Genomic DNA, 60,948 nt, shown 5'->3' on the forward strand with positions numbered 1-60,948 from the left:
CAGGGATACTGGGGAGATGAAAGCCCCAACCCTGTCTGGGAGGTAGAGGAGAGAGCAGCAGTCTGTGCCAGCATGCTGACAGGAAAAATTCACTTAAGCCCCCCAAGATGAATGGTTTTTGCATGTTTATGTTATTTATCTTTTCTTCTGGAATTGAACTGAATTAAGACTGTGAGCACAATTAAGCAGGTGAGGTCAATGGTGCAGTGGCTGATTGGAGAAGTGGGAGAGCTAAGGACTTGTGGAAGGAGGCTCTCCAGTAAGGTGAGTCCAACCCAGCCTCCTGTCTCTACACCCGTGGCAGAGAGTACACAGCAGGGGTGTGATGTTCTGGGAGAGGGGGGAGAGTTTAAATTCCCACTTCTGCTGGGGAAATTTGAAGAACAGCTGGACACCTCAACACAGAAAGGACACTGAGGTGCTGAAGCAGGTCCAAAGAAGGGCAACAAGGCTTATGAAGGACTTGGAGAATATGTCCTATGAGGAGTGACTAAAGTAACTGAGGAGGCTGAGGGGAGACCTTACTGCTCTCTTCAAATTCCTGAAAGGTGACTGCAGCCAGAGCGGGCTTGGTCTCTTCTCACTGGTGATGGGTGACAGGATGAGGGGAAATGGCCTCAAGTTGCGGCAGGGTAAGTTTAGGCTGGATATCAGGAAAAACTTCTTTACAGAGAAAGGGTTGTTAAGCATTGGAATAGGCTCCCCAGGGAAGTGATTGAGTCACCATCCCTGGATGTGTTTAAAAACAGTTTGGATGTGGTGTTCAGGGACATGATTTAGCAGAGAGTTGTTAGAGTTAGGGTAGTATGGCTAGGTTGTGGTTGGCCTCGATGATCTTTAAGGTCTTTTCCAACTTGAGCAATTCTGTAATTCTGCGATTCTATGATTTTTGTGCAGCCAGATACAAGCTCTCTTTTCAAGAGCACTGTGAAGTTCTCTCTCAGCAGTGTGCCTAGCCATTCTCCAAGTAGCATTGGTAACAAGAAGGAAACAAGGTCAAATCTGTTAAAGCCAGCTCCTGTGATGCTGAGAATTGATGGTAGGAGACTTCCCTGTAGTTTCACGGAAATAACTACGGTTGCACAAATATTCTTGTATAAACAATGTGCCGTAGCCATTTGATAAAGAAAGAAATGGTTGGATATGTTCTATTAATAGAAATCAGTTGACTATGTTGATCCTATTGGTATCTAGGAGTTAGTGTCAGACTGACCTCTCTGGTGCAGAAAAATGTTCTAAAAGACACCAGAATGTTTTACAAGTCCACCTAAGTTCCAATTCTGGAACTTACTGTCCAGGAGAACTTGGAAAAACTGATTTTATAGCACATATAGTTTTGTAGCCTAGACTTTCTCATGGATTATAAGGATAGAAAGTAAGACAATCTAGGTTGAGCGTGCAGAAAACATGCGTTAGGATTTTGCTGGTTTTGTCTTTTTTAAATACACTCCTACAGAAAGATAAGAATGAAAAAAAAGTCGATGTAACTTTAAAAAAAAAATACTGTGTGGTGAAATTTCACCCAAAAAATTGTTTCAGAAGGTGCAAACTATGTAGGACTATTTTATTTTTCCCTCTGCTCTTCTCTGTCACATTCTCCTTCCTGTTGCAGCCTCCTTCTTCCTCCATCCCTGTGTGAAACTCCTGTTGACTTTTATGCTGTCCTCACAGTTGACCCATAAAAGCACTGAGCCAAGAAAAACCTTGTAATTTCTTTCTATCAAGAGCTAGAATTGCAGTCTCTAGAAAAGCTTTCTTTTGTACATGAATATGCTTTAATTAGTCTTAATATACTCTTCAATTTTTTAAAAGTTTTCAAATACATTTTGCCCTAGTTTTACAACTGATTTGTGTTACACATATAACTCTACTTCTAATGAATATCAAAGGGAGTATTATAAGGCTACATGCTAACATGCTCCTTGAATGTCTTCTCGGAAAGGCTTTTATCTCTGTCATTTGTAGCACGTACACTTTGTAAATAAACTGGAGTTTTCACTTCCCTGCTTTGTTATTGAAAGCTATGATTTGGAACTGGAGCCGTTCTGTCCCTCTGTAAAAAGACACTTGTTTATGTGTTGTCTAGAATATTGGGCCTGCTTGCCAGAGATGTACAGTAGATGTGTCATCTCCGTGCGGCATATTTTGTCTGGTGTTGCACTCTTCTAAACAGTTGGGTTGAGAAATATTTTTTTTCCCACAGTAGCTTTATGCTTACAGAAAGAATAACATGACTTTATGCTGCTACTCCAACCTATTGGAGTGAGCTTTTTCGTTTCATTCCTGAATTTTCTCCAGAAAACAGCCTCAACTGGTATTATGTCTTTCAAGAACAAAATTATTATCCAAATGAAATTTCTGCTTATTAAGTATGCAAGATCCAATATCTGAAATATACCATGTTTTGAAGTACTGCTACATAGTATTAGTTACTGGAAAGTAGCAGTAACTTGAAAGTATTTTGTTTTGGTGCAAACATGTATTGCTTACCAAATGACTTATAGAAATATGACAATTTATCCCTGTAGTGATGTGTGGTCGCTATCTCCTCCCTACTAGAACCTTGGAACCTACTTTTGTTCTGTTAATTAAATTATGTAATAATACAGGGGAAAGCCTCTGCAACTACAGTGCTAAAATAACAAAATAAGTGAGAGACAGCTATTTGTGGTGTAATCAGTTGTGTTTAATTTGCCTACCTCTCTAGGCCTAACATTGATAATGTTAGTGAAGGTGAGAATGAAAGGTAGGAATCTTTCTCTTTCAGCTCAGGCCTCGTGAGAGCCTCAGGTTGAGCCTTTAGAGGTCTCAGCATCCTAGAGCATCAACATCCCAGTTCACGAGTCTTCAGAAGAAGGGCTGTTTGAAAATGGCATACTACTAGCATGGTGATTGCAGCAATACAAATCTGTGTTAGATACCACATGCTCTTCACAGCACTTAGGAATCTGAACTTGGAAAACAACTGTGTATTTTTGTAAATATTGAAAAATGTATAGAGAGATGCAAAGTTAGTAAGTCTCCTTCATATATATTTTGTCAACCACAATTATCCTTCAGTAGAGTCTGCAGGACAACTGCAAAACTGTATGGAATCATAGAATCATTAAAGTTGGAGAAGACCTCTAAGATATGTAGTCCGATTATCCACCTACCACCAATATTGCCCACTAAACCTTGTCCCTAAGTACTACATCTACCCTTTCCTTAAGCACCTCAAGGAGCAATGACTCCACGACTTCCCCAGGCAGTCTGTTCCAATGTCTAACCATTTTTTACAGAGTGTTTCTGAATCTTCATATCTTCAGAATAAGGAAAACAGCTATATGATAGGGTTCACAAAAAAGCCCGAGCATAAAACAAACAGCTTAATAAATAAATATATGTATATATTGCTATGAAGTGATTAGGACTTGCTAAAGTATAAACTTTTTGGAACAAATATTCTTTATTTTATACTCATACTAGTTCTTTTACTTGGCCTCTCACTAGATCTTCTCTGTGCTGCTACTTTATGCCTAATAAAATCCTTGTGCTGTCAAAATTTTTCAATTTTTTTCTACTTCACTAGAAGATAATTTTCACATTAAGGTGCTTGTTTTCCTTTTCTTTTCCAGGAGGAAAAGAAAAATCCCTGTAACACCTTTTCTTTATATGTAAGTAACATCAGGCTTTTATGACAGTTACAAATAACTCTCTTTCACTGAAATCACTCAGGTTCAGTTGACCTGTCATTTAAAAAGCACTGCTTTCATTCTGACTTAATTTTAAAACTGGGTCTTGTGCCATGAATCGGTGTTAAATCAGGAGGAGGCATATTTTAAAGTGACAGGTATAATTTCCAAACACAACTTCATTGTTCTAAATTAAATAATTATCTGAGGACGTAACCTAGCACTCTTTAATGTGACCTTGCTTGATAAACTCTCCCAAGCTGCAAAGCCAACACCTAAGAAAAAAGCCTTTTCTTAGAGCCTCAAAATGTTTCAGCTCAAGTAAGTATTGAAAAGCACACCAAAAATTAAAGGAAGACTAACTGTTTCCTTAGAGAGACTGTGCAGCAGCATTCTAAAACTGAAGTGGGTGAAGGCTGTGGTTCTCTGTAGTTGAAAGGCAAATAGCCATGAGAGAAGTGACAAGTTGCTTTTCATGGCAATTTTGTAGTTCCTCGTATGAGGAGCCTGTGAGATTATTTTTCTGACATAATTGAATTAAATGGTACAGAATGAAGTATTTTCCTCTAAAGTGAAAATCTTTCTATTATTATTTCTTTTTTTAAAAAAAAAAGATGAAGAATCCACTCTTTGAAAATAAGTATTGTCCAAGTATTTCTAAATCAGTTTTATTGATATTCATAGTTGAGGTTTTTTTGTTTTTTTGGTTTTTTTTGTTTTTTTGTTTTTTTTTTTTAGTTTTTATTTATTTGGTACATTGATTACTATGGCAACACCAATCATGGCTGCTATTGGCAGTCATTAGCAGTCCTTAATCAATAGAGCTAGGAGGGATTTTCTTCACTGTAGAGCAGATTTGCTCTCTCTTAAAGTATTCTCATAATTTTTCTGAAGTTCCTTCCTAGGTTATCAGTACATGTTGGCCTTTTTATTGAGATTTGACCTGAGAATGCTTGGGAAACAAAAAGCCAAAAAAAATAAGAGAAAAACCAAATCAAATGAGTAAAAAACCACACATTAAGGAAGAATTTTGTCTTTTTGGCAGTTTTCTAAATGGAAATAGAATTGCATTCTATTATAATAGAATCTAATTGCATTGAGAGAACTGTGGAGTATTGCAGATCTTCCTCATTTGCAGTAGGTAGGGCAATGTATTGTGTCCTGCAGTAGGTAAATTTGCATACAGTTAGGTTAGGAGATGCATAATTTTTAATTGCCATACTTCTTTAAGTAAATCTGGCAACGAGGTAAACTCTATAGAAACAAGAACCTCATTCCTAAACTCAATGATAACTAAAATCAATGTTTACACAAGGGAAAAAAAGATCACTGTAAACTTGGTAGGTCCCTACTTAATCTATTTTGCTCTCTTTGCTATGGCTGGGACTGGTCTGCAGAGTGTTAATAGATGAAGGAGTACTTCAAGCCAATGTCCTGTGCTCCTGGGAGAGAAAAGAGGCATCTTCAGATCCTGAAGGTATAGGTCTGGAAAAGGAAAGGGTTATCCTTAGCTAAATGATATGCACAAGAGAAAGTAGACATAATTAATTTTTTGCTGTGTGTGAACTTCACAAAAAGGAGCAAATATTAATGTCGGTATCTTCTTCCCACATAGATACATTTATATTGCCAGTCTACAGCAACAGCTGTATTTGCAAATATAAGATAATCTCCAAATGGGAAACAGAATTCTTGCCAAAACTCTTCTCTTCAAACCCGTGCAAAGTAAAGGTACAGTAAAATTATCTCATCTCTGCTGATATCCAAAGGCTGTAATATTAAATATAAATACATGTATATGTTGAAATAATATTTATCATTTATCCTTTATCATTCTGGTGAACAACAGCTGATTATTTCACTGAGAGCCAGGGCTGCTGACAGCAACTTGTGATCGCCAGACATAACCTGTCCAAGTTGGCTTTTTACTAAAGCAAGATCAGAAGATTCTAGAAAGCAAATAAATTGGTTTTCTTAAGTCTGACTAAATGGTACAACCTGTGGGCCTAAGTGGTGTTTTTTCATATTTATTCAGAGCACTGTTTGTGGTTTTGCATAATATAAACTCTAAGTCCTGCTGACTTTCAGTGAAATTACAGTTCTCCAGTGACTAGGACACAGCTGAAAATGTAAAGCAGATTTTGGAATAGCAGATAGTTTTGAAAGTAAGGTCACCCGAAATATTACATGTGGAACTCCATTATATTTCACATTGCTCATGCTGTCTGAGGCTCAAGAATTAGGTTCTGGCATCAGAGTATCAGCTGGTCAGTGCCAATCAAAGGCTCTGTGGAGCAGCAATGTATTATTAGTCGATCATGTAATAACCAAGAGCCTTTTTTCTTCACATAACGTGATAATGGATAAAATGGAGTTGTGCTCTATTTTTTTGAATGTGAGTTGCTCACATGTTTTAAAAATATTGCAAAGGATTTTGTGTGACTCCAGGTCAGTAATAGAAAATATATATCATATCACAAATGAGAAGAATGCAGCATTGTTTTTATTGCTTTCCAATAAAAAAAGAAACTAATGTGGTGTAGACCTTTTCATGCTGCTCCAAAGTACAAAACTTTGCAAGCCCTTCTTAAAAAGAGTTGTGGTTAAGATACCTTCCCAAACTGGCAGTTATTGAAAATTTGCTGCATTTATTTTTTAAGCTACTATTCTTTTTGATTTGGCTCAGTACCGAAGGTGTAGTAAGTCTGTAGAAAGTCTCTTAGAAGTTCTGCTTAATTTGAGAAGCTTTTTCTTGATCATGCAAGCAGAATCAATATATTAGATGTTTCTAAGATCCTGGAATGTAGCTTTAAGAAATTACAACAGTTACAAATCGTGAGCCAAATCCCTGCCTTACACAAAGTGTACCGGTGATAAATTAAGGTCTTACTGACCTAATAAAATGCTACAGATTGATATTCCTTTTGTTGAGCAGCCTGTAATTTCATTAATTTTATTGACAGTAATTATAACAAGTTGAATTTATGGTAGCCATAAAGAAAAGTTAGTCAACCACATGAAAATGTCAGCATGCTCACTTTGGTGTGAGCAGCCTGAAGGTTTGGGGGTGGCTGCTGATCTGTTGTCTCCCCACGGTTCTGTTTGAAGGCAGTTTATAAAGGGTAGGGAGGGGGGCTTTCAGCATGTACATTGCAGTTTTAGCTGTAAGAATGAAGGTAGCTTCTTATTGCCTTGTGATTTCAGGCCCACGTTCTCAGTTTTTTCTTAAAATTGTTAAGGCAGTAGTTGATAGAGATGCTTCACATAACAAGAAACCTGTCCAGCTGGATGAAAACACTGAGAATATAAGGTCTACACTTTGAGGGAGGATTTTTTGTTCTTCTTTCTGTGCGTATTGAAGTAAGAATGTAATGAAATCATGCATTTATTTAACCAGGGAAGTAAGTGGTTCAGTGAGTTGCTGGAGACTTGCCTATGTTAGGCATACAAGACCAGGCCTGCTTACATTAAACATGTGCCAAAATTTCTGTGTGTAGCTGTAGAAAAATTAGCACAGGTTACTACTGTTGAAGGATTGTACAAACAAGCAGGGCTAATGCTACTATGAGTGCCCTTGCCTGGACAGAACAGAATCTCCTGTAAGGAGTTCCTGAGAATATGTGCCTCCTACAGGAGCTTGTGACTACTTCTTCAAAACAAGCATCCATGTGAAGTAAACTTACGACTTTGTTTAGTGTAAACTGAGAGGAAGTGGGCATGCATGAACCTGTGTGCAAGACTAGTATCTAAGCTGACATTAAGAAATTAGAGTTCTGTGCCTCTTAACTAGGAATTAACTAAGTAAATAAATGCAAAAATAGAAAGTTAAGATTAACCTTCAGCAGTCCTATGAAATCAATGCAATACTTACTTTCCGTAAGAAAAATACTTTCAAGAATAAAATGTTTACAATGCCTTGTCTTAAGAAAGAAAAAAGGATGATTACTAGCATGCTTGTGGTTAGTTGTATGATAAAGAGGCATGAGAAGAATCATGTGAGTACAAATAGGATTCCAAATTTCTGGAAACTTAAGTTTCACAGAACTTTTGTTCAATTTCCATACTTTTACCTCAAATAAAAGACAAATCCAATTCAGTCATTTTCTGTTCTTGAAAGTTCCATGTTATAGCACTTCATACTATTCTAATATGAATGTTGAAGAGGCACAAGAACTATCTAAACTTCAGGAAACTGTCCCTACAGCTCCCTGACTAGCAGCATGGAAGTAGATATAGTTTTTAATTTCCTAACTGATAACAAAGTGAATCCAGCAGTGATTGCAACTGATTTTATTCTGTCCTATTCTCTTAACATTGTGCTCTATAGAAGTAGTTGGGCAAAACAACAGAGGTTAGACTTGGATCTTTCAGGGGAAAACAAATGAAAACACAAAAACTTTTAATTTGTATTTAACTTGATAAGCAGGAAAATAATTGTTTAATGTCTTATTACAGTAACCATTCCAGCTTCACTTCTCCAGACCAGTATGTATTAATGGGTTGGACCAAATACACCAGCCTTGCACCTTTCTTTGTAAAGAAAGCTGCAGCAGGGGAAGCAGTAGTATAAGCAAGTGGAATTTAATAGCTGTTGTTTTTTAAGCTTGGCATCATCAGATCTTCATAGGCAAACTTATTCCTGGTGGCATGTCTTCACTACTTCAGCATTTTAAGAAAATTAAATGGAAGTAGTACTAATTTAAGGTTTGATGATACAAGTAGTATGCAAGAAGTATGAAGATGTAAGAAGGAAGGAAAATTGGTTTTGTGCATGCATTTTAAAGTTTTGGATGTCATAAGATGGCCCTCTTTATTCAATTAGATATCTCTTAACTCTCAATCATATGCTTATGATTATAGCTACACTGAAAAAAATTTAAATGATGGGTCCATTCTGTTCCATTTTGAACTGCAAATAACATCCTAAGAAGAAAACTTGCTTTCTATAAATTTATGAAAAAAGAGAAACAAAACATTAGCCATAACAATAACATTGTATATGGTAAGCGTGGCCTCCATGTTGCATTTATATCTGACAATAGCATTTCTAGTCATCAACTGCAGTAAACTGTGACCTGTTCAAACATTTTGTGAAATGTGTTTGTTCACACGAAACTGCAACGTACTATTTTTTGTTGTTGTTGTTGCCTTGTTCCCTGTGCAACTGAAAACAGGCTTAAGAACGATATGTCATTTATATCTGGTAAATTAGTTAATGCATACAATTCTAAATGTGAATGCTGTGAAAAAATCAAGTAGTTGCCCTGGAATCTTGTAGATTTGGTGTGCGGGAAGAGTGAGTTGTCACTGCTACTTTATAGATGCTGTTTAAAGCAAGAAAAAGTTTGGAGTAGTGCCTCTGAAAAGACTTTGGTTAATTCTGCATTACTTTATTTCCTTACATTGTAATGCTGCAACGTCTGTCAACAAGCATGTGAGTCAGCCTCCCCCTCGCCTGATTTCATAGTACAGATAAGGTATCTGAAAACTGGTTATTTTTCAGTAGGAAGCAAGTGCATGTATCATGGCTTCGTATCTAGAGAGAGAACACAAAAATATATAGTACATGGAAATTTCATAATCTGTTATAAAATTGATATAGTTTATTTCAATTTACACTGAGCAAGGGCATGGTAAGTAGAGAGGGCTGACTTTGTACGTAGGAACAATGTTGAAAAGTAGAAAATATCTGTCCTCCATGAGATTATTTTTGCCTTTAAGTATGCAGATCACTTTAATGTGTGTTTTTTTTCTTGCCTAAACCATAATTTATACTTGATGATAATTTATATTATATTTTGCGTTTTTTCAGGCACCAGCTCAGATGCCAGTACCTCCCATTTTAAGGTCTTAATGTTGTCAAACAGAAGTAGTTTGAATGGAAAATTTTCTCTATGAGTTTCTGGCTCAGTTTTGTGTTCTGATTTAACTGGAATATAATGAATCGTCTGAAGATGAGAGTTGGAAAAATGCATTCTTCAGCTGTGTTGTTTTGTTGTTTAATTATTTACAATAGATCTGTATGGGAAGAGAGGCAGGGAATTACTGTGGCTCTAGAACAGTACCCCCTTTGCTTTTCCTGAGGGAAAAAAATTGGGAATTTTATATGGTTTTAATTTTCACTAAATTTTGAGCTAATGTGTACTGAGAGTCTCTGCCACTACAAAGCTTGTCATGGAATGCAGCAGTAGAGGTTAAGGTAGGCCTTTTCTGTAGCTAGTCTTGAGCTATGGAAGTTGAATGGAGGGAGTTCCAATGTTTTCCCTTCCTCCTTCTGTTACCCTGTAGAAAGGAAGACAACTTGAAATGCAAACAGTTGGAAATAAGAGAAGGGATCTGATGAGGGAGACAGTAATATTGGGGGATGAGCAAAGATGAGGGAGAGAATAAGTAATGTATGAAATTACTTAAGAGTAAAAAGGGAACACAGTTGGAATTGTATGTTGTGTTTGAAGGAGCAGAAAAGTCTACAGTTGTAATAACATTCTACTTTTCAGAGCCTGGAAATAAATCAGTGTTGATATGGAATATCAGTTACTTTTCCATTATCCTGATGTCCTTGCTTCCATCATAACAGTCCACAAGAAGATGTAATAATTCGGGTTTTCTGCTGGTGTTGCTGAATCTACTGGTGGGCAAATGTGGAAGAGGCAATGGTTCTTGAGAAGAATATGGGGCAGAGACCACAGAAGTGTGTGGGGGTTAGTGAAAGGGAAGGAGAGACTTTGGGGATGGGTCAGCAGAGGTAAGTGCTCATGGGTAGAGGCAGGGAACTTGTAAAACAGGTGAAGATCTATTTTTTACATATCTGGTAGTGACAGAGTGAGGCAGGACAGTTTTAAACTACAAGAAGGGAGATTTAGATGAGATGTTTGGAGGAATTTCTAAAGAATTTCAAAAGGATGAAACAGGCTGCCTTGAGAATCTGTGGAAGCCCCCATTCCTGGAGAGGCCGGGTTGGATGGGGCTCTGGATGGCATGATCTGGTAGGTGGCAGCCCTGCCCATGGTAGAACATTGCAACTGGATGGACTTCAGTGTTCCTTCCAACCCAAACTATTCTATGGTTCCTTGAAACCATGAAAAGAAGGTAAAGAAAATACAGTTGCGGCACTGATGTCCAGATACAAAGAACTTGAGAAATATTTTACAAAGTTTATTTGATAAACTGTGCAGAAAACATTGAAGCTTTGGCTCCCTAACTTTGCTCTACTCCCGTTCTATCACGTGCTCTCTGTGGAATTTTGTTCCTGGTAAAGTGCCATGCAATCTTTGTTACTTGCAGATCTGAAAATTGATTTCTACTCCATAGCGTGTTACTTACTGACAGTCTTGAAGCCACCAACCACTACAAGACATTGATCATAAAATTCCTTGCCACCACTTTGGTTTAAAATTATCACTTAGGCTGTCACACCTGAACTCTGTAATGCTCTAACTGAAACTTTTATGGGTGAAAGGACAAAGATGAAAGAATTCCAAGTACTTATTGTTCTAATCTTTCCTCAGTTCATTATAAACACTTATTTTTATACCTGTTCTCTGGTTTGACTACGAGTCATTTTCATTAAAGAACGTTTCTTCTTTCATCATATAAATCTTTATCTGTTGAAAAACTATTTTGCTGAGGATTTTTTGTTCTTTTTGCATGTTTTGGCAGCTTCTCTTAAAATAAAAAGTATATAGAAAACAATAAAACAAAATCTGGCTCTCATATTCCTTGCACTCTATGCTAATGTATAGTCTGCATCATAATTAGGATTGTGCAATGTGTTGTCATAAATTGGCTTTTTGGTGTTGCTAAAGTGGGGATCCAAAATCTGCCAAAAACTATAATGGGATTTTACTGAAGTTTTACAAACCTGGGATGTCTTAGCACAGCATAGACTATATTGTGTTGTTTTTTGTCAGTCTATGAAAATCTTCATTTTATGTAACTGAAACAGATTGGGAAAGGAAAACGACAGTACTTTCTGAGCTTTCTCTGATAATTCAGTTGCAATTAACTTTTACTCCAAGTCAAAGCTGATAGTATGAAGACCTTGATATTATGATATTTGGTAAAGTCGTTTATTGCTGAAAACTTTTAGTATATCAATATGAAACTGCAGCCCAAAATGCTTTATGCAGGAAGCTGCAGAAAAAAATAACAACTAATAAAAATAACACATCAAATCTTAGTTAAGGATTTTGCAAGACCCTTGTTCAATTCTTTTGGGCTCAGATTAGATTCTTAACTCTATGAATCCCACAGTTTAAGTTCTTATTCAGCAAGTTCCCTTCAGCAAAGCATTTTTAATTATTTGGCTAACATATAATTTACTAGGACACAAGGTATCCTGTATTTGTTCAGAATGAATAATTTGCTCGTTCTTCACTAAGTGGAAAAGAATAGGTAGTAGATCTCCAAGACAAACTAGGATCTTGAGCTCAGTTTAAAAAAAACAAACAAAGAACAACAACAAAAAACAACTGTGACAGTATTTAAATAGGTTTTTTGCTGGACAGAAAAGCAGATGTGGTGAAATGCTGTATTCAGCATTTTCATGAAATTGGGCTATATTTCAACCTATTCAGTGCTGAAGCTTATAGTGCTTCTTGCAGCTTAACTCTTCATTCATAGCCTAATTCCTACCACTAATGTGTGTGATGTATGTGATTGCACTTGGGTTGCAGGCATGTGCTTTCGATACCAACGATTCCACAGATACCTCTCTCTTCCATCACAGAGTTTGGAACAGATTAGGAAGAAACACAGAGAGGAGAATCAATGAGCTTGTTTTAGGGCCAAAGAGCCTACACAGGTTGCACTGTAGGCAGCCACTGAGGTAGATTCTGCCTTCACAATGCAGATCGAAATGCGATAAGGCGTGTAGGTCATGGTCATGAGTAGCTGAGTGCTGGCTGTTATATGAAAGTTGACGTTCTCCACTAGCAGCCACTGTTTGTTTTTCAGTGTTGACTCAGAGCTGAGATGTTGTGTCTTGTTAACAGCTCTACACTGAAAGTGCCACTTCCTCACTGGGTGCATGCAAATATTTACTGGATCTTTGGACAACCAGGTGGATCTGTCCAGAGGAGACAATCACAGAAGTGAATGTAGCTGGGTCACTCCAAGGTCATGTCTAAGCTGCCAACAGGTTTTCTGTGTTGTCACTGAATAATGATACATGTGTGACAAGGAAGAGGTTAACCCTTTGACATGTCATATCTACTACAACTTTTAGAGAAACTGAGAAATTTGAATATGAATTTCTGGATCCTAATTGTTCAAAAGTAAGCAATGGTTTGTTTTGTTTTGGTGTTTGTATTGTTTTTTTGTTTTTTTTTTTAAATGAGCAATCTCCAAAAATGAGAGTTGTAGGATGTGTCACGTTAATGTCTAGATTTACTCATCACATTTTTAACATACATCACTCTCTTAAGTACTTTATGTTGATACAACATGAACATAATTCATATTAAACATTTTAAATTTTAAATAGGTTTGTATTGAGTCACTTTTTGATACCTATATGAATTTTATTTGGCTAGAAATGTAAGTCGTTTTATTGCTGTTACATTCTTCTGGAATATAACAATACTTCTTTAATCAAACAAAGCTTTAAATAAGTTATTTGGTTTTCCTTTGAAACTTTTCTCCTGTGTGTAGTGTCACTTGAAAAATAGGAAAGTTGTCATAATAAAATACTCTTCTTGATTATAGTGAACCTTGGAGATGCATATCATAGAGATTCATAATTCAAAAAGCAAGTTTAAAGGTATTTTAAAAATATTTTAAGCATTGAATTTAAAGTCAGTGCCATTACTTATTTTTGAGATCTTTCTCTCAAAACAAGCTGTTATTTACTCAGTCATAACTGTTTGAATTTTCTGTGCTGTACTCCTGTGTGTCTGGATTATACCTCTCATGGAACAGATCTTATTCTACCTTTGTAGAATCAGGTTAAATATAGTATCTTAAATGCAAGTCCGCCTTTGCATGTGCAGTTTAAGAATGGAAATGTTGCTGCTGTAGTAATTTTACTTGTTAAATACATAATAAATTGGTATAACTTTATAAAAATATTTTACAGAAGCCTATTATTAAGTGTATGCAGGAATGTAGCTCACCTGTTGAAACTCTTGCTATGATAAGGTGAAGTACTCCATACTGAGGTTGTTTAATGTGAAAACAGGAATAGATTCATTTATTATTGATATAAAAATTATTCCTAGTCTTACACCAGTATCCACAGATTTTAATAAATATCTCACACTTTTGAAAAGGAAAATGTTGTCATTGTCTCTAATTTGTTTTATTTCCTGTTGTTCCATTTGTTGGTATTTCCACACATTGCTTCAGGAGAACCTTAAATCCAGCATGATGAGCACTTAAGTTTGTATGTAATTGTACGTATGAAAGGCATACAAGCACTGCTTTTGGGGAAACTACTTAGATTGTAAGATATTGCTTTTCAGGAGCAAAGGCAGCTGATTCTGGCAGTCCTGTATTGTATTTGTGGGGAGGTTTTGTTGTTGTTGTTGTTTTCCCCCACACAAATTTTGTAAAGGGACAGCTTTTTTTCACATTTGAATCTTTGTTTCAGCATTATGAAAGCCCATAATTTAAAAATATCCTCAGTACAGTGTGCTGGGACAAACGTGATATTTTCTGGGAATCTAAGACCACTAGAACTCATGGTGAATGGAAACACACTGATGCCACATCCTTGAACTCCTTTGTGTGTTAAGAACAATGTCTCGTTTAAACAGAACATATATCTTAAACGCGGGAGAATTAAAGGGAGTAAGCGACAAAAAGATTGGGGAATTTTCCTCCTGAAATGAATCTTTTATTTAGCATAATGGTGACAGTGAAGAGCACTGTTTAAAACGTGAGAGGAGTGTAACGTGCATTTTGGAGTAGCAAAGTATGACTTTTTGACTAATCCTGTCACTTAGCTCTTTATTGCTTGCAACTTTAAATAGTTCCCCGAGAGCCCGGTGTGAATGCCACCAGAATGAAGTGGGGGGGGGGGGGGGGGGGAGAGAAAAAAAAAAAAAAGAGGGGACTCGTAAAAAAGAAGTCATAAAGTCTGGAGCTGTGGCCAGATTTCCTCTGCGAGGCGAGGTGTGGCCGGAGGGCCAGCCGTCCTCCCTGCAGCGCCCAGAGCCCAGCCTGGCCCGCATCCAGGCCGCCAGACGCCAGGCCTGGGGCTCCCAGCGCTGGGAGAGGCCGCTGGCCGGCTCGCACAATGGTGTTATCTCAGGCCAAGCATCGCCACAGAAACTCTCAATGCTTCCTGTCCTCAGAGCAGCGGCACAGAGTGTCCGCCTTCCAACTGCTCGCTGACACACTCACCAGCACTCGGTCGCCGCCAGACTTGCTGTATAAATGTCTAAAGCAACTTCTTTCCTGGGATTTACAGGCGCTGTGTGCAGTAATGTATTGTATTTTTAGTCTCTTCTGTCATGATTGACAAGATCATGAGTCACGTAGGGAAAGGGAATGAGCTTCTATTTCAGGTTCTGTAAAATCAGCACAGCCATACAGTAGAAAAGGTATAAATTCCATAATGATTAGGTTCTTTTTTATCATTAAGAAAGTATATTATTTTAATTTTTAATGATCTAGCACCTCTTTGCAATAGATGTTGCTTTTATGTATGCACAAAGGAACAGCGTATTTGAAATCAGTCCTGTTCTTGGCTTGATTTTAATGATAGTAAGGATTTGAGAAGTGATTGGAAATCATTTTTAATGTGAACTATTTCATAAATGAGAAAGGTGGCAGAATCACTAGAAAATAGCTTTTTATCTCACGCAGCTTCTTTAACAAAAAAAATGAGAAAAAGCCCAAGATAGAGTGTCATAAGTGATATTGATTCTGTTTTGTGTCTTACTCAGGTGAGAGGTGTGTTGTGTGCCCATTGGTACAAAGGAGTAAGGCAGTCTTGATTTCTGTAAGATATTAATGAACACTGCATATTTTCCATATACTTACAATTTGATTACTGCCTAAATTCATTTGCAGAAAGGAAGTGTGTTGTGCTACTTCTGTGACCCATTTGTATGACTAATCTTCCATGCACTGATGCTTGTAAATAAAAATATAGGATATAGATGATGAAATCAGCTACCTAGACGTGTAGTCAAACCACTGCACAAGATGTTAAAGTGAGACCTAGAAAATTGAGGTCCTGCTTACCTGGTGTAGGGAACCTGCTTTGGCAGGGAGGTTGGTCTCGATGATCTCTAGAGGTCCCTTCCAACCCCTACAACTCTGTGATTCTGTGCTTCTTCTAAACTGATCATGGTTATCCTGAGGTGTTTTATCAGTGAGTTCAGTGTCACCCACCACACATTCCTTGCCCATCACTTTTATGTACATATTTTTACTAATTTCTCCACTGTTCTCAGTATAGAGTAGTTTAGTAGATTTCAATGAAAATTTATAGATTTTTAAGAGGTAATTTATTTTTCTGCAATCCTATTGGATGAATGGCTCAGAATGAGTAAAGTACAGAAAAGTAGCTTCTTAGATGAATACAGTTTTCAGTTGCCTTGATATAGAAATGAAGAACCTGATTTAGTAGCAGGTGTCTTCATATATATTACTGGTTTACTTAGAACTCATTCCTGCAGTTGAATCTGTGTAACCTCTCTGTATGCACAAACCTGAGTGTACTTTTAGAATCATGTGCATGCCAAGAAGATGAGATCATTCAGCTTGGTTTAAATTAATTTTACTACTAAAAGAAATTTTTTTCCTCACAAAAAGTTTATCAGGAAGTTGTTTCACACATTATTACTGTTGGAAGTGTAGTCTCTTCATTGTTATTTCTCCATCAGACTACCTAGTTCCCCATTCTGAAATGCCAGTTTTGATGTGATTTTTTTTTTGGTAGGCTTTATTATAGAATGCAAAAAATATTTATACCCACCGGTATATTCAAAATAAAACATTTTCAGCAGAGGATTTATCCAGATAAGCATTTTCTGAGTTCCTCTTCATTTTCTGTGGTGTCTAAAATAAAATCTGAAAATTGCCTGAAAAACAGCATAAAGCCACATCCATGGCTGCTTCTGGCTCACCAGATAACACGCACCATTTGGATAGTTCTTTCACCAGTTTATAATCATAAAAAATGTGTAATTTCAATGATTCTCAGACTGCCATATCAATGTCACTTTGAAGTAGGTAGTTCATGAAGATTAGAGCTCTTATTTTCAGTTTCTGTCTGATTGTCCTTGTAACTTTACTCATGTCAATGATGCGAATTAGCTTAATAACTGCTATTCTATCTGTCTGCAGTGATAATCTGGGCAACGGGTAGATATTTAATATGTAAATAGATTTCTGCATTTTTCCATTGTGGTTTGGACCTCTTAAGTATGTCTGTTGGCCAGTTCCATGCAGAAGTGTCTGAACAGCCCATATGTGCAAGACTGGTGATAGGTCTTTGCTAAGTCTGCTTGAATGAGTGAGAAACCAGCTATTGCTTTCTAGCTTCACTGTCTGAATGAAAGACAGTGCTTATCTTTGGGAAGCCGCAACCATTTCTCAGAAGGCAAGTGAGTTGAAGGCTTTATGACATTGATTCGGCTTCATTTTGTTTTGCTTTTCAGTCTGAAGACTTATAATGCTTCTTTTCTTGAATTAAATCTTAAGGAGAGCTTTACCACTGACCTATGAAATCCTTCCCTCCTGGATTTCTGTCAGCTCAGTTAGCAGTGATATGTTTACATTAACCTAGTGTTGTGCATAAAGTGTGTATAAACCCAATCTCCTGCAGATTTTTATTTTGTTACTGTTTGACCATAGATATACATTTATTCTTACGGAATGTCATATTTGACTAATATCTCCATTAGAATATATGTCAGAAATATCTTTACAGGGTCTATAGAGAAATATTTGTGAACTATGAAAAGAAGTGGCACTTACTACCTGCGTAAATGTACATTGATCAGATTATGGATACAAGAAGTAATTTAATTAAGGGGGACAAGTTTTCCTTTGTTCCTTCTGCAGAGGAATGTATTATAACATGAGTTGTATTTGTGACTCCTTCCTTCCCTTTATTTTGCCTACATATGCCTTCCAATCTTTCTGAAGTAGTCATGTTTGTTCATTCAAGTGTACTTAAGCTTATTTTCATGTAACCAGTACGGGAACTGGTAACACAGGATTTAGCCACTGCTTTCTTAGAGGCTTAGTTTGGCTTAACAGCTGATGTTGAAGTATGTGTTATCAGGCTGCACTGATACCTGGCTTAGGCTGTTTTAAACTGACTTCTGTCTGTCAACACAAGTTTCGGTTACATTTTGGATTGTAATGCAGACTTGTGTTATGACTGAGTTTATTCCTGTATCATGTCTACATACAATATTTTCTAAATATCAATGCATTTTAGCTATTACGTTATATTTTTAGATAGAAATAAGGAGGAATCAAGTCCATGTAAATGCCAGCTCCATGTGATATGCTAGAGCTGATATGAGGCCTTTGAACATTGTATGCAAACTTGGTGTTTACAGCACTGGACAAAACATGGAAGGAGAGAAAAGGGCTAGGAGGCATCCACGAATACTTTGAAGCTCTGAATTGGGAAAAGCAGAGTTTCAGGTGGGAAAGGTAAGGAATCATCTGGTATCCATCTGACAGAGGGTTTCTGAGAGTTTTGGAGGCCTGAGGATGCTGTGATCTAGTAGACTCATTCTGCTGAGATGCATTATCTTTAGCTTTTCTAGCACTTCCTGGCTTTTTCTTTCAGTCTTGAGTAAGGTCTGACTTCTTGGGCAGCTGCAAAGGAAGGGAGAGAATCAATTTCTGTGAGGAAAGAAGAAACTTGGTGACACCAGAGGTAGAAGTAGCCAAGAGGTAGAAGCATGGACTGCAAAATAGCCTATTTTCAACCCATGTTGGAGTGGGCTGCAAAAGAAGAGTAGATGTTTGATTCTGGAACTTCTGTCTTTTGAAAAAGGTAGAATGTGTACCCCTACTGTGAATGCTACATAAAGTTGTCTCTGGTCCAGAGAAATGGATATCTTTTCACATTCTGGAAAGGAATATTTCTTTTGCTCCTAAAACTCCACGTTCATGATTCCCAGCTGCTGTTATAATATTTGTGAATTACTATTTATTTTTCCATAGCACACTTTAAAAAGAGGTTGGAATTCATATCCCAACCTCATGGTGTCCTTTGTACAACCACATGCAGTATTGTGCTGTAATTTTCACAAAGACTTCCATAGATGTGTTGAGATCATTGCTCATTAGGATCATCATTTCTACGTCTGAAGGAAAAAGCCGTATTATACTTCTACTCCTCTTTTCAAATAGAATATTCTCCCAAGAGAGGAATAATAACTTCTACTGAATTTGTCAAAATCCTTACAGCACTGAGTATTACTGACCTCTGATGGATAGTCAGGAAAGGGAAATGGCTGGACTCATGACGCTATTATTTTCAGTCAGTTAGGAGCTGAAATATTGTAATAGAAAATTCTAGGAATTATTTTTAAGTTGTGATGTAGATTGTTTTTAGGAAAACTGTAAAACAAACCCAAAAGCTTTTTTCAGTTCTCAGGAGATCTTGTTATTACAGGCAGTTTATGGCAATGTTACGGAACATTATTAGTGAGGCCTGCTTTGCTGTTACCTCCCAGGTCAAGGACAAGAGCAAAAGGCCATCTTCTTGTGTCTGATGAAGTCATTTTAGATGGTTCCTGATGCTTAAACAGTGTATCACTAAGTTATTATTATAAACACATCACTACAAGTTAAGATAAGAAAGAATGAGGGAATAAAAGGAAGAGGAAATGACTGACCTTCTAAAAAGACTCCCATAAAACAATTCTACAGGAGGATGGAATACATGAAACTACTTTAAAATCCCTAGTCCAAATTTATCTCCAGTAAGAATTTGAAATTGGCAATGTTACATTATGTGTGAATTTGTCTGCTAGCTTTGGTTGGAAAAAGAATTTATTTGGGATTACAATGTACATTGTACGAAGTTCAATACCTCAGTCAGAGGTGACAAAGGTCCTTTACATCTGATTGAACAGAAATTTAGTCCAGGTTAATACAGAGCTGAATCTAGATAATGCAGTTACACTGGATGTACTCACATCTCTCATCTTGCAGATATTTTTAGAACTTGAAGCAGAGAGGAGACGGGACAGAGAAGAGAGTTCAGTGGTGAGGTTTCTAGTTATATTTTTTTGTTTGTTTGCTTTTAAATTTATTTTACACATGAAACAGAGCATCTTAAATATTTTGTTACATTTCTGAAGGAAATTATCTAGAAAGAGAAATATGTATCATGTCAGATATTTTCTTCTTATAGACATTACCATATTCCACCTTTGATCAGCTTCAGAAATCCTGCACATTTTTAACTCTCTTAAAATGTAGTTCTATTCTTAAATTTTAGCTTTAAACAAGCATGTAGAGATAGAAAGTAATGAAAAATTTATTCAGCTTCTTTGAAGAGCTTGTAGAATTGAGGTGATGATGCAGATGGGAAAATTAAGAGAATTCATCACAAGAACAAGACAGAGATGGATAAATGCCAATGTAAAGAAACCTGTTAAACTATATGGATTTTTTTCTTCATAGATCTACAGTTATTCACCTTGGGATATTCCGGGTTATTTTTAGGGATCTCACTCATTTCCTGGATGGTAGATGAAAAACATTACATTGTCAAGTCCTTGTGAATAGTGAAAGAAAGTCATGGAGAACCCCTGTGTTATTCTTCTTTCTGTACTGTCCTACAATGTAACTATGATGTCTCCAGGCATCAGAGACCAAGAACTGTCCAGAACTTGAAGGAGTTGAGAAGTCGTAGACCTTAAAGAGTTAAAAGATCTTGCATTAAAGTATGGTTTGGAGAAGGTCTTATAGGTACTGTTAATACCTTATTAAGTAAGCCGATGGCATTTTTCAACTTTCAGTTTTAAATAAGAAATTGTTAATAATGGATCTAATGCAAAGCAATATCATCACTAAGAATATGCTACTGTAACAGCTCCTTTATCTTCTCTGTTGTTTGCAGCTAGACTCAGGGATGCAACTTCACTTTGTAATCAGATTACAGTTTCTTCAGTGGAACTAAGTGGAGTTTAACAATGTAGTTAAAAACTCCTTTTTATTAATATTTCGAAGGTAGATTTATGTAAAAATATTTATAAGCATCCAAACCTGAAGTACCTTATTTTACTGAATACTTGATTTGATTTTGGAAGGAGAGTAATAGCGATTAAGGAAATTCCATTGAAAACAACAAAACAAAAGCTCAGGTTTTTATGCTGAAGCTCCAATGCCTGTAGCATTGAACGGTCCAGCTTATTTTCAGTAGCACTTGTGCAACTCAGTCTGCTTTTCAGAAGGATATTTCTCACGATCTTAAAGCAACCTCTGGCTCACCTATGCTGCACAGGACAGGTGATGTTACTTTCCATATTTTGTAAAGTGTGCTGTGTTTTACAGCAACTTCACAGCCTTGTAAATGGCGGTCTCCCTCACTTCAGTTGTTATCAAGGAAGAGAAAAGAACTCAGCAGATAAAAGCCATTACTGGGAAGGAAAGACAGAGGGTATGGTTATAAACTAGAGTAATACAGGAAGGCTTGAGCTTGGTACTGAAATTATTGAAATGAAAATCAAAACTGATATCTTCAAGAAGATATTCTTGAAATGAAACACATCTTAAGATTTACATGAAGTCACAGTGAATGGGTGCTCGATTTTTTTTTTTTTAAATCCTCATTTTTGACTTTTTATTTGACTGTTCTCCTGTCTATAAAATGGCTTTTTGTTTATTTGTTTTGAATATCGAGAAGTTTGGCAGATGAAAATTAGATATGTTCTTTGTGAAATAACACTCTATTAGAAGTGGTGAGGAATGGAAACATAATAGAGGTAGGGAAGAAAAGCTACTTTTAATTGATGTTTGCAGTGCCTACTACTGTTGTTTATCACCTGATACAGATTTTACAGGATCTCTATAGTCAGGAGTTGCCATTGTGAGGGTTATATTCAATTCCTAGTCGAATCTCTCGCAAGGCCTCTTCTCCAAAGAGGTTTTTTATTCTCCCCTGTGAGTAGGTAGGTAAGAAAGAAGCTTTGCCACTCACTTCAAAACCGAAAGAGGTTTTGCACCTGAATTACAAAAGATGCCAGTAAAAGTTATTAATATTTTGTTCTTTTTAGTCAATTTGTTTATAGATGCCCTTTCTTTCATATGAGAGTGAAAACTGAGAAGTTAACTTGCATTTTTCTGTCCTACATTTCTGCCAATGTATTGCATTTTGTTAGAATGCTGCAAGCACGTCGGGGAATAATTTGTTTCTTTTATTTAGAAATAGTTTTTCTTAGTGTTGTGAAAATTCAGCTACAGATAGTGCATTTCAGACTGTGGTCTGTTAAAGGTTAAGAAAAATGCAGTTCCTAAAAATATTATTATTTTTCCCTTTTATGGATGAGCACCAGCCTTTAAGACATCAGTGTAAATAGAGTTTCCTGTTCCAGGGAAGTTTGGCTACTGCAGAAGCCCAAAGGTCCTTAGGGAAAAGCTTGATAGTAGAACTGAGGGAAACACATTTCACAGCCCTTTTGTGCAGTCTCAAGTCTCATAAGCACTTCTGGGAAAGTAAACCCTTCATCATACACACAGTATTTATTGCTAAAGGAGAAGCCTTGCTAATGGTTTTCAGAAGTTCTTTTGTTATCTGCAGATCTGTGACTTCTTTCCTTGAAACTTGTGACTTCAAAAACCTGCAGATTTGCAGAAATGCTGAGCAGGATTAGGAATGCCAAACACTTCTCTGTAACCAGTTGGCATCATGGAGAACGCAGTACTACAGGCAGTTTTGCATTCAGCATTTTTAGGAACATTAGTATTTTGTTAACAAAATGTACTTGAATTATTACTACACGAACTCCGTGCCATCAGCAACTTTGATTTATCAGAACTGTGTACTTATTTATTCAGAAGTGGTATTGATTCCTTTCTCCTGCTTTGCTCACCTTCTCCCATTCACAGCTGAGCAAATTTTGTGCATGTTGAGAGGGAATGAGGAAAGCAAGCTGTATGGATGAGATAACTCAATATGATGGATAACAGCCACTGCACACTGGTGTTACTGAGGTGTTCCTTGAGTGATTACTACTTGCCTGTATCTCTTTCTTCATCAGACCAAGTTTTAATTGGATATCTGCCACAGATTTTCTAATATGACGTGAGGTGAATCATCTAACTTCTAACTCTATTCTATATCATTAAAAAAGAAGTGCTAATTGGACATTTACTGGCTGTAAGTTGGCAAATAAATGTCCCAGATGAGATCTGTATGTAGTCTGTGAAGTAAGCAGTTGAAATGTTAAAACAACTTGGACTATTTAAAAAACAACACTTACTTGCTTATTTAATGTTTCCATTTGCTTTCATATTTCCATCTGATTTCCACTTTTGAATACCAAAAGTAACCATTTTTTTAAAAATGAACATTATAGAAAAGCTCAAAGGAAGTATATTTTGAAAAAATAGTATAAAAAAAAGTATTGGCTGTGGAGATCGGAATGAAATAATACATTCCCTCTTCATTATTATTCTTGCTTTGCATTGCAAGAAGTTGTCTTTTGGAAGTCTGGAGCATAGCTTTCATAATGAGAAATTCTTTTAAAGTCTTTTAAATTACCACAGTGTGATAATTAAACAAGTTTCATTTTTAATGGCCTCAACTTGAAAAAGTAGTTTTCTCCCTCATTCCACAGAGATGTGTCAGATATGCTAGGTAGCTTATGTATAAGTTACTCAATTTAAGCAAAACACCGGGTGCGTGCTATCTGAAGACCTCCATAAATCAACAAAGCTATACATAGCACAGTCTGATGTAGATACCAGCTGATATTTCTGCAAAGACACTCCAAATGAGAGAGGAAATTTCAAACTTCCTTATTATTTCAACATGCTGAGCTTGCTTGTTATTCAACCAAATTTTTCCAAGTTTTATTTAGCGTAGTGGTAGCATTTGGCTGGTTACAGTGGCAGGTACCACTTGTTCCATAACTTGTTAGCTGTGAGTTTTTCTATCCCGCTGCGTGTCTGAAACATGATGGAAATGTGCATGTCTGTCCAATTCTATTATATGAGGTATTTTAATGAGGTTATTTCCTTTTAAGCATCCCGATGACATCCCCTTTTGATGAGCCAGTGTTAAAGGCCTGTATTTCAATGGATAGTTTCATGGGGAGTGTGCCACTTTTGTGTATGGAATTAGGAGAGCTCTACTTTTGGGATCTGGCTGATAGAAAGGGGAATTGAGCCTAAGCACTGCACTGGTGTAGACTTCTCTTGTGTGTTTGGTGCCATTCATGTTGTCAGAAGTCAGTCAGCTTCTGCAAATCCAGGTATTCCAAGATGAAAATTAATACAAAGAAAAATAATGCATAATTAATGCAAAGAGTGATAGGAAAGAGATGTAATGATGAGTAAGGGTTATTATGTAATTATTATGTAATAAAAACATTGTATAATTATACTAAAAAAGATGTCTAATAAAGAGAAAATAAACATGCTTTACATTCTAGTGGAAAAAAATGTGATGTTGGAGTAGCAGTGAACAAAAAGAAAGCAAAATCAGAGTAGTCATGTTAGTGACCATCTAAGTTAGTTACTTGCCATCTTGAAAGTGATCCATTCTCTCTCTCCCCAAATATAATTATATTCATGGATCTTTCTTTAGCATTAGCCAGCCACTGCCTAGTGCTTGATGTTTGTGATTATTAAAAATGAGTTAATTTGGTTAAATTAGGTAACAGGTTCTTGAGTTGAGTTGTGGACTCAAGACCACAGAGGGATACAAAATGTTCTCATCTCTAAAAGCTGATGCTGACAAAGTTTATCAAACAACCCAAAGAAGTGAAAGTAAATGAGGAATATATCCAACATATGTATAAAAATGCACACACACCAAAAGAGAGAAAATTATTGTTAAGATAACATCATGAAAAATGAACGTAAGATCCTTTCTATTCCTTTATGAAAATTGTTGTGAGAATACTAAGGTGGTGCAGCCAGTATCAGGAAGTCAGCAGTGATTCAGAGTAGGAGATTTTTGCTGGTACAGATTATCGTAATATAAAAATGTTTGCTTTTGGAATTGTGAACTAACAGCTCATAAAACACAAATTCAAGAAGTAAATGTAAATGAACAAGAGATATAGTCCTGAATTGCCAGTACCTTTGTTGAGTTGCAGAGGCTCCTTTAGCGTGATATATTCAAAAAGGAAACAGCAAGGGACTAAAGCTATGTAATGCAAAGTTACAGCACCAACAAGACAATAGAAACTACGAGGTGAATAAGTCTAGAATATAGAACTTTAGGCAATGAAGACAAATAGATGAACATTTATTTCAAGAAATTGTTTTTAAATCATCTGTCATGCAAATTGGTGGTAATTTTTAATGTTGTAGGGGCCAGCATAATAATAAATACACCTGAAAAAGATGCTGTTGCACTGCTAGACACTGCATTTTATTATACAGGTGTTCCAGATTACAAGGATATGTTTGAACATCAAGGAAATTCCAATGCCACTTAGTATAAAAATATTACAAAGTGGTTTAAGTGACACAAGTACAATGTAACTCTTATAACTGAGGGCTCAGGGGAGCACCTTGCTAAAGGCATGGACAGTCGCTTTGATAAAAATTTAGCTTTTCCAAAAAAAAAGTCTTCCACAATGCTGATTACACAAGCAAGTTCAACAAACATTGCAGAGTGGAATCTAAGGATGAAAATAGTGTCTGTAGATAACTACAAAATATTTTTACCTGGAAAGCTTTGCAGCAAGAAATACAACAACAAATATAAAAACTTTGATGTATGAGGTGAGAGCTTAACATATCCTTCTGCACTTCCACATCAACATCTGGAGAAACTGAGAAAGGTCACTATTAACCTAATAGGGCTTTTGTTAAAAAAAAGACAAATGGAACAGCTGAACAAGTCTACAACTTAATGAACTTAAATGATACCACCATACATAAAAAGTATTTACAGATCACTAAGAACAGAAGTTCTCCTGATAGTACACATATGTGTTATTGTAAGATAGCCATGTATCTGGAAAACCAAAGTTATTTGGAATGACTACGAATGTTAGAAAGATAATGGACAGCTCTGATTATGTACAGCAAAGTGCAATGAAGAAATAAGAATAGAAGTAAGAATATAAACAGTTCTGAAAAAGCTGGATAGCAGCATAGCGAGAGACATTGCAGAACTTTGCCTGCTTGCAGTTCAAAATCCAAATGGAAATTTAACATGTACTGTGTAAGCTAGAGAAAACAAATTTCTGGTAATTTTTCTGGGACCGGGCATGTGGGTTGTTTTTTTTGTTGTTGTTTGTTTGTTTGTTTATTTGTTTTACACTGGGGGCTCCCTGTGAGTGAGCAAGATAGATTTTTTTAATTTTCTGTAAAGGAATGCAAGGAAAATACAAATCGACAAAAAAAAAAAAAAAAAAATCAAGAAAAAGCGCAGTTTGGTAGAAAGCTGACATGCTAGAGTGGAATGGTACTGACAGAATTTGCTTTTCAAATTGCTGTTCTACGTGGGACAGTTTGTTTTCATTTCCTTTTATTTCTTCTCCAATTTAAATCAATTTTGTAAGGCAGATGAGTAGTTAGCACTCTTGCAATATGTTTTGTGGTTGTTGGTATAGGTGTTCCAAAATAAACAGTTAATGTATGAAGCTGGTAGTTTTTCAGGATTCTTGCAATCCTGGATAGAAGAATGCTTTGCTAAATCTGCTTATCTTTTACACAGACAGTTGGGTTGGAGTTTCTTTGCAGCATTGTTGCCAGGTATCTCTCAAACAAGAATAGACATACATTGTTCATAAACCCTTTGAATTAAAATGCGGTGTGATCTTTCTCTTAAAGAACTTTGAAACAAGCTTTTTATCAGAAAATCATGCCAAACAATAGAGCTTGTCTTCAGGAAGGCAGCATTTGAACTGATTGAAAGGCGGGTTTTCGTAATAACATACATGTTCAAGTATGATAATTATTAAACTGGGCTGAGCAACTTGTGTGCAGAGTCTTGACAGGTTTCACAACAACTACTGAAAATGGGTACTTGTTTGCATTGCTATTCAATTCCTACTCCTCAAAAATAGTTTTCAGGAAACTTCTGTTTTATTAATATGTATGAGAATGTAAGTTCTGTGGGTTTTGGTGTTTCATTTTAGCATTGCTATTTTAAGACTCTTACAGACATTTTATAGTTTCCTTGGTCATAGGGCACAGCTTTGCCAGGGAAGGTGTTCTTGGGCATGACTGACTACAGAAAGAATAAGACTGTCTTTATTGTACTCCAGGACAACATGGAATCAAAGAAACATAGAATCATAGAACGGCTTGGGTTGGAAGAAAAATTAAAGATTACTGAGCTCCAATGCATCTGCCGTGGGCAGGGCAGGAAGGACCCATCTAGCCTGGCCTTGAATGCTTCCAGGAATAGGGCATCCACAGCTTCCCTGGGCAACCTATACAAGTGTCTCACCACCCTCTGAGTAAATGTACTTCTAACATCTAATCTAGATCTACTCTCTTTTTGTTTAAAACTATTATTCTTTATCATATTTCTATAGTGTCTGAGAAAGTATCTCCCAGACTTTCCTGTAGGTCCCCTTCATGTACTGCAAGACTGTAATGAGTTCTTCCCAAAGCCTTCTTTTCTCCAGACTGAAAAAGCCCATCTCCCTCACCCTGTCTTCATAGGAGAGATGCTCCAGCCCTCTGATCATCTCCATGGCCCTCCTCTGGACCCACTCCAACAGCTCCACATCTTTCTTATACAGAGGGCCCCAGACCTGGGTGCAGTATTGCAGATGGGGCCTCATGAGGGAGGAGTAGAGGGGAACAATCCTCTCTCTCTGTTGGCCACCCCTCTTCTGTTGCAGCTCAGGGTACAGCTGGCCTTCTGGGCTGCAAGAGCACGCTGCTGGCTCATGTCAAGCATCAGAACCCCCCAAGTCCTTCTGGTCAGGGCTGCTCTCAATCCACGGTAGTCCAAGTCTTAATATTTGCCAAGCCCTTTAAGAGCCATCACTGTCACTGATCTTTCACGTTGCAACCTCTGCGACGCTGTGCTTCCTCTGCTATAAAGATGAAGTGTTTCCTTATTTCCATACTAGTATAAAATAAAGTTTGAGAAATGTAATGTTTCACTGTCAATTTCATGACTGTCTGTATCAGTAATAACTGCTTTGTATTTAAATACTGTTACCATGACATGATTACTCATCATTTGCTTGATTTCAAATGCAATAGACTGAAATAAAATTACAATCATAAAGTCAAAAGATCCAATTATATTGTATTTTTATGCAGAATTTGGTATTAACTTTCCTAACAAGTGGAGAAGAAAAAAAAAAAAAACAACTAGCTGATGCAGTGAATGTAAATGCCTGTGTATAGCACTGAGTTATTAACACTGTGAATATTACTGGATCTTTTTTCATGTGAACTGTATTCAGTAGTTTTTGACAGCATTCTTGAGGTGCTCTGGGGGAGAATGAAGAATCCACAAGTTGTCATTTAGAGAACTAAAAATTCTTGCTAGAAATTCCTCTATGATAGGTAAGTACAACTAGTACCCTTTGAAAATTGCTATTCTTCATTAGTTTAGACCTATGCATACAACACTCTTCATTCCTCTATATTCTTCCTTTTCATTTTTTCTTCCATCTGAAATATACAAAACTCTTGCTATTATATGGTTATGTCTTTGCAGAACGCATCAACACTTTTATATTTTTAGTAGCAGTAATATTACTATTTGTATTTATTACTTATATTCTTATATCATCTTCTAATTATGGGAAGCATGAGCAAACCAACATTCCTGTTCATCACTTTCTTCACTGGACATCGGGAGGCAGGATTCTTAGTTACTGGAGTTCTGACAATTCCAAAGTGGAAAAAAAAAAACAAACAGTAACTGGGGCTGTGTGCCCATCCTTCTGCTGTGTGAACAGGGAAGACTTTAGGCAGTATTTTTTGTGGAATAGAGTTGTACTAGGGCTTAACAAATAATAATAATAAAAAAAAGTGTTTAGACAGTAAGTGAAGGGATTTGGAGGAGGGGTAACTTTTAGAAACACAGTTCCTAGTTTAGGAACTGACACCAATTAAATAAATAATTTTGGTTAAAGTATGGACATGAATGCAACCCAGGCTTTAGCTGCAAATACAGATTGACAGATACAGTTTTAGGTTCTTGCTTTAAATGTTTGATTGATCAGACTGGGCAGCACTGTGAACTTCTTAATTGATAGTCTACAATGTGTTTTACTGTACTGTAGGGACTTCAAATACTTTTAAAGTCAGTTGCCGTTTGTCCGTATAAAAGAAATTCACTGTTTAGATGGAGAACTGGAATTTTTATCCTAAAGCTAGAAAATAGAAAAGTTGTTTCACTGCTATAATGCATTTCAATGATTTTTTTTTTTTTTTTTTCTTTTTTTTCTTTTTTTTCTTTTTTCTTCTTTTTTTTTTTTTTTTTTTGAGGAGGTGGTCTGTAAATCAATATGATTGTGTGTTTTCATTACTTTGCTGGGAAATTTGTTTAAATGTTTTAAAACGTGTGTCTGAAATGGTAGTTATCCATTACTAGAGGTAACTTCAAAGATGCCTTTAAGAAATAAATACAGGTTTAGATTTTCTTTATCTTTGTCACAAAGTTTATTTGTTGATTCTGGAGGAATTAAATTGATAAATGCAGTGCTCAGGTAGCACCCTGTGACATTTTAACCTGGGTTCAAAGCCTCTCTTGTAGCTCACCTCCCTCAGAGAACCTTTGATGTTCTTACATTCAGTCACCCATCATTTGCTATTGTCTTAAGTATTTACCCTCTGGAGTTTATTTAGGAAAGGTATTCTAGGATGTAGCAAAATATCTTAAACAGAACCATGGTAGCATAAAGATGCTTGCGGAGAAGCTAATCACCTGTGATCTGTCATGTACTTAGACATAAATTGCAAAGTCAATACTGCACATATGTGATTCTGGATTTATTTATTCTCATTTTCTTCTTTCAAACTGCTCTTCAGACTGAAGATTTCACTGACTGATCAAGTATCTGGCCAAATCTCTGTTACACAGGTAATCTTATTAGATTCTCTAAGGTAATTAATGTGAATTAAAACAAACAAACAAATAAACCACCAAAAAAAAAAAAAATCCCAAAAAGGCAGATTTTGATTTACTGTTAATTGATGAGTAGGACAAGTTTGTGTCTCCATGTACTGAAGCTGGAACCATTTCAGATGAAAGTACAGCAGGGATATAAAGTAGGGATATGAAAATGAAAGTAAATTTACTCCATTTAAAACTTTGAAAGAGAACTATTTTCTTTAGCAATATTTTTCAATATACAGAGAAAAAAAAAAAAAAAAAGAAAATCAAAACAGTCACCTGAGAAAGTATATCATGCAATCCAGTGACTTTTAATATATCTAGCATATCTAGCAGGCTTAATTACTTCAACATTCTTGATTGCCAGTTTTAACTTTAACCAACACGGATTAGAAAAAGACAAAAGAAAATACCATTTGATGTTTAATATCTGTTAAAAGAGAGTAAATATCCATATGCTTTATTGAAAGACATCTTTGTCATTTTCTTTTTGTGATGGTGTTCAAACTTGAGTCTTCATTCTGAATTTAAAATTATTAATCTCCAACTTCACAATTGAGTGAGGAAATACTCCTTGAAAGTTAGTTGAAAAAAGATAGCTTTTCAATATAAAATTACTTTTTTCTATACATTACAATTTGGTATTTTTTTCAAAGCTTTGTGTGAGCGATTAATAATACGTGCATGTAGAAGATTTGTGCTGTCCTGTTTACTGAGAATATGAAATAGCTCCTTTGGTGTCTGATATATGAAATGATTGGAACACCTTCCTTCTGTTTGTAGCAAAGCTGACCAGTGAGACTAATTGACTTCACGCATGAGGTTGAAAATTAAGGGTTTGAAGAATTAATGTAATCTGAGTGTGTAACGTGAAATCAGAACTGCACAGTTAGGGCTCTTCCTCCAGGGAGACGCTGCTGTCAGATTATTTATTTGTATATTTATTGTGTGTAACACTTATCGATTTATTTTTATTTGAGAAAGATTGTTTTCATTTAATGCGAAAAAAGGTTCAGTTCTGCGAATTTGCTGTTTTAGAGATCAACAGAGGGGGTCTTTTAAGCAGTAATATAGTGAGGACTGAATATAACTTAGGAAATGATACATTTTTCAGTAGTTTTTGAATAGCAATTCCTAAATGAACAAAGTCACTCTAGAAAAGATAAATAAAGCCTATATATGGATTATTATAAGTGGAAGGAACTTCAGGGGGCTGATTAATCTGTCACTTCACAGGTTGCCAGGAGGCTCTGGAGTCTCCTCCTTGGGGACCTTCAGAAGCCACCCACCCGGACATGGGCTTGGGCCCCCTGCTCTGGGTGTTCCTGCTGGACACCCTCTTCTGTAAGGACAGAGGAAAGTTCACAGGCTACAAAGAACATACATATCTACATAGCCTACTATGATGTATTTTTTCTCTTCTTTCAGCAGCATGACGCAGTTGTCTCTGGCATTTCAACTGATCTGCAATGACTTCTCAAATCCTTTTCTTCAGTACTGCTTCTTGCTTCAAAGTTCATTATCCATAATGGAGATTCTGTTCTACATCACCAACATACCTTGCATTTGTCCATGTTAGTTTATTTTCTACAATTTTTAGGTAAGTTCTGAAATTTTCAAGACAGTTTTGAATTACAGTCTTGTTCTTAAAGCTCCTCGATGCCCCTCCTAAATTGCTGCAAGTTTGCAAATGAAAAAAAATATGATGAAAATTCCTAGTGCATAGGTCTCACTATGAAAATTAAAGGAACCTGTGATTTACTGTAACCAGTATATATTTCTAATGATTACACATCATTAGAGGATAATGTAGAGGATCTTATCCTGAAGGATTCCAAATCTCTACGAAGAGGCTTAAGGGAATACTTATCATAAATAATGTAGGCGTGATTTGGATGGACTACAGCTATAGTAGTTTAATAACTCACAAGTGACACTACCCAGTGTTTAGAAATGGAAAGTGAAAAATAATAAACACTTTTTCTATGGGATTCTTCCTCTTTCTTTTTGATTAACTTTGTCCAGTAAGGCAAAAGCTTAATATTAGGCAGGATAAAATCATTGTGTAAAAAAAACTATAATAAAATAAATTACCCAAACTGGAATTTGATCTATATTGTCTCAGCAGTTTCAATACTAAATTTTACAAAAAGGTAAAAAATGGTTTCTTATAGAATGTTCAAAATTTTTGTGTTATCTAAATGTGGGTGTTTAGACATATGATTTTTTTTCAGTATCTCTGAATGATTTTTTCCTAATAATTTTATATGTAATACACTTTGGCCTAAAACAGGATTTACAGAAGGAATAATTCTATCTGATTAATTCACTCATTTGTTAGTGGAGTAAAATTAAAAATCACAGTTAATTATTTGTTGTTTCCTAGTTTGCTACTCTTGTAGTCAGAGATTATGATACCCAGTTCAAATAAAGATTCAGCTTGCCATTATGCTTTTTACACATAAAAATTATGAAAAAAAATCAAGTAAAGTTGTATTGATTATGTAGTCATATGTACTATACAGTAAGTATGGAAGATCGCTTATTCGTTATGCTCATTTATATACAAGTATAGCCATTTTTAATTGGTGCGTATGATTTACTACTTTATTATAGTCTTCTGGGATGAATGTGGAAAAAAAGTTACTTCACCTTGGGAGGAGAGTTAAGCCACAATTCCAGAATTAGCTCACAGAATGCACTGTAAAAGTAAAAGTTTGAATTTGGCTTGGTTTCCTCTTCTAATTATCTTTTGAATCATTGATTTACCCTTTTCCCAAGTGACTGTAATCAGTCTGGTATTCCTGATCTTTGATTAGTTATCTTACCCAAAGCTCTTGGGCAGAATCTGCTAAACAGTTCTAAAGGTGCTCTGATTACCATGGTGCTAAAAAGCTAAGAAGCAGGAACATGAACAAAAGGGAAGCTGAGGCCAATATTTTAGGTCCAACAAGAAAATGCACTTAGACCTGAAGAGGGAAAAAGAAGAGGTTTATGATCCATGATCTTATGGATATACTCATATGCTCATCTACTGCAGCTTAGAACATGTTTGTTCACAGTTCCCAAAGCTTCAGAACATTGACAATCATGTTAAAATATCTTTGTAAAGCATTTGCTGGATGAAAAATACTATATAAATGCCTTTTATTTGCAAGAAGTTTTACATTTGCTGCATTTGGAGGAAGTGTGAACTCCACATTTTTTTCAGAATGCCCTCAATTACAAGATAAAAGCAATAGGTAGAAGCAGGATAAACACAACTTCTAATTGATCATCTAGCATTGTGATCACATAGGAACTCTAAAGCATCCTCTTACTGCCTTGCTCTAATTTGTGATACAGCAGTGGTTCCAAGTTTAATGTCCAGTTTAATGTGTAAGGAAAGGGTGAAGCTGAAGCTGTTTTTGTAGTCTTGGTTGGTGTCGTACACTCTTCGTAGTCTTCTCAAATGGTCATTCTCTGCCTTAGACAGCTCCACTGAGCTCAAGTTGGAATTCCTTTTCAATTTAGTCAAAAAAATGGTTAAACACTTCAGATTGAGAACTTTGGTTTTTAATAATTTGTTGCTGTGAAACTTACATGATTGATTGATTCAGAACTGGAAACATTTCTCAATACTGTTAACACTGCAACCAACTCTTCCTCTAGAATTCGAACTGGGTAGTCATTTCTTAACTATTTTTAACAGAGCAATGGATAATAATAACTGGTTCTCAAAAGAAAACTTCCCCTATCAAATGTATCATTCTGCAAAGTAAGGGGGATAGATATATTGATTTTGGCTGGAAATTTAAAGCATGACCTCGAATGCTTTGTGATCTTCCCAGCGACATGTCCAAATTACTTCTGGTTCCATGTATTGTATTAAATTCACATTATTATTTAAATTCTTCCTGGAAAAAAATATATTCAATTAAGCTCTTTACTGAAAGTACACCATTGAATTTTAGGGAACTGAAAATTTATTTAAATATTTCTGTTACAGAGATACCCTTTTCTACTCATCTCCTTTTCAGTAGTGTAGGACAGATGCTGACCTTCACTTATATAAAAAAAAAATGATATTAATGTATGCTTAGTGGGAGGATGAAATCAAATTAAATATATGTGAACCTGTAAGTTCTTCATATATGGTTAATGATGAATATAAGATGTGCCTTTTAAAGGCAGCAAATAATCAGCAGTCTTGACCTTAATAATAATAATAATCATAGAATCATAGAATGGCTTGAGTTGAAAGGGACACCAGGGATCATCAAGTTCCAACCTCCCTGCCGTAGACACAGTTGCCAACTGCTAGATCCAATACTAGATCAGATTGCCCAAGGTCCCGTCCAACCTGCCCTTAAACACTTCCAGAGACGGGCATCCACAAGTCTCTGGGCAACTTGTTCCAGCACCTCACTGCTTTCTGAGTAGTAACAAAAATCAAATAATAAAAAATAAAAATAATAAATAAATAATAAAAATCATAACTAAATATGTAGCTTAGCAAACTGCAAACTTCAGTAATCCATGTTATTTCTAGTTATTGTAAGCAGTGTCATTGCAGCTGTCTGATCAGTCACCATGACAACACTACTAGCTTTTAATTCCAGTGTGGTAAGAAGTGAGTGTTTTATGTCTCTCCTCCTGCTCGTGGATATAATCCAGTAAAATCAGTTAGTGCAAGTCTACACGTCACAAGCTGGTAAAGCATTTCTGCAAGGGCTGTGCTTCTGCTATGACAGCATCTGAATGCATATCCCTCTTTCCCTCTTTCCCTCTTTCCCTCTTTCTTCCATGTTGGGGAAATGCAATTACATATTCCCCAGTTTTCAAATACAGATTTTGTAAATTTGTTTTATTGGAACTCTAGTAAAGAAAAAAATGGCTTCAAGATATTTTTTCCCTTTGAATGAGAAAATGATAAGGTGTATTTGATAATCACTTACAGGTAGCAGCAGTGGTTGCTTTGAGTTTAAGGAAATTTTGAAAAGTGAAATGTAAAATTTCAGGCTGAGCCAATGACACGGAAGGCTGTGGTTTGTGAACAGGCATGAAGTCAATAGGAATAGCATAATGGTTGAATGTTCTGTCATGTAGCTGCTTGGTGGAAAAATTAACCATTGGATATTTCAGCGTTTTGTGTGCTTGACAGTAAGAGCTCTTTGAGACACAAATGTAAACCCTGAACATGTCTGTCAAAAGGATTCTCCACATTCCATACTCATGCTCGTATGTAATTTAGTAACTAAATAACTTCATCTTATCGTCTTGTTTTAATTCAAATGAATTTGGTGAAGAGAAGTGATAGGCTTGTGACTTGTCACTGCTATTGTAAGGTCTGATGTCTTAGTCAGGGAAAGCTGATTGATCAGCAAGCCTCCAGGAGCAAGGACCCCTTCCAAAGACAGCTGTAATATCCAGTTTTAGTTCTGTAATTACATACTGAAATAAAAATGAATTGATTGTATTTCATAATGTTTCTGAAGCTATAATCTGCAAGAAATTCCCCAAGAATTAGTTTGAAATTGTTTGTATACTTATGAATTGCACCCTTATGTACTACTTACTGGATCAAGTCTTTGTTAGAGATTCACAGCATCCAGAATGGCTGCAGTTGGTGGGCGCCTCTGGATCCATCTGCTCCAACCACTGCCCAAGCAGGGACATCCAGAGCACGGTGCCCAGGACCTCAGTGCTTGGAGTTTGCTATTAAATCCATCTGCCAAGTGGCAAACCTGAAGATTTAAAAATCTTTCCACCCAATCAGTAAAAAATTGATTGCACTGATAGATTTTTTTTTGTTTTGTTTTGTTTTTAACGGAAAGAAGATAATCAGTGCACTTTGGCTTTTACTTATCAGTATTTCAGGTCTATGCTTTGGCATCTACTGACGACTTCTGGCTAGAAAGAAAAATGCTGAAAAAAACCACAAAGTGGAGACCAGAGAAGACACAGCAAAGGTAGTGACTTTACAATATCTTATGATATTGAAGAAGGGGGGTGGCAGGGGGAAGGGCAGATACCAGGAGACTTGCAGCTGCAGGTAATCACGTAGTTCTTCAGTTTGACTTTAAAGAATGTATAAGAACTGCTAATACAGTAGAAGATTGCTTTTCTCCTTGAGGGAATATGAAGTGAGATGTGTCTTTTGTTCTGAAATACTTTTATATTTCTATTTTAAAAAATTACTGAAAATTCTGTAATACTTTCTTTTCAGTATCATGGCTTAAAATATTCAGTGGAAATATATTGCAAATACAGTACCACAAACAGTACACAGAAGGGGCAGTATAAAATGTCTTCAGGTGCTGCAGATATGAGAATGGTTTCCCTGAGAAATGTTCCACTTGAAAGAAAGACATAGCAGCTTATTCACTAAAGTGCCTTTTGTGCTGCAAAAACTATTAATCAAGTAGCTATATGGTTCTTTACAGTTCTGTTCTTTCCTCTTCGTGGTACATCTGTGTGGCTGCCTCAGTTGGCACGAAGGTTTTGGGTGAGTTGTATGGAAGCTCCCCAGGCAGCAGGCTGGTCATACTGCAAGCGTCGGCTTTGGGGGAAAATGGGCTCCCTCTGGTGCGTGGTTGAGTGCTTGTCAACTGAACCATCGGGCTGTTTGGGATTGTCCTGGTTTGGATCGCATTTTTACGTGCACTGTCACAGCACTTGAGCACCCGCATATAAAGTGTCACTGGCAAGTGCCAGCAGTTGTCTTTATTTTACTGAGTCGACATTTTGCACTAGCCTTGCGATGCTTTGCTAACTGGGAGGCTGACCACAGGCAGTAGATCCCTGTAAAAATTTAGCTATTGCAAATATTTAAGATAATTTTGTATTGCTTCAGTCCTAACTTTAACCTGATGTAAATCATCAGTGTGGTTGGTTAGAATCTCTTGGGCATTTTTTAGTTTATTCTGTGCTGAGGGATTTATTGTCTTTATGTTTTGTAGGCTGCTAGTCTGAACTGAAAGACACAAATACACTTTGCTTTTGTAAAGTGTGCATGTATACACATCTAATGTTGGAAATCAAAGCTCCATAGTCATCCTCCTTGCTTCATTAATTCAAATCCCTGCTGGCTTTGATTGTTGCAGAATGTCAAAATGGTGCAGTGAGGTACTGTATAAACCATCTTCTCAAGATTTGATCTGACTCAACACTACAAAAGGTTGTTTATCGTTAAATTTATCATTGAAGCAAAGTTTGTAAATTGAATATTCTCTCAGCGTTTACATCCACAGCCTGCTTAAACAGGCATCCTGTCTTAATAGAACTGAGAAGCTGGTGAGAGCTGAGGAGAAATTGTCTTAGATCTTGCAGGTTGTTTGCAGTAGAAGTGAGAATCTCTAGTTCTTGATCTAGCTCCAGAGAGGGTTTATTGAAATTCCTGCTTTCTTTTTAAAGTTTTCGGATCGTGATAACCGATCTCTCATCCTTTCAGTAAATAGCCTTCAAAGGGTGTTGTGGAGATAAAAACAACCACGTGAAGGGGACAATTAGCAAGAAAGGGGACATTCGGTCCCTAGATTTTATTCCAACAGAAATAGACCACGCAAATAAAATAGTAGTGAATGCTGAAGTATGATTAGATAATTCTAAACATATCTGAAGGCCAAATAATAATGACTGGATCAAAAACCCACCTGAATTACTCAACTTACTTAAGGATTTTTTTCCAATGCAGTTGCTAGCCATGGTAGCTATGATCCGATGAAGGGTTGAGTTCTTTTCTCTCTCGTGGCTCAGAGTAAGTTAGAGATGTTCAGAGCACTGGACACTAATGCATTATAGGCAGAGAAACATAATTGTGCCCAGTAAAGCAAGTAGATGAACTGGGAGCACTGAAACCACAACTCATTTGGTGAATAGTAATCACTGAAAAGACAATTGCATTGACTGGTTTCAATCTGGAAGGAGGGCAGATTTTCCTGTGGTCTGCAACTTTCAATAATGCTTCAGTGAAATTTCGAGTGGAATATTAATCAATGAGCTAAAAGTAAGTTTATCTATTAATAATAATCAGGAAAGATAAACATTCTAAATCTCAACACTTGCAGCTACCAATAACCCAAGCCTTCCATCTGCCTGATTTAATTTCTTTTCATAGTTAGAATCCTAACATCAGGAGCTGCAATGCACTTAATTACTGAAGATAATTGCAAAGAAAAAAAGAGAAAATCAGGACCATTTTCAGTTGGCAAATTTTAAGATTACAACCTTAAACAATTTAATCTTTTGTTTTACAAAAATACATCAAATTTTATACTTGGATCTCTTGGGTATAAAGAATACTCTTTTTGGTCGTGTTTGAAGAGATATTCTTAATAGTACCAAAGGAAAGAAAAGTGAGAGATTCTGTGTTTGCTTGTATTTTGTTTTGTTTAAAATAAATATATCACTGCCAGCCTTGTTAGAAAACAAAGGGTTTTATTTGGCTTTAGTGTCATTGAAGGATTAAATATGTTCTTAATTTCTTTCTGATCTCGTCCATCACTGCTGACTGATCAGAACTGCAGACAGCAAGCTGTTGAAATCAGAACTGTCACTGTCGTTTCGTAATTTTGTCAGCAGCACTAATGTACTTCTGAGCTGCCGGCAGTAGGGCTACTTACATGAGCCAAAACCCCAGCTCATCCCTTCTGTGATGAGAAGTAATTGGCATGAGGGGACATTAACTGCCCAGCTTCAGCCACAGCAACTTCCACATTTGTTTAACGTAGCAGTTTTGGGGGGGTTAAATACACCTGCAAAATGCTGTGAGACTTTGCTGCCTACTGAGGAAAGCAATATATACATATATGCTATAAAACCAACATACGCCGACATAATACAGAATAGTACAGTCCACCTCCCAGAGAATATTTTATTCAATTCTGGCTTTAGTAAGCATAGTCTGGGAGCTGAGTGGTGGCAAAGAGGAAATTCATTTCAGCCCAGCGTCGTTGGGATGGGCTTTGGTTGTATGGAACATCCTTTGCAAGGCCATGACTTTAGCATCTATTTAGCTTGTCCCAACATATCTTGCACCAGTACAAATGTGTTGTGGCTCCTCTGGCATAAAACCAGCACAAATACAAATGGCCTGCCTCGAATTGTTTAGTTCAGTTCAGATGCCTGATCTTTTGGAGCAGCTCCAGCATTGTATCAAGTTTTGTTTTTTTTTTTTTTTTTTTTTTTTTTAATTACTTGCATGTACTGAAGTATAAAAACTGCCATTGATTTGTGTTCTTGGAAATGCAGGCGTGGGGAGCTCTGCCCTGCCCCAAGCACCGCTCTGTGCTCGGTCCTGTGCAGCTCAACCTCGAACGGAAGGGCACAAAAGCCACAATGACAACTCCTGGTGCAATCCGAACGTATTTTAATTTCACTGGGAAAAACACAGCCGCTTTGCCATCTTAGGGATCTTTGCCATCTTTGTGATGGTGAATTTATCTTCAGGTAAAATGAGCTGTTCCGATCTCTATCACGTTTTTCCTAATACGAAGAAAGAGCCGTGTCCAGGCTCCCGTTGGGGTTTCTGTAACCCCACGCGTTACACACCCGGAGCCCACACCCCAGCCGCGCTCTCCCATCTTCCCTCGTCCCTCCCGCCCTTCCCACGCCTCTGATGGATGCCCTCTCTCCGGCTCAGGAAGGCGGCACGGCCGTCCCGAGCAGCGCCGGCAGCCCCGGGCCGGGGTTTAACCCTTTCCCGGGAGTTCCGAGCTCCTCCGCGATGCGCTGCTCTCCCTTCCCTGCTCCGGGCCGTTCGGAAGCGGCCGAGCCCCCAACCCCCAGCGGGCAGCGGCACCTCTCGGGCTTCGGGCGGTGCTGGGCAGGGTGAAGCGCTCTTTACCTGCGCCCGGGATCCCGCACGCCGCTCTGCTCCCCCTGCAGCCGCGGAGTCGGGAACGTCGCGGCGTCCGCCCGGCGCTGCTGTGAGCCCGGGGCGGCTCCGCACTGCGCGCGGTGGGGGCGGAGGGCTCGAGGCAGCTCGGCGGGATTCGGTGTGCGGTGGTGAAGAGGCACCGGGCACCTTTTGGATATTGGGAGCTGCGGTTTGGATGGGAAGCAGTTGACGTTATTTCGAGATGTTAAGAGTCTTGCAAGCTATATATTTTTTTATCTGTGATGTATTTTTAATATACGTTTTTTAATTTAAATTTTATTTTATGCCTTCAGCAGTACACCATCCCCAAGCACCGCGCACTTTCCGACGCAAAGTCCCGAAAAGTATTTTAATCGGGGCTATTTCTTTGCACAGAACTTACTGTAAGCGGTTTGGAACTGCCTAAAGGAAGCAAAGCGCGTTGCCTTTAAATACGCGTTAAAAAAAAAAAAAAAAGAAAAAAAGAAAAAAAAAAAAAAGCCTCTGCCTTGAGAAAGGCTCGGTTCGCAGGAAAACCTCCGGATGTTTGCTGCTTTTCATGTGGCATTTGTGGTCGGCTCTGATAACGGCGCGCTCCGTGAGGGCCCCGAAATAGAAGCGCGGCTCTCTGCGGAGAATCCCCGCGCAGCGCTCGGGCGGGTTTAAAAGGTCATCGGGAGTTGGGGGGAGGACGAGGGGGAGGGAGTTCACGGCTCACCTCGGGGCCCGCAGGGGATCGGGAACGCCAGGAGCGCTCGGGGAAGCGATGCGGGGCCTTGCTGCTCGGGATGCGGCGAATTGGGCTCGAAAGCACAACGACAATGAAAGCGGAACGGGAGAAAAAAACCATCTGTGGAGCGCTGGAAGATCCCCGAACTGGCAGCCCTCTTGCACGAAGCTGGGCTCGGTTGTGTTCAGAGCGCACCTGACGTTTTTTGATCCAAGCTCATTGAGCTGGACGAGGGCTCCGCACAAAACCGGCCCAAAGCCGGCACCTCAGTTTATCACCTCACTTTTTCTGCTGAAAACGACAGCCCTAAAATTGCCGTGAAGTATATTCAATGAGAGATCGTTCAGGGTTTGTTCCCTGGACTCGAGAAACCATTTCTTTAAAGCCCAACGAAAGGGGGGAGCGGGCGCTGTAACGAGATGGGCTCGGGACGAGGTGGCACCCGGGCTGCTGGGAGTTCCTCGGGGCTGCTGTGTCCCCCGACTCCGGGTTGGGCAGGGGCCGGCCCAGGGGAGGCTGCGAACGCACCGACCCGTCAGGGCACCGCGCCGTTGTCTTTAGCCGAGTGCTTTGCTCGGAAGCCGGTTTGCTTTCTTCGCTCCGCAGCGTGTTCTGTCCCGTGCAGGGAGAAGTACGCTTCCCTCGAGCACGATTGTGCTTCAGATAAGGTTCGGATGCCGCTTAATTCCGAACGTTCCCTGGGTATCAGTCGGCAGCAAGCCTTCCTCGGGCACTCGGCCCAGAGCCGGGGGGTCTGGACGTGCTATAAATCTCAGCCGCAAAGCAGTTCCTGGCATAGGAAACCTCAGAAAAGCGCCCAACACAGCGCCCCGACGGCGGGGGCAGGGGGCGCTGGGGAACACCCCAGTGCGCTCCGGGTGCCATCCCCAACCATATGGTGATTGATGTCTGTATGATATATAAATATACAAGTGAGGCAGAATACCCCGCTGAATTTCTTTTATAAATACATTGTGTCGTTGTAGGGATGCCGGTATTATGTATTAGGATGCGATCAGTGCACACACGTACAGAGACAAACACTGTTGCTGACTCGGCTGCTTTCTGCTGTATCGGTATAAGGGAGATGCAGGGCTGGCGCGTGTGCGTGAACCGGGTGAAACGAATCCCAGCTGCCGGCTGGATGTGGGCAGGTGCCCTTTGTCAGACAGCCGTTCGGCCCCTGCAGCGGGGCTACCCCGGGGTGTCAGAGCTCTAGGAGTCGTTCGCGGCTGTGGAACTGAGCAGCACGAGGGAGATGGGAACGTGAACGCAAAGTGCCTCGAAGTGACGCTCCCTAATGTCGGCATCTCGCCTTGCTCACTGTGTCCGTCATTTATAAAAAACCCGCACTGGGCTGGTGAGTGCGGGATACCGGGTTTTAAGCTGCCTAAGTGAGGAATTGCGATGTTCGAACGAGTTAAAGGCAATGCTGCCTTCTTACTTTCGTTTCAGTGAGAATCCGTCCGGTGCTGGTTTATGGGACCAAAGAGAGTGCCCTTATCCAAATACATCTTCGGTCAACACTTGAAAGGGTACGGCTAATTCTTAACGAGCCGCGTTCCAAGTACGCCTACAACACAGTCCTGTGGTGCCACGGGCTACGTAGGCGCGCTTGGAAAAGCTCTGTTCGTTCAAACTATGTCGTATCATTGCCATTTCAGTGGCCGTGGGGCCATAAGCGGCACTGCCCCATTATCACCGTGCGAATGGCCGGGCCTGGCCACCCCCGTCCCAATGGGCGGAGCGGCCGGGTCCAGCCCCAGCGTGGCTCAGGTACCGGCGGGAGCTCCGGGGCCGCCCCGTGGAATCGCCGGCAGCACCCCGCGCCGCGCCCGCCCCCGCGGCCCCATTGGCCGCGCCGCTGCTCAAATAGAGACGGGCAGGAGCCGGCGGCCGCCAGCGGGCAGCGAGCGGCGCGCCCGTCTGTTTGCAGCCGTCGGGGCTTGAGTGCCCCGCGATGAGCAGCCCCGATGCGGGCTACGCCAGCAGCGAGGAGCAGGCGCAGGGCCGGGGCGCGCTGCCCGCCATGATGCCGGCCCTGGGCCCGTGCCCCTGGGCGGAGGCGCTGAGCCCGCCGGGCGAGGCCAAGGCGAAGGGCGAGGCGGGCACGACGGGCGGGCGCGGCAAGGGCGAGGCGCGGATCCGGCGGCCCATGAACGCCTTCATGGTGTGGGCGAAGGACGAGCGCAAGCGGCTGGCGCAGCAGAACCCGGACCTGCACAACGCCGAGCTCAGCAAGATGCTGGGTGAGCGCCGGGGCCGAGGGCCGGGGGGAGGGCGCGGGGCCGGGGCCGGGCTTCGGGCGGCCGCGGTGACGGTGCTGTGCGCGCAGGTAAATCGTGGAAGGCGCTGTCGCTGGCGGAGAAGCGGCCGTTCGTGGAGGAGGCGGAGCGGCTGCGGGTGCAGCACATGCAGGACCACCCCAACTACAAGTACCGGCCGCGGCGGCGGAAGCAGGTGAAGCGCCTGAAGCGGGCGGAGAGCGGCTTCCCGCAGCACGGCGCGGCCGAGGCGGCGCCGCCGGCGTTGGGCCCCGACGGCGGCGGCGTCGGGACGTGCGCCGAGAGCCTGGCGCTGCCCTACGCGGAGCGCGGCTACGCGGCGGGGCCGGGGCGCTACCGGGACTGCCCGCCGCTGGGCGCCGCCTTCGACGGCTTCGGGCTGCCCACGCCGGACCCGTCCCCGCTGGACGCGGCGCACGGCGATGCGCCGTTCTTCGCTCCGGGGCCGCCCGACGAGTGCGCGCCGGGGCCCTACGGCGGCTACGGCCCCGCGGCTGCGGCGGGAGACTTCTCTGCGGTGGGAGCGGGCGGGAGCCCCGCGGGGGCGGCGCTGCGGCGGCACCTTCAGCACCAGCACCCGCACCAGCATCCGCACCCCGCTGCCGACGAGCTGGGGCCGGGCGGCCCGCTGCAGGGGCTGCTGGGCTGCCCGGCGCCGCCGCACTACTACGGGCAGCTGTGCCCGGGCCGCGGCCCGCCCGCTCCCGTGCCCGTGGCGCTGGGCGCGCAGCCGTCCCCGCCGCCCGAGGCCGCGGCGTGCCGGGAGCCGCTGGAGCACTTGCAGCAGGAGGAGCTGCTGGGCGAGGTGGACCGCAGCGAGTTCGAGCAGTACCTGCGCTTCGCCTGCAAGGCCGAGCTGGGGCCGCCCTTCGCGGGCCACGACGTGGCCGGGCTGGCGTCGCCCGAGGCCGCGGGGCCGCTCTCCGCCGTGGTGTCGGACGCCAGCAACGCCGTCTACTACTGCGGCTACGCCGACGGCTGAGGGCTGCGGCGGTGCCGGGACGCCTCGCTCCTATTTATGTAATTTATTCGGATGCTGAGGACTGCCGGGACCGGGGCTCGCTCGGAGTTCAGAGGGTGCCGCGGTCGCGCCGCGCTCCGTTCGATGCCGGGATCGCCGTCCCCGTCTCATCGCGGGGTGCAGTGTTCGTGCCGTGGAGCCCCGACGTGGCACAGAGCAGGGATGTCATTCTCGGCCGAGATCTTGGCGGAGATCGGGATGGTTTTGTAACGTTGTACAGAGTTCGGGTTTTTATATGTTGGTCGTGTACAGAGTATTTTTGCACTTTTCCAAATAAAGTGACAATAATAAAACCTCCCCTCGCTGTCTCCTGGCAGAGATGCGATCGCGCTCTGCAAACTGCCACCGCCGCTCTTTGCACTGCTGCTGTGGGTGCCCCCGCGGTGAGGATACGCCTCCAGTACAGGGTGCTGGTGGTCCCTGCCGTCCCTCTGCTCCAGGTGTACGCATAGCGTTTCATGTTCAGACTTTGTCTCCTCCCCCGCTCCTGAAGTGATGTTCTGACTATTTATTTGGTGTGTTTCTGAAATGGCTGCGACCGATCTGACCGCATTTAAACCCACGATGGCAGGGAGGTGGCTCCGCGGGGTTGCTGCTGCTCCTCCGCAGCGGCACAATACGAGGAGCGTTCACAAACCCTCACTTTTAATTTCCCTAAAGTAATTCCTGTAACAGAATGATCTTGACTATAGAGAGAATTAACTTTGCCACAGGCAAATAGGCACGGCCAGGTACAAGCTGGCCACCATCGCTGAGCCTCCCGAGGCGCAGTCCTGCTGGCAGTATGCAACGTCATTTACACTCGTGAATCACCGGTCACAGTGCGTTACACCTGCCAGAGGATCTCCCCTCCTCTACCCACCCGTTCCGGCTGCAGAGCTCCGTCCCAGCGCTGCGCTCCCGACGGCCCAACGGGCGCTCCTTCGAGGCTCCCACAGGCGCACGGCAGAAGCGGCGCTCAGCACACGAATGCGGGGCGGCCCTCCGTCACCTCTCTGCAGGTCCGTGCGTACCCTGCACGCAGAGCAGTGTCCAGATGGTGCCCGGGATATAAACAATGCTTGGGCAGTAGCTGAGTGCCACTTTCCTCACACAGTTTTAACCTACGGGCTTTGATTAAATTCATAGAATTTATTTTAATTCATAAAATCATAGAATCTTTGAGTTGGAAGGGACCCTTAAAGGTCATCTAGTTAACTCCCCTACAATAAACAGGGACATCTGCAGCTACATCAGGTTGCTCAGAGTCCCGTCCAGCCTGACCTTGATTGTCTCCAAAGATGGAGCATCCACCATTTCTCTGGGCAACCTGTGCCAGTGCCTCACCACCTTTATCATAAAACACCTTCTTACTTATATTCAGTCTAAATCTCCCCTCTTTCCATTTGAAACCGTTTCCCTTTGCCCTGCCACCACAGACCCTGCTAAAGAGTCTGTCTCCTTCTTTCTTATAGCTCCCCTTTAGATACTGAAAGGTCGCTATCAGCTGTCCCTGAAACCTCTTCTTCAGGCTGAACAGCCCCAGCTCTTTCAACCTGTCTTCATAGGGGAAATATTCCATCCCTTGGATCGATTGTGTGGCCCTCCTCTGGACGCCCTCCAACAGGTCCATGTCTCTCCTGTACCGAGGACTCCACATGCGGACGCAGTGCACTCTGTGAGTCCTCACCAGTGCAGAGCAGAGGGGCAGGATCACTTCCCTTGCCCTGCTGGCCGTGCTGCTTTGGATGCAGACCAGGATACAGTTGGCTTTCCAGGCTGTGAAGACACACTGCTGGCTCATGTCCAGTTGCCATCCATCACTATCTCCAAATTCACTTTCCCCTTCACCCTATTCATGACTTTTTTGTGGGCAAAAATCATTTCAGTCACTCTAATGCTGTTGGTATGTTTGAGCACCTCCTGGCAGTGATTATCAATACACTGTATTAAATAAACATGGGGATTAGGAAACAGTGCCGAATGCATCCTCTTTAGCTGATCGCCAGCACCCGCAAATGAACCCCGTGTCTCCCTGTAGACGTGGAGACCCCGTCAGCGCCAGGGAGGCCCGCGGGCACCGACAGCAGCCCTCAGGCCCGCTCTGCTTATTTGCCTCAGCTGGGGCTGCGGGAGGGCTGCAGGTGCCGCAGAACCGCGTACCGTCGGAGGACAACTCCGGCCTCTGCTGTCCCTCGCGGGGCCGTGGGAATCCCGCCTGCTCCGCTCTCGGCCCTCCGCTTCCCCTCCTCTCCTCCCGGGGAGGGCAGCGCGGCATTTCGCTGAAGCACCTCACAGAAGAGGGAGAGCGCGGCAGGTCGAGGAAAGTGGGATTTTGCGACGGTTTGCGTCGGACTTTTGGGTTTTTATCAGCCCCCATAGGAAGGCTGTGCCCGCTCTCCCCTGACCCAAAGCAGCTCTCAGCTCAGCCCCACCCCAGCGCGGCTGGCCCGGAAGCCCGAAGGAAGCATCCCTGTTCCCGTGTATCTGTGTCACCCGGTACCAGATATAACCCTCCAGATCAGTGCAGCGCGGCTCGTGGTGTTAGCTTTGAGATGCGCTCAATCAGTGCGAAGCCCGAACGGGCAGAACCACTGATCGGTGCCCCATCGCACATGACATTTCGTGCCTACGCTCGCCACCCGCCGCGGAGTCCCCGACACGGACTGCGGGAGGCGGGATAGGGCCGGAGCGGCCGGGTCCGGCCCCAGCGTGGCTCAGGTACCGGCGGGAGCCCCAAGGCTGCTCCGCGGAATCGCCGGCAGCACCCCGCGCCGCGCCCGCCCCCGCGGCCCCATTGGCCGCGCCGCTGCTCAAATAGAGACGGGCGGGAGCCGGCGGCCGCCAGCGGGCAGCGAGCGGCGCGCCCGTCTGTTTGCAGCCGTCGGGGCTTGACTGCCCCGCGATGAGCAGCCCCGATGCGGGCTACGCCAGCAGCGAGGAGCAGGCGCAGGGCCGGGGCGCGCTGCCCGCCATGATGCCGGCCCTGGGCCCGTGCCCCTGGGCGGAGGCGCTGAGCCCGCCGGGCGAGGCCAAGGCGAAGGGCGAGGCGGGCACGACGGGCGGGCGCGGCAAGGGTGAGGCGCGGATCCGGCGGCCCATGAACGCCTTCATGGTGTGGGCGAAGGACGAGCGCAAGCGGCTGGCGCAGCAGAACCCGGACCTGCACAACGCCGAGCTCAGCAAGATGCTGGGTGAGCGCCGGGGCCGAGGGCCGGGGGGAGGGCGCGGGGCCGGGGCCGGGCTTCGGGCGGCCGCGGTGACGGTGCTGTGCGCGCAGGTAAATCGTGGAAGGCGCTGTCGCTGGCGGAGAAGCGGCCGTTCGTGGAGGAGGCGGAGCGGCTGCGGGTGCAGCACATGCAGGACCACCCCAACTACAAGTACCGGCCGCGGCGGCGGAAGCAGGTGAAGCGCCTGAAGCGGGCGGAGAGCGGCTTCCCGCAGCACGGCGCGGCCGAGGCGGCGCCGCCGGCGTTGGGCCCCGACGGCGGCGGCGTCGGGACGTGCGCCGAGAGCCTGGCGCTGCCCTACGCGGAGCGCGGCTACGCGGCGGGGCCGGGGCGCTACCGGGACTGCCCGCCGTTGGGCGCCGCCTTCGACGGCTTCGGGCTGCCCACGCCGGACCCGTCCCCGCTGGACGCGGCGCACGGCGATGCGCCGTTCTTCGCTCCGGGGCCGCCCGACGAGTGCGCGCCGGGGCCTTACGGCGGCTACGGCCCCGCGGCTGCGGCGGGAGACTTCTCTGCGGTGGGAGCGGGCGGGAGCCCCGCGGGGGCGGCGCTGCGGCGGCACCTTCAGCACCAGCACCCGCACCAGCATCCGCACCCCGCTGCCGACGAGCTGGGGCCGGGCGGCCCGCTGCAGGGGCTGCTGGGCTGCCCGGCGCCGCCGCACTACTACGGGCAGCTGTGCCCGGGCCGCGGCCCGCCCGCTCCCGTGCCCGTGGCGCTGGGCGCGCAGCCGTCCCCGCCGCCCGAGGCCGCGGCGTGCCGGGAGCCGCTGGAGCACTTGCAGCAGGAGGAGCTGCTGGGCGAGGTGGACCGCAGCGAGTTCGAGCAGTACCTGCGCTTCGCCTGCAAGGCCGAGCTGGGGCCGCCCTTCGCGGGCCACGACGTGGCCGGGCTGGCGTCGCCCGAGGCCGCGGGGCCGCTCTCCGCCGTGGTGTCGGACGCCAGCAACGCCGTCTACTACTGCGGCTACGCCGACGGCTGAGGGCTGCGGCGGCGCCGGGACGCCTCGCTCCTATTTATGTAATTTATTGGACTCTTCTCGGGACGTTTTTGCTAAGCCCGTCGGGGTTGGAAGTGCCGTAACCGAACAGCCTTGTTTCCAGCTGATCTTGCACTGACGTGCCTGTGCGGCTACACTTCAGTTGTCATCCCTACCCAAAACTAGCGTCTTCCCTGCTGCATCCGTGCTGTTACTGTCTGCACGGTTTTATTTTTATCTGTGCTCTATTTATATATAGTTTTTTGTACTCCGGGATAATAAATGGCTGTACGGCTCTTTCTGTCATTGTTTGGCCCTGCGGTCTTCTAGGGAGACGCAGCGGCAACAAAAGCTGTCATGTCTTGAGGTGGTGTGAGGGGATTGCCGTTGCCATATGACGCTTCGTTTCCATAACAATTTCACCAAAGACGTCCGTTCTGATGTAGCTGCGTTCTTGCTCCAGCGCTGCGTGGATGGATCTGTGCCGATGTCTCTCCTCGAGTCAGACATTATGTGACCATGCTGAATTGTGATTTTATGTTTGTTTGATTTCCATTTTGTAATTGCCAGCTGGAATTTATGATTGTCATTAAATGCAGTGGGGAATATATCCTGCCCTGAGCTGTCATCTGTGACAGAAGGAACCAGGTAAATTTGAGATGTTGCTTTTAAAGGAACTCATCAAATATAGATACCTGCAGACTCGAAGGTGATTTTGCTTTACACAGCATTTTCTGCTTAAAGCCAACTGTTTGCAGCAACTCATAAATGACATCTGTGCTGTATTTTCACGTGCTCTCACTTTCTATCTCCTATCCCTGAGACAGTGAAGGTTCCGTCTGTTGGGATTCAGACTTCCTCTGGTACGGTGATGGAATGCCCATGTACTCATCTCATTTGCTCTCACCCAACTGTTCGCATCCATTACTCATTGAGGCAGGTGCTGCTTCACTGTTCATCTGTTCTGCCCCTGTGAGGTTTTTTGCCAGTGTTAAGAATGGAGCTACATCCCCATCTCACTATAACTGTACTTATGCAGAAAACATCCCTGATGCTTCTGGTGATGCTTCCTATTAGAAGGTGCTGGCCAGGGCCAACTAGTGTTAACTGATGAGAATGTCAGAGACATTAATTCATAAATCATGCTTGAAAAGTGGTATTAGTGACACCTATAATAAATAATTTTAGCTAGAAGTACTTTATCCTGCACTAGATTCTTAGACTGCTGAATTGTCATTGAACAAATCCAGCCAAGACTCCAATTATGTAATCCATGCTTAGCTTTGTAAAATTTATGGTAACTTTGGTCTATTATAATGGCCATTTGCTGAACACCTGTCACATACAAAAGATCTTCAAAAAAGAATTATTTTCAAATAATAATTGCTGCATACTTGAGCAAAGTGTGTTGTACTTCGGAGAAGTCATTTTATGTAGTTCAGAGGAAATTCTGGTTCTGCACTCCAATGGAGTTGGGTTTTTAGAACTTTTAATTGTGTGACTGTGAAATTGAAAAAGCTCATCTGCAGTTGCTGTAATTATGTAGACCTTTAATTGTAGCAAACACAAAATGTAGTGTCCAGCAGGTCGAGGGAGGTGATCCTCCCCCTCTACTCTGCCCTGGTAAGGCCTCATCTGGAGTACTGTGTCCAGTTCTGGGCTCCCCAGTACAAAAAAGACAGGGATCTCTTGGAAAGAGTCCAGCGGAGGGCCACAAAGATGGTGAAGGGCCTGGAGCATCTCCCCTATGAAGAAAGGCTAAGTGAACTGGGTCTGTTTAGCCTTGAGAAAAGAAGACTGAGAGGGGACCTGATCCAGGTTTATAAATATCTGAGGTGTGGCGGCCATAGTGGTGAGGCCAGTCTCTTTTCAGTGGTATGTGAGACAGGATGAGGGGAAACGGACATCAACTGCAGCATAGGAAGTTTCGCACGAATGTGCGTAAGAACTTCTTCACGGTGAGGGTGACGGAGCACTGGAACAGGCTGCCCAGGGAGGTTGTGGAGTCTCCTTCTCTGGAGATATTCAAGTCTCGCCTGGACGCCTACCTGTGCAACCTGGTGTAGGGAACCTGCTTTGGCAGGGGGGTTGGTCTCGATGATCTCTAGAGTCCCTTCCAACCCCTACAATTCTGTGATTCTGTGAAAGTATCATTAAATCACCTTAACTTTGAGGTGACTGTTCTTCTGCCTCCTTTGACCTTCTGGTGCTGGTTCCTTTTTCATTTGCTGTCTGCCTTTTTCCTAGAACTTTGTTCACCACCTGCATTAATTGAAGCAGAAACTGAGGAATGCCTCATCAAACACAGCATATATCCCATCCTGTTATAAGAGCCTGTGTTTGGCCTGAGACAAGGTGAAGATTAAGAAACAAACATTGTCAGTAGGTTTTTGAGTTAAAAGCTGAGGACAGCTGGGGATGTGGAGTAATTGGCTTGATTACCATTTACATAATGAAGCTGTTACTTCAGCATCTTTGCTTTTGCTATAGTTTCCTTCTACTATGTTCTTTGCCTAGATGATATTCCTTTTGTTGCTTAAATTTGCTTTCTTCCTTTTGTGTAATATCCCTAATTCCTACTGGGTTTGTACATCTTTTTTCCATTCATAGAATCATAGAATTGCTCAGGTTGGAAAATACCTTAAAGATCATCGAGTCCAACCACAACCTACCCATACTCCCTTAACTCTAACAACCCTCCTCTGAATCATGTCCCTGAGCACCACATCCAAATGGTTTTTAAACACATCCAGACATGATGACTCAACCACCTCCCTGGGGAGCCTATTCCAGTGCTTAACAACCCTTTCTGTAGAGAAGTTTTTCCTGATATCCAACCTAAACCTCCCTTGGTGCAATGAGGCCGTTTCCCCTCATCCTGTCACCCATCACCAGTGCGAAGAGACCAGCCCCGCTCTGGCTGCAGTCACCTTTCAGGTATTTGAAGAGAGCAATAAGGTCTCCCCTCAGTCTCCTCTTTCCCAGACTAAACAGCCCCAGTTCCTTCAGTCACTTCTCCAGCATCCAAGATTTTTTCCTTTGTCTGAAATCTGTTCATATGCTGTCCCCTTTCTGTAATTGCTTTACTTTGGTTTTTTTTTTTCCTTTCTTCTTTTTCTTTCAATCTTTTATTCCTTCCTGTTGATAGTTCCCAATCTCTATCTGTATCTCTCCTCCTCAGTGTAATCCTGATTCTGTTTCTGCCCCATCCATGCCCTCCTTCTACTGCATGACATCCTTTCATCTCTTCTCTCACTGTGCTGGGTGGTAGTTTCATCATTATGAGCTTCTTCTCTTGCCTTCCTGCTTCACGTCTCATGCCCCAGTATTCCTCATCACATGTTTTTGTTTTTATAGATTCTGTTCTGGATTTTCACAGAGCACACTGCAAATCACATCTTTGACACTGAGCTGATGCCTACCCTGGACTAAATATTAAATTGTACAGCAAAATGTTTTTACGTTCAATTTAATTTCTTTGAAAGAATAATTTCATTTTCAGAAGTGGATGATGAGTACTCCCGTACTCTTCTATAGCCAGCTGTTTGAGATGGAAAATTTGTGGTCCAAATACATTACTTAGGATATAGACAACTGACATTGTGTTCTTGGAATGGAATCAGCGTCTGTATCGTATTCAGCATCAGCTGAGTATAATACTTGTGCATTGGACTATTACCCAGAGATGGGCACTGGTTTAGGAACTGCAGTGTAATTTAGCTTTTGTACTGCTTCAAGCATAACATGGGTATTTTTCAAAAAATCCTACATAGGGATAATCCAGTATGTCTTGTGTTCACAGGTTATACTGAGCATGCTCTGTTACATGCAGTCTGGTGAAGAGCTTCTCTTGTACATCCTGGGTGCTCAGCTGCTGTGTGTGGCTGGGGCTTGCATCTGCAGAACCAACAGGAATGCTGTGGGAGGCGCAGACCAGAGCATGAGTCCTCCTCTGTACTCCTTGTGGTCCTGCTGCACAGTGAGGGCATGCACCCATGTGTATTGTACGTGCCATTGTCTGGTGGTTCCAACTGTCCCAAGGAACTCAGGTCATCAGAGCACATTTCTGGAGATTATGATTTCTTCTGTCATGATAAAAGAAGGGTCATCCCTTTTTCAAGCCAGCGTATCTTCAGACCAGTCCAGTAAATTGGAAATCTGGATATGGATGCTCTTAAATGCTTTAATCATATATACCGAATAATTTTATTTGATTTTTATTACCTATTTTATTTTATACCTATTTTATTTCATTTTTATAGAGGCCACGTTGCTTTGATTTCTTTACATATTAATGTAGCAAAATTGATATTGTTCCCTTTGCAAACATTCTTTAAACTATTCATTTACCTATTGAAAAGCTTAGCCGTTCTTAAATGAATATGAATATTTAGATAAGGGAAATACATGAAGTGTTTTAGCAACCAGGATGCTAGTGGCTGTATGTTGAATGAGTACTAATCAGAACTGATATATACATTTTAAATCCAGGTACAGTATGAAGTAGATAAACCTAGGCTAGTAGTGGAATAAAGCCAATTTAACTTAGTCAGCATAGTCCTAAGTGATGACTAATTTATTCTTTCTGTCAGGTAAATTATGAATAAGATCCAGTATGAAATACTCCAGTGATTTAAATATATACTTAGTTAAATGAGTGCATGGTTGTGTAGAGACGGGATTTCTCTGGGATGTTTTACTGCCCATGGAAGGCTTTCTGTCTGAAAAACAATTAGTACATTGTAACACTGATTTTTTTTTGAGGTTAAGTGCAGTTTTAAGGTGTCTGCCTTACACATAATGAAAGCATTAATGCATTTTTACTCTGTGTGTCATTTCCATTGTGCCACAACTCTTAGAATATTGGCTAAGGCTGAAAATAATAATAAAAAAAAGAAACTGAACCACACAAAGGTTATGCCATATCACCTGACAAAAATGAAACAGATCACTCATGAGCAATCATGGTCAATCACTGACAAATGACAATCATGATAAATCACTGACAAATGGAAACAATATTCATTAAAATCAAATTTCATCATGTAGCTGTTTAAAGTAGGATTTTACCGTGTTTTGTGTATTTAATAAGTGACGATTCCGAGAAAATAAATTTCCATCTTTTTCCTTATCTGAGAGAGAGCTTGTTTCATGGGGTATTCTACAGAGTTATCAGGGGAATATAGTTATTGTTCGCACTGAGGGTGGCAGCTCCATTTACGCCGCAGAGAATATATTTAGATACCAGCAATATTGGGTTCCTTCCAAGGCATTGTGGAGTTACTCTGCAGTGTCTGACTTACTTTAAAGCTTCTTGTTACAGTTTAGGAGCAGAATTTATCCTGTACACATCCTGTTTAAAACAAAATTTTCTTCCCTGTTCAGCAGAGATAAAGAATATTAAAATGTGTTTTTATGGGTAAAAATTGTGTCCAAATTAACTGGAAGGGTGAACCCATAACTGTGAATTCATAAAACCATAGAACATCCATAGTTGCAATATCTCCATAAGGATCACCAAGTCCAACTCCTGACTCCGCACAACTACCCAAAATCAAACCCTATGTGTGAGAATACTGCCAAAATGCTCATTGAACTCCAGCAGCTCGGGGCCATACCCACTGCACTGGGCAGCCTGTTCCATGCCCACCACCCTCTGGTGCAGACTCTTTCCCTAACCCCCAGCTGCCCTCCCGTGACACAGCTCCATGCCGTTCCCTCAAGCCCTGTCATTGTCTCACAGAGCAGAGCTCAGAACTGCCTCTCTGCTCCCTGTGAGGAGCTGCAACCGCTATCAGGCCTCCCCTCAGCTCCTCTGCTCTGGGCTGAGCAAACCCAGGGACCTCAGCTGCTCCTCACACGTCTTGCCTTCTAGACCCTTCACCATCTTTGTAGCTCTCCTTCAGACATTCTCTAACAGTTTTATGCCCTTTTTATATTGTGGTACCCAAACCACACTCAGTGCTTGAGGAGAGGCCATAAAGCATAGAGCAGTGTGGCCAGTCCCTTCCCTCACCCAGTGGCAGTGCTGGGCCTGGTGCAATCCAAGGTCAAAATCGGTCTTTTTAGCTACCAGGGCATTCTGTTGACTAGTGTTCAAGTTGTTGTCAACCAGAACCCCCACATCCTTGCTTGTGGTGCTGATCCCCAGCCTCTCATCCCTCAGCCTGTACGTATATCTGGCCCATCCCGTGTGCAGAGTCCAGCACTTTCTCTCCTTAAACTTCATGCAATTGGTGATTGCTGAGCTTTCCAATTTGTCAAGATATCTATACAAGGCCTCTCTATGCTCAAGGGAGTCAAAAGTTCCTCCCAAATTAGAACTGTCCAGAAGCTGCTTTAGTAAACCTTCAAGCCCTGTATCCAAGTCATGAATGAAAACACTGAAGAGAACTGGCTTTAAAATGGAGCCTTGAACCAGTGCCTGAACACCAGCCATTGTAACCCCACTTTCTATAACTCTTTGAGCCCAACCTGTCAGCAAAGTGTTCACCCATTCCATTCCATTCCTTTTTTTTTTTTTTTGTCCAGCTGATGGGCATTTTGTGCAGAAGGATACTGGAAGAAACAGTATCAAAACTGTTTGATACAATACAAATTCCAGTTTCAAATGCACTGAAGGGTATTACTGATGGGACAAGACTGTAAAGCACAGTATAGCTATGCCATCTTAATACTTTTTCATGCTTCTAAAGGTATCACTTTTGTCAGTTGCTATGTGTGAGTCTACGATTCCATGCATATTTTATCAAAATATCTATGTACATCCACATTACTTGTATAAAATCAACAGTGAAATCCTCAGATGTTTTCTGTGAGAAATAGGAAGCAGCTTTGGTATCAGATTAATGCAATGTATCAATGTTTCATATTTTTGAACTGAATACAATGTCAGAAAGTGTAGCGTTACAAAAACACCAATATTATTCTAAGAATTTTGATTCACAATGTGCTGGGCTTGCTTTAAGAAGAACAGATTTAATTCACCATTGAGTTGGAATACAGCAGCTGTTTGTTATCAACACCTTTTCTTGATGAATGGAGTACTCAATTGGTTAAACCTGTAGAGAACTATTTAACACATGGAAAATAAGCTAGCGTTTGAGATAAAAGTGCTATCACCTCAAGATTTGACCCGAATTTCATACAGTATTCTACTACAAGCATTCTTTGAATGCAGACTGAGAAACTCTCGTGAAAAGGCAAAAATAAGAATAGATCTACCGTTCCTGAATAGGTCAGAGCACTATTTTAGGGGAAGAAGATGCAAGGATTCTCTGATACAGGTATGTTTAATTTATGCAAAAATAACCTAATTTCCACTTACAGCACTTAAAGCACTTGAGCAGCCTCAGTCCAGATGGGTTAGTTGTACTCAGTGGTTTAATATGTTTATGTAAGGAAGCTTATGTAGTCATTTGTAGTCTGTTCTGGTAGGAAGATATAAAAAAAATAGGCTTTGTCTTTCAAAACTCACACTTCATCTTTATAAATTTAAATTGATTTTCAGGACAGACAGTTTTCCAAGCAGCCTGTCACTCATTGAAACACTTCCTTTAGAAATCTGAGAGCCTTGACATGATGGAAAATAAAGGATCTGAACAAAAATTTGCATCGAGTACATCAAGCTCTGGGCACCACTGCTAAATCACAGCAAAGAAAATGTTCAATTAGAAAATAAAATCCTGTGTCAGGGCTTTAACTTGAGTGACAAATCTGATATTGTTGTACCACCGAATGTTTTTCATGGTGTCAAAACCAATGACACTGATTCAAGGCAAAATATATGTGTTTATAGACTTTAATCCAATTTTGCTCTGACAACAGTGTCAGGAGAACTATAGGTGGAGCAACTTGTCTGAGTTTTTGTCAGCACTGAGAGCTTTTTGTGGTAGTTGTAGCTGTGCAAGTGCCTGAAACTCCAGGTGGTGTCTGAGAGGTAGCCTCCAATGTGTCAATGTTGCCTAAGGAGTCAGAGAAAAGCAGCTCAGTACTACTGAAGGCTTGGGTTTTTGCAGCACTTCCCTCTGTAATTAATGAAATATTGCACTGTGTGCAGTCTGTGCTTAGAAGCAGAGAGCAGACCACTTTCTTGTTTTGCTCAATAAATCTAGTGTTAGCAGAATGTAAGTGATCTGATGTGACACCATGTTATTTCTTTTGACCTGTAACTTTTTAAGGATGAACTGGGCATGAACGTGCTTTCATTCCTAACAACTGCAGTGCTTCTGCTAGTCCGGATGAGCTATTTGGATTTACAGAATCACAGCATTCTTGAGGTTGGAAGAGTCCTCTAGGTCAGGCCCAACTCCTGCTCCAGCAAGGACAATACAGATCAGGGGCCCGAGTCTGTGTCTAGGTGGTTGTTGATCTTTGAGGAGGAGACTCCACAGTCTCTGGGTATAAAAGGAATACTGCCACCAAAACTTCAACCTCAGAGGGAACAGATTTCAGGCTTCTCAGGGACCTACTTAGTAGGGTCCCCTGGAATACTGGTTTTGAAGGCATTGGTGTCCATTAGTACTGGTTACTGCCTCCTACGAGCACAGGAACAGGCAACTCCAAAATGTTGAAAGTCAAGCAGGTGGGGTAGAAGGACTGCTTAGCTGAATAGAGTCCTCCTAGAGGGTTAGGCAGAAAATGTATGGCTGCTGGAAGCCAAGAGTTGGACATAATGATCCTTATGGGTCTCTTCCAACTTGGGATATTCTGTGACTTTTCTGGCCAACTTGTGCCAGTGCTCAGTCACCTGCACAGCACAGAAATGCTGCCTGGTGTTCAGAGGGTACCTCTTGAGTTCCAGTTTGTGCCCATAGCCTCTTGTCCTGGCACTGGGCACCACTGAACAGAGCCTGGCTCTGTCCTCTTTGCATCTCCCATTTTATATATGTTAATGGGACCTCCTTGGGCATTCTCTTTTCTAGCTGATCAGTCTCAGCTCCCTCAGCCTCTCCTCATGGAAGTGCTTGGTATACCCAGGCTAATTTGGAATGACTACCTATTGCTGTCAAAATAGATACCCTACTAACAATTCATTCAATAGGAGCTTACTGCTGTGGAGAAGCTGCCTGCTGCAGTAACAGCATGACATGTTCAGACTTGTTATGTTGCCTGACAGCCTTGACATATTTGCTCTGTTTCCTCTATTTGTATAATGGTCTCTGGCTACAACACACATCCCTGGACATGAATTTTCATTTTAAAGTTCCCAAATGGCCTTCATGAAACTTGTGTGCATATAACCCCAGTATTGCAGAAATAAGTACATCAATCGCAAACTTCAGAAGGGGAGCATGTTTTACACCTGACTGCTCTTCCTAACCCAGAATCCATTTGTTTATTGTATTTTAGTTTGGATTTACACACTAGCGATATGTCTTCTTACTTTATGCAACATTGCAATATTACTGCTTTACATAGAAAAAACATTGGCTGCACTGAGTCTCTGTTTAAAAACTGTTTGGATGTGGTGCTCAGGGACGTGATTTAGCAGAGGGTTGTTGGAGTTAGGGTAGTATGGCTAGGTTGTGGTTGGAATTGATGATCTTTAAGGTTTTTGCAATCTGTAATTCAATGATTTTGTGATTCTGTAGTGAAAATGCTAAGTCTCGGCTTGGAACAGTGATTGAGCAGCTGGTGGGAAGGCAGGGCCAGCCCAGGAGAACTCAGGTGGATGCACTGTGCTCATTTAATGGCTGGCAGTGGAGGAAGGTGCATATAAAATGAGAGTTTTCTCTTAAATGAAATATAAGAAATTTCCTAGACTTCTGCTGTGTAACCTACGCTGCTTCCAGCTTCTCCTGATGAGCAACTTGGTAACTGTGCTTTTTGCTCTTTCTTGATGAATAATTGCTGCCTTCATTGCTCCATTTCCTGCATTGCTCACTCCACCATCCGACACCTTCAGAAAATATTGCCACCTGTTGTGAGTAACAAACAATCTGCCTTTCATATTGGTTTTCAATGATCAATCTTTTTTCAATAGCAAGATTGTTTGTCTGTGTCATAGTGGTGCTGCCATTAGTGGCAATTTTTTTTTTTTTTGTTAGAAACTGAATGTTGCTGATGATCTACAACCACAATAAATGCATTTTCAGAAAATTATTAGGGAGGCTTTTAAGCCTGTCACACTTCTGTCAGTTTTAATATTCTTGTGTTTTATAGAGGTTAGAGATCTGAAAGGAATCTTTCCATATGTAAAATTGTGTTCCTACTTCATGGAGAGAAGCTTGACAAACTGACTTTGTAGACAAACACATACTGTGGTATCTACTAATCTTTTCAGATGCTTCTTCTTTCTTCAGAATCCTACAATACTATTTTTGCTCATGGTTTAGAGAATCTTTACCAAAGGACCAAATGTGGTAATAACTGAACAGTGTTTCAAACGTTTTATAACTGGGTGCCAGGAAGATTACCTTTAACTTTGTCTTTGAATTTACATCAGCAATAAGGCCATAGTGTGTCTCTGAGTTTTGGAAAAGCTTGTAGTCTTTTCCTGTGTACTGTGTTCTCATTTGCAGCTTCTCTCAAGGTTTTCAATGTATTCTTCATCAAATAATTTCATTACCCAAAAACAATTCCACGATTGCCTAAACTTAAGAATCTAATGTCATTTGAGATGTGCCATTTGAGGCTGGCAGATGTGACACAAGTTGTATTGAAAACCTGCAGCCTTATGAAACAGCAAAGGGATCTTGGCTGGAATATGTAGTTGCTCATACAATATAAGTAGTTCCTTTTGGAGTTGAATTTATCATGGATCTGAAGTGTTCTCGAGGGGCGTGAATCTCTGTGTCTGAGCTAGATAAATCTCCCCTGCTACTGCTGCTTCTTCAGCTGTCTCAAGTGTTATGTGAAATTACTCTGGTCTGAGGACTGTCTGAAAATACTCCATGCTTCCCTCTGTGCCAAGTGATGAATAACAATGAAGGCGTTGTGATGTATTGTGATGTCTCCTATAAACAAACCACATTAACTTGACTTTTCATACTACCTAAAATAGAACTACAGTAGCATACAGGAATTACAGATATTTTCCAATATCTGTAACCTCCAGGAGTTCTCATGATTCACTCTAATGTGAGAGAAACAAACTGATTTCCAAAGTCTGCCTCCGCTATCCTTGATAGCAGGAAGGCAGACAGTGTCAGTTTTAACTTTGATTGTCAAAGCTTGGAAAGTGCATTTGCCAAACAAGTTTTCCCTCTTCTTCTAGTGAGAACACTGTCTTCTGAGACACTGTAATGTATTTATAGCTCTCACTAAAAGCTCTCACTGCTTTTTATTTGATAAAATATTGCTAATACAAAAAATGACAACATGGGAATACAAAAAGTAAATGAAGGAAAAGGTGAGGCAGAAGGAAATGTAACTGGCTGTTGCCTGTATTAGGCTTTAAAATCAATAGCTTTATAGTGATGGGTATAGTGAGATTTTAAAAAGGATTAGTTATCTCAGATTTTCTAAATATCATATTCAAGAATGACTTTTGTTACACTGATCTGATTTCCTTTGTTAGCGGAGTAAGTGGTTGATCCTCTTAGAGAGAAACAGTAGGTAAAGCTAGATGATAGCAGAACTTCTGATGTTGTATGTTACTGTCTCTTAAAGAACTGTGATCTCAATGTTAAATTACACGTAAGAATAGCTATGAATGTCTTCACGTATGTATTTATATATATATATATAAAAGTTGCTTTAGATGTGATCCTGATGTGGTCCATATGTGTCTTTATGTTGTAGTTTGAGCAATGAATTGAATAAATATATAGACTTATTTAATGAATTTTGTCCATGTGACAAGGGCTGAAGCACTATAAGGATAACATTAGAAGTAAAAATGGCCCTGGTAATGTGGAGAAAGAGAGCCTGAGAGCAACAAGGTGAATTTCTGCTTAAAAAAAAAAACAAAACTACAAACACAGGTTAATAAAGTAACAAATATAAAGAAAATAACAACTGGTTATTTTTATTTATAAATAAATGAGTAAGGGAATAGACTTGAAGTGACACTAGTGTGTGAACCAACTCACTTGTCTAGCAATACTATGGGTTATAAATGATGTAATCCACTTTGAGCAGCTGCTCTTCCTCAGTTCGGAGTTATACTTCAGTTGAGATACCACAACTGACTAAAGTTGCCAGCCTGGTTCCCTTCAGTGTGAAATACAGTAGCTACACCTCTTAATTTTTCTCTTCACACTCTTAATGATCTGGGTCAGAAAAGCTGCTGTGAAACTGAATGAAGGCCATATTGACACACATGAAGAAGAACATGTGTGACACTCCAGTTGACAATTTTGCTATACAGAATTGATGGGAGACCTCAGGTGAGTCTTGGGTATTTGCACACAATGCTTGAAGAGAGAAAAAACTAAAGGTGGGGGACAGAAGTTTCAAAATATAAAGCCTTACAGAATAGGTGGTGATCAGACGTTCTGCTTGGCCAAAAGACAAAACGAATTATCTCAATTTATTTCCTTCTGATAGAAGTAAAGTATAATAAGAAAATACTTTAACTTTTTTTTCAATGCAAATAGAATTGTACCACTATGTAAGCATTTGCCTTTGCAATATGAAATATCGTGTGACCGAATGCTGTTTCAAGATTGTCATCCTGAAATGTGTTAGCAGGCACCAAATGTAGAGCTGCTCCATTTCTGTTACATGTATTTTCCATGCTGGATCCAGCAGTGACGGCACAGTTAGCAAGAGACTGCACTTGAAAATAATGGAACTTGGCATGACATCTAAATTCCCACAGGGATCTCCTGTCCTTCGTCTCTTCGCAGATATTCTCCTTACTCAGCTGTACATCAGACAACTCCACAACCTTCCCTTTCATTCCCTCCAGGATTAATCCCAGGTACTCGGCCCTCTCCACCATCTTCCACATTTCATTGAATCAGAAAATATCCCAAGTTGTTAGAGACCCATCAGGACCATCCACACAAGACCACCCAAAAATCAATCCACGTGACAAAGTGTTGTCCAAATGCTCCTTGAACTC

General features: G+C 41.3%; 2 protein-coding genes across 3 annotated transcripts; both read left to right on the top strand.

Moving 5' to 3' along the window:
- Nucleotides 1-42,294: 42,294 nt before the first annotated feature.
- Nucleotides 42,295-43,859, top strand: LOC146544721 (transcription factor Sox-17-alpha-like). Its single transcript, XM_085221104.1, has 2 exons — nt 42,295-42,691; nt 42,778-43,859. The coding sequence occupies exons 1-2, from the start codon at nt 42,403-42,405 to the stop codon at nt 43,707-43,709; spliced, it is 1,221 nt and encodes a 406-aa protein (XP_085077230.1). The 5' UTR covers nt 42,295-42,402; the 3' UTR covers nt 43,710-43,859.
- Nucleotides 43,860-46,534: 2,675 nt separating this feature from the next.
- On the top strand, nt 46,535-53,067 carry LOC146544722 (transcription factor Sox-17-alpha-like). 2 transcript variants are annotated; one of them, XR_014882505.1, is made up of 3 exons: nt 46,535-46,921; nt 47,008-48,584; nt 51,739-53,067. XR_014882505.1 is itself a non-coding variant. In XM_085221105.1 (2 exons), the coding sequence occupies exons 1-2, from the start codon at nt 46,633-46,635 to the stop codon at nt 47,937-47,939; spliced, it is 1,221 nt and encodes a 406-aa protein (XP_085077231.1). In that variant the 5' UTR covers nt 46,535-46,632; the 3' UTR covers nt 47,940-53,067. The 2 variants fall into 2 exon arrangements, 1 of the variants encoding a protein (XP_085077231.1); XM_085221105.1 differs by having other exon boundaries at nt 47,008-53,067.
- The last annotated feature ends 7,881 nt before the right edge of the window (nt 53,068-60,948 follow it).

Source organism: Meleagris gallopavo, chromosome 3 (genome assembly GCF_905368555.1).
Source record: "Meleagris gallopavo chromosome 3, MGAL_WU_HG_1.1, whole genome shotgun sequence".
Classification (NCBI taxonomy): domain Eukaryota; kingdom Metazoa; phylum Chordata; class Aves; order Galliformes; family Phasianidae; genus Meleagris; species Meleagris gallopavo.

Excerpts from the sequence above, each read along its gene's own strand:
- LOC146544721 (XM_085221104.1), top strand. The coding sequence starts at position 42,403 with ATGAGCAGCCCCGATGCGGGCTACGCCAGCAGCGAGGAGCAGGCGCAG. Across the intron at positions 42,692-42,777 it reads CGAGCTCAGCAAGATGCTGG|GTAAATCGTGGAAGGCGCTG; the intron begins GTGAGCGCCGGG and ends CTGTGCGCGCAG.
- LOC146544722 (XM_085221105.1), top strand. The coding sequence starts at position 46,633 with ATGAGCAGCCCCGATGCGGGCTACGCCAGCAGCGAGGAGCAGGCGCAG. Across the intron at positions 46,922-47,007 it reads CGAGCTCAGCAAGATGCTGG|GTAAATCGTGGAAGGCGCTG; the intron begins GTGAGCGCCGGG and ends CTGTGCGCGCAG.